The sequence below is a fragment of the Centruroides vittatus genome, unplaced genomic scaffold (assembly GCF_030686945.1).
Source record: "Centruroides vittatus isolate TY-2023 unplaced genomic scaffold, ASM3068694v2 contig_65, whole genome shotgun sequence".
NCBI lineage: Eukaryota > Metazoa > Arthropoda > Arachnida > Scorpiones > Buthidae > Centruroides > Centruroides vittatus.
Window position 1 is genome coordinate 35,068 of NW_027122403.1, and position 72,089 is coordinate 107,156.

The 72,089-nt window shown below is 32.2% G+C and overlaps 3 protein-coding genes across 3 annotated transcripts; 2 read left to right on the forward strand and 1 right to left on the reverse strand.

Annotated features, from left to right (window-relative positions):
• Positions 1 to 7,500: 7,500 nt before the first annotated feature.
• Positions 7,501 to 34,407, forward strand: LOC136979834 (nose resistant to fluoxetine protein 6-like). The gene is made up of 7 exons (XM_067275858.1): positions 7,501 to 7,786; positions 21,624 to 21,865; positions 21,929 to 22,049; positions 26,059 to 26,146; positions 33,208 to 33,302; positions 34,052 to 34,225; positions 34,310 to 34,407. Exons 1-7 carry the CDS (start codon positions 7,501 to 7,503, stop codon positions 34,405 to 34,407), a joined length of 1,104 nt encoding a protein of 367 aa, XP_067131959.1.
• Positions 34,408 to 56,987: 22,580 nt separating this feature from the next.
• On the reverse strand, positions 56,988 to 58,796 carry LOC136979835 (uncharacterized). The gene has a single exon (XM_067275859.1). It carries the CDS (start codon positions 58,794 to 58,796, stop codon positions 56,988 to 56,990), a length of 1,809 nt encoding a protein of 602 aa, XP_067131960.1.
• A 339-nt stretch (positions 58,797 to 59,135) lies between these two features.
• LOC136979836 (uncharacterized) lies at positions 59,136 to 59,999 on the forward strand. The gene has a single exon (XM_067275860.1). The coding sequence runs from the start codon at positions 59,136 to 59,138 to the stop codon at positions 59,997 to 59,999; it is 864 nt and encodes a 287-aa protein (XP_067131961.1).
• Positions 60,000 to 72,089: the final 12,090 nt, after the last annotated feature.

Sequence of the window (72,089 nt, forward strand, 5' to 3'; positions counted from 1 at the left end):
CATCGTGATAGAAATTAACTTTTAAAAATTTATAACCTTTTACATATTTGTACTATTCACTTCTAAAAACGTTATCGTAACGTGAAGATATTTTTCCCATCATAAAAGTTTTATTATATTGGGAATAAAGGCACCAAGTCCTTCACTTTTGCATACAACAAACAGGCCGTTTGTTGTACTATAATACTCTAGATAGAAATATATATACAAAATATGTATGTAAATTATTAATTTTAAATTAAAGCAACATAAATAATTAAATACATAATAGAGAATTTATAAATCTCACAAAGATTTATTACAGAATTTATAGGAAAATTACTGTATATTAATGAGGAAGACGCTTCAAACGACTACAGACAGCTATTGCTGTGTTATCCACATCTAACAAGGACTTGAATAAAAAATAATGTTCATAATATATTAATTACTTTGCTCGTTAAATATATTCGTAAATAAAAGTGGTATAATTCTCAGTCTTATTTTACTATTCTACTTATATCATGTACAGTACACCCCTTTTAAAAATTAAACAAACATAAGTAACTTTTAATTTTTTATAAATATTATTTTTCTTCTGTATTTATTTCATGTAAAATAAAATAAAATTAGATGTAAAATTTTACTTCAGAATTAAACACTTTTCTAGCTATCGTCTTGATTGTGGTGTCCTTGGCACATACTGGATAGAATTTTCTATCCAGCACGTGCCAAGGACACCAGCTTGTGCCAAAAACTGCATTTTAATTTATATTTTATTTTGTAAATATAACGAAATTCAGCAAATTTTCTATCGTTCAATTTACAAAAAATCTATTGCTTATAATATATAAAAATATTTAAAGTTCATTCGAATAGTTTCAAAATGGTAAGTTTTCATACAGGAATTTTAGGTTTAAACTAGCACCGACAGAACAGCAGCCCGGCCGGGAAAGGGTTAAAAACGTTTTTCAAAAATTAAATTTGTATTATATATTACCCAATGTTGTAGTTGCTGAGAATAAAAAACATTATTGTTCTCATTAAAGTGATTGCCATCTTACGACTTTTCAAACCTTAACGTTCCCATCCTGCCCCATCTTCCCCTAAGAGTTTCGATGAAGGACACGAAAGACAAGGAAAAATATTTCCAGTTATATTATAATGACTCGCCTTGAACACTTTCGAATAAACGATTCTAATTATTAATTAACAGTGGCGTGTTATCATTGGAAGCGATGGAAGCGCCGATTCCACCTTCCAATGACCTTCCCTTGTATTTTATAAAATATAAATTTTCATATTTTAACGTACTTTGCATTAATTAAAAGTAATATTTTATTATAACTGCATTATGTATCTTTTACAAATTTCTATACTACATGTGAAAAAAACGATAAGATTGCTATTGTATATTCGAATAATTCAGTGGCTGAAGGAGTGTCGAAACCGGGTCAGTCTCCAATCAGCCAGATTATATAGGCATTGGCACATGAGGTTTACAGAGCACCAACCTCACCCGGTTTAGTTGGTGGATGCTTCACACATAAAGCTTCTAATTTTATATCCCGGACCGGCTGTTGGCTGTTAGCCGTCTGCCTGCTAGATATTCGGCCGCCCTTGCCCGATTATGTGAATCATGAGTAGACTAGATCAACGGCGGGCAACCCCCGGCCCGCGGGCCAGCTACGGCTCGCGAAAAGTCTCTATCCGGCCCGCGAGATCTTTAATAGATTATTAAATTAGAAAAATAACTGATTAATAGTTATTTTTCCAATTCTTTGTAATTTTCGATAACGATAAGAGAAATAAATGTAGTAATTAACTTTTTATTTATTTATTTCATATTTGCAGACTAAAAAAATTACGAGTCACAAGAAGGCGTCAATTAACTACTACGGCCCGCGGAAAAAAACGTAAAATTTATTCTGGTCCGTGTTATAAAAAAGGTTGCCCACTGTAGACTAGATTTATAACTTAACCCAACCGATAGGAATTTACTGGCATGTTTTTATGATAGTTCTGTATAGTTGACAGGAGTTTTAAAAAAAATCCATTAAAATATTTGATATATTTATTCTGCGTTTATTCTGCTCTCCCATCTTATATTACTTACGGATTTCAATGTTAAACCGGTGATATTACGATTTAGTGTGTCCCATCTGTAAGGGGATGGGGGAAAAACGTGTACAATTCTAGTACAGTGTTAAAAAATTAACTGTTACTTTGGCAGCATCATTTACAACCAAATTTAATGAATGAGACGTACAATGGTACAAAAAAAGCTCTAGAATTTATTTTCCTTAAATTTACGATTTATGTATCGGTTGTCATAAAAATTTCTTTCCACTTCTTTCCCAAGACTACAGATATTCAAGTACAAAGTAACCGGTTTCAACTTATTTCTACTTAAGAATTAGTTAAATAATTAAGCGATTAGGGAATTAGAAACATAAATAAAATCTTGATGAAAGAGCCGAAATTTTACTTAAACAGAAGCTTAACCGAACCAATCTCTTGCCGAGTACAGTGGGGTCTGATCTCTTCATAATATTAGATGTAATAAAGACAGAAATTTTTCCAGTTCAATGAGAGTGACCGAAAAGTTGTAAATTTTGGAAATTTCCGCGAACACTTGGTCCTTAAACGAATTAGTTAGAAAACGAACGACGGACAATCTGTTAAGTTTAACATATTTAGATTTTTACAGCTATGGTGAGAAACGTTTAAAATCTACAACAACCCTGTCGCGTCCTTTGATATATACTAGTGATGAGACAAAAGTGGCATTTGACATTGACCGGTATCGGCACCCTCGGGATTTGGCATGCACACACCTACCTGGACCGTCTCTGATTCCATTCATTAGACACTCGTAAGGAGTATTTCACTAAGTGGATTGTTTTAAGATTTAAAAAGTAAAGAATATTTTGTTATTTTTATGTACGTTTCTTCACAAACTTATATTTAATTATAAGTTTCTTTAAAAGTATATTCATACAATTGAAGAATTTTTTTGTACTAGATATGTATATTCATCACACATTTTGTTTTACGAAGTAAGTTTTTTTTTAATAATTTTAATTTTAGCCCTTATATTGTGGCTAGTGATTAAAAAATTTATTTTAAAAAGTTTTGGTTCAAGACCATATAGTGAAAAAGAAAACATTATAAAAGAGAAAGACCAATGCCTAAATTAAATATAAATACATCAACAAAAAAATTTCGACATTTTGACGATAAAATTTATGACGAATGACGATTCTTTTGTAAAATTGAAGCAATTTGGAAATCAAAATAGGAATAGAATTTAACATTGGTAGACAATATAAAATAAATATTGAAAATTATAACAAGATAATTACGATTAATAGATATATCTAAATTAATAGATGTTATATGTTTTTTCTCAAAGCGAGGATTGGCATTTAGAGGGCATAGGAAATTTATTGAATCTAATAACGGAGGTAATTATATTGAACTTTCTTATTTATTAAGTACGTCAGATAATCTATTAAAAATACATTTAAAGAAGATATACGGTTTTTACTGGCTTATCGAACAAATGAATACGAACAGGCCCTGACGCGCAATTAATTGGTTGCCCCTGTAAGTCGGCTTCTTACAGAAACATAGCTTCCCTATCATCGAATGTCATGGCACGCCACTGTTAATTAAGCAGTTTATAAGACAGTTGATTATCATAAAATTATTTGAATAAATTTTAAATATTTTATTGTATATCATAGACAATAGTTTAGTAGATTTTAATAACAAATATCAGTTAAATTTAATTATTTTATTGAAAATTGACTTTCTTGTTTTCGTGAATTTATCTATAGTTTTAGTTTAAGCTTTAAACCTTTAATTGTTCATTATAAGTTCAAATTATGATTTGAAGTCTTATTCACGGTCTATTAACGTATTCCTTCGGAATTCTCTTACATTCTGAAAATACGTTTTGTCAATACCTTTTAGAAATTTTAAGTTTTGTAAAACTTGTTTTTTACATCACAAAAGAGTCGTTTTTTGGAATTTTAAAGACACGCGGAGCGTTTATTTATAAAAGAAATTCAATATAACGGATTTAAGTGATTAAAATTCGACAACTTTAGTTCAGTTTACTTCTTATATTCACTGTACTCTATATCAAAGCAGGAAATTGTCCGTCTTCCCGTCTTAATATTTGATTAGTTTTCAAATAACAATTTTAGGATGAATAGCATCTTATAAAAATTAAAGTTATATTTATACTCGTTACACAATAGTAATCATGTTAAGTGCGAAACGAGAATTTCTGGTTTCTCTTAATGGCGAACACAGCATCATGTGAAAAAATCCACTTTTTACCGCGGGGTTTATTTCTTGTTACGTCATCAAGCTGAATAACATAGACGACGATAGATTAAATCAGTGTTTCCCAACGTGGGGCCCACGCCCCACAAGGGGGCAATTTGATTGTTAAGGGGGGCAATTCGAAACTCGTCCAGAGTTTAAGTTAACCGTATAGCCGCTGTACGCCATATTTATTGTAAATATTGATTTAAGTTAGTTTTAATTTTCTTTGTTTTCCTTTCCTTCTAGAACTTTCCTTTATAACCCTTTTCCCTTGGGGTGGGATTAACAATTCTGGGAACCACTGAGAACAAAGAGATGAACAAGGCCCTGAGGCTGGTGAAAGAGGAGAAAGAACATTCTTTGCTCAGACCTCGAGGTGGGCAGACGTGATTTGTGGTGTTCTAGGTCGTGTTTGGCAATGACTGGAAAGTGCAAGAGACTTTGATGAAAGGATTGTGTTTTATCGTGGTTACAATAAAACAGTGTGACAATTAAGTGCCAAGAAAAAACTTCAACGAACACGGCAACGAGAGACCTTCCAAAAGAGTTCAACATATATGTTGGGGAGCATAAGAATTTTAGAAAGGCTTAGGTGGGGCATAGCACAAAAAAGGTTGGAAACACTGGATTAAATGCAGTCAACCAATTTAAGTAGCATTTCATTAGTGGAAGTAAATCGCACGGGTATTTTTTTTTATCTTTAGAGAGGGTATCCTGCGGGCACTCTAATAAGTAATTTAATATCAGTTTTTGTTAGATAAAAAATATATTTAAATATGTTTATCTTCATAAAATTATTCAAAATATAATTACGGGTAGAATAAATAGTTTATCGTGTTGTCATGTCCGTTCAATCTTGTTTATCTTATAGAAAATGTTTCAATTGTAACATGTAATACTTAAACCTTTTCTTCATATATATTCAAATATAATTATTAAATTAATAATATTTTAAAACATAATTACGTCACAATACGAAGATACAGTGACAAAAATTCGTGCCAATTATCATTTCAAGCTAACAGTATTTTAAGAAGACAAAGACCGACTTTAAAATCTGTTTCATATTTTTATAATAATAACTTAACACCAAAAATAAATGCTTTTTTAAATTCACAATAAACCGAATAAACGAGTACATTGTTTAGCAGTTGTTTAATATGCATTGCAATTGTCATGATTGAGCCAAATCACTCTGCTGGCTGCAGTTTTGACGATTTCGTAGCACTTTCTAATAGAATTTCTAAAGTATTTATTAAAGTTATTTTCGACGTTACAAGAAACATTTTACTTGGAAATAAAAATAAAATAGAAGAAAATAAAAATCTAAAGTAATTACTTTAGATTTTTATTTTCAAATCTGCATTTGAAAATGGGTTTTCCAGCACTGTGTATTATTCTCTCAGTTGCCTGCATACTTTTCTATAATGTAGCATTTGATTTAATTCACAAAACCTTAACTAAAGTTAAACAAAAAATAACTAACCTAACTAACGGAAAAACTTTTAACAATTATTAATTAACAAAATTTAACAAAACATCACTATTTTTGTTAATTAATAATTGTTAAAAGTTGAAGAAACACTCCTGCTCTCGGAGCTTATATTATTTTTTCTCTTGATATAATCCTCTATTACTGCTTATGTTTATTTGTAGAATAATTACATCATAATATACTACAGTTTCGTGCATAAATACTTTGCTTAAAATGTTTTAATATATTCAAAATTTTTAACATGAATTATTTTTTTTCATAATACATTCAATACATCTAAGATTTTCACTAGGAAGAAATTGTTATTGACTTTCGCTATATTATTTTCCCGTTCCCCATTCCCCGTAGTTATATATAGACAACAAAAAAGTATTGGAATCTGAGCAAATTTGACTATCCTATTGTTTTGCGAATTACTACATTTTGAGGCTCCTTAAATGAAAAAACAACAACAAAAAAAAGGCAAGAATATTTCGTAGATAGGTATATGTGTGTGCTAATATTTCCTTTAATATCTAAAGATAAATTAATAATTAAGATAAGAAATCGCGTGTGGTGGGTTGTGTATAAGTCAATCGTTACATAAATCTAAAAATAGAATAAGTAGATACAAAACCTACCTTAGAAAAAAGGATTTTATTATGGATATAAAATTCGCTTATTCAGTCGTTAAAATGGTATATGTTTTGCTTCCTTAAAGAAAACATTTTATAACCGCACTTATCCAATATAATAAGATTTGTTACATAAAAAATAAATATAATAATTTATCAAATAAAGTAATTCCAAAATACAATATATAAATTAATGATTACTATGCTATACTGTACACATTTATAATAATTTATTTGTGTCTGTCTTATAAAATATTTTTAGATATTAGCACGGAATGATTAAGTCTTCTTCTCAAATGCATGAAATGGGAAATCTTCCGTTAATTTATTTAAAAGTAAAATATCGTAAATCAAAGAATATAACAAGTAATTATATTGCGTTTTTTTTAATAAACAGTCAGCTCCAACACGAGAAATCTTACAGACTGCGAGTAGTAAATTAGAAAACTCACCATACACGATATGCTAGAATTTTCATTTAATATCAAAATACGAAAAATGATACTTTAGAAACGTGTAAATATTACTGGCAAATTATAAACGTCATTGTATACAGTAAAATATTTTGCATCTATAAATATTTTATTATTCTTAATTAGTTTTATATCTTCGATTATAAAAAATACAAAGAATTAAAAACTCCTTAAATAATTTAATGTTTCTTAAATATAAAACATATGTAATATCTGCAATTTCTCTCAAGATAATTCTTAAAACGTGAACAATAAAGCCGCATTTAAAATAATTTGAAATAAATTAAAATTATTGTCGTATTGATGAATAAAATGACCAAATAGAAAAAAAAAATTATAAATATTTTCGTTATTTCCTCTAAATTACTACTGTAAAACATCTACTTTAACGATACTGGTTTCGATGAAGGATACGAAAGACGTGTTTTTATAAAATTTATTTTGGCAATGTTTTCACAAGATTTCTTGTCTCTGTTCCAAATTTCGATAAAATTTTCTGATTGGTGAAACTAATGTAAGAGAAAATATTTGCATCTAATTTATATTAAAGTATATCTTGAATCGCAATATTCTGTGAATTAATTTTTGACTCAAAGTCGAGATGAGTCGAATAATTGTCGTCTTTGTTTTCGTCTTAGTTGATTTCACAAGTGGTGAAGATATACCCAAGTTAAATAAAAGTATAGTGTCAGATGACGTAGTAAAAGCCGATCGTATTTTAAACGATTTCTACGCTGGGTTTAATTACCTTACGAGTAATGTCGCTCGTTTTGCGCTTCCCGTCATGTTGAAAATTAATGAAGAAGTAAAAGTGTCTCGCTCGTGTGTCAGAGGTGCGATGCGTTTATTGGCAGATTTAAAGCAGAATAAAGGGTGGATTCTAAAATGTAAGTGTTTGTTGTTTTTAAATTAAAAGTGTTGTATTTAACTAATTATCAAATAAATATAATTAATCAAACAATTTTTCTCATAGTCCCTTTTGACGACTTTTATCATATATCTCCAGAAAAGAATTTAAATATTAATTCTTATATTAATTTTTCTTCTGTCTTTAAAATGCCGATGAATGTGTATACTCCTATTAATGTCTGCCAAACAGTTATAATGTGTAAATAAGCAGAAAAATATTTAATGTTAATTTTAAAGGTATAAATTTAAAATACGATGAAAAGAGAAAGTATTTAAAGCACTAGCACAGGGGTGTCAAACCCGCGGCCCAAGGCAAGTTTGAATGCGGCCCCATAAACGTGTAAACAAAACCGACAAATTTTATTTATTTATTTTTATCTATCTATTTCAAAGGCATAAACTCAAAAACGAAGTTTTACAAAGCCGTAAACCTCTCTACATATTTTATTTTTGAGTGGAAAGAACATATTTTCAAATACTTGAAAATGTGTAAATGAGGAAGGAATACTAAATAAAGCTGGAGTTGTGACTCAAAGAATTATAGACTCAAATTTGAGGAAAGGAGAGAAAGGCCTAAAGATAAAAAGTAGTGAGAAAGGTTAATTAGACCTACGGTTACGCAAATATTGACCCTTAATTTTGCAACCTTCCTCACTTCTTTATCTTTTGTCCTTTCTCTTCTTTCCCTGCATTTGGGTCTATAGTCCTTTGAGTCACAACTCCAGCTGTAATTAGCATTCCTTCCAGTGTTGCAAGATTTGTCTACTTTGCGCCAAATTTGGCTACCCTTATTTTAGTTCGACGTAAAAAATATCATTTGGCGCATTGGCTACTTTTTAGGCCACATATTATTTATAAATACAGGGTGTTTATAATTAAAGTTCCACTTTGAAATGGCCATAAAATGAAAATTACTAAACAGAATGTTATCAAACTTGGTAAGAGTGTACAGGACGTCATGGATTTTATTTCCCGCGAAAAAAATAAATAGTTCAAAAACTTACCACGAACGGGAAATGGCGCTGTCTGCAATATTATTAAACGAAATAAGACATGAAGACATCGTTGAAAATGTTTTTAATCGTTTCTAAAACGTTTACAAAGCATAATTATTATTGCCTTATTGTCCTTATTTAATTTTTTATTATATTTTGTCAACGTGGACATTAATTATTAACAGGACAGTTATACTGGAGTTAAGCATTTACGCAAGAATTGAGGAAAAAGTTCTTAAAGAAAACAGACTTACATAGGTGACTTAATAAAGAAAGTCTATTTTCTTTAAGAACTTTTTCCTCAATTCTTGCGTAAATGCTTAACTCCAGTATAACTGTCCTGTTAATAATTAATGTCCACGTTGACAAAATATAATAAAAAATTAAATAAAGACAATAAGGCAATAATAATTATGCTTTGTAAACGTTTTAGAAACGATTAAAAACATTTTCAACGATGTCTTCATGTCTTATTTCGTTTAATAATATTGCAGACAGCGCCATTTCCCGTTCGTGGTAAGTTTTTGAACTATTTATTTTTTCGCGGGAAATAAAATCCATGACGTCCTGTACACTCTTACCAAGTTTGATAACATTCTGTTTAGTAATTTTCATTTTATGGCCATTTCAAAGTGGAACTTTAATTATAAACACCCTGTATTTATAAATAATATGTGGCCTAAAAAGTAGCCAATGCGCCAAATGATATTTTTTACGTCGAACTAAAATAAGGGTAGCCAAATTTGGCGCAAAGTAGACAAATCTTGCAACACTGGAAGGAATGCTAATTACAGCTGGAGTTGTGACTCAAAGGACTATAGACCCAAATGCAGGGAAAGAAGAGAAAGGACAAAAGATAAAGAAGTGAGGAAGGTTGCAAAATTAAGGGTCAATATTTGCGTAACCGTAGGTCTAATTAACCTTTCTCACTACTTTTTATCTTTAGGCCTTTCTCTCCTTTCCTCAAATTTGAGTCTATAATCCTTTGAGTCACAACTCCAGCTTTATTTAGTATTCCTTCCTCATTTACACATTTCCAAGTGTTTGAAAATATTTTCTTTTCACTCACAATAGAATACTTATAAAGGTTCACGGCTTTGTAAAACTTCGTTTTTGAGTTTATGCAGTTGAAATAAATAAATAAAAATAAACTAGTTAAGTAACGCTGTATCAGCGTGTAGTCGGAACGAAGCCGCTTGCACCTTTATTTTCTAGATTATGAGGGGAAAAAGAAACAAAGAATCATTCGTTCTCAACAATATATTTGATTTCTATTGGATCATTTAAAGGTACAGATATAAGGTCAGAATAAGCCATTAATTAATTAATTGCTATGCCAACGTCTCCTGAAATTCTGTCTATCACTACGGGCCTTGGACTGTGCAGATTGACTCGTAGCGATCTTTATTGTAACTCTCTAAAAATACTGAGTCAGTTATTTTTTCACTCGATTCAGTGTAATATAAGTAAGACCGATAGATGTCTCTTTTTTCCCTATATCTATTTTGATTTTTGGAAGAGTTAATCCCTGTGATTTATGTATAGTCATCGAGGATGCTAAGGTAAGGGGAAACTGTCTACAAGATCGCAATATACTGCCATCGTTCGAAGAGGTGTTATGGGGGTTATTGGAAACAGATTACCATAGATAAAAGGTCCCTGATAGCTATCGAATTCCACTAAAACAATCAAAGGAAGAGCTGGAGGGCGAGAATTAGGAGCATATATAATTGTGAAAGTTCGAACCCACCGGAATTAAGCCGGTAATGATACATCCTTTTCCGCGCGTGTAGAAGGAAAAGGGATATGAGTCAAAGGGAAAAAAAATGAATCAGAAAAAACAACCGACGAAAGGTGCGGATTGGTGAAGCTGAACAACGTGACCACCTCAATAAAAGGGCGACGAGAGCGGAAAAAGGAGGTCGGTTACATAGAGTCCGTCCGATCGACCCCAGGTCGGTTACGTAGTGTCGATTAGACAGAGCGTGAGCGTCCCGAGTCCCGACGGAACCTGCCCGAACGAAAGGCATACCTTGCCGATGATACCTTGACCTAGAGGAAGGACCGACCCGGATCACGAGGTATGACCCCATTTCCTGTGAACTCTCCCTCCGCGAATCCGAACTCAGGCGACAGACGCTCGCCGTTTTTGTAATTGTCATGTTATCACAAAGCACTCAGCAAAATATATATATTTCCTACACTTAACACCTTATTCTTGCCGAGAAAATATAAATTTAAATTTATTTAAAACAAACAAACGTTTTCAGCCTGATTCACAGGCCATCTTCAGGTTTAGAATACATTTGAATTAAAAATTCTACCATTGGAGCACAAAAATTCAAATTCAAAATTAATAAGATACATTTAAACAAAACAGTTATAACTATTGGTTAGAGCCCTTATTAAAGTTCCTAACCATGAACTTCCACACAGAGGGTAGACTCTCTGCGTCCCTCGCATTTAGACAGCCTTCTTGTAATCCGCAACTTTTCTGCCGTCAATGCCAAAGATGGAGAAGATAAAGGGTTCATGATGGTCGCCTCATTCCATTTAACTATAGCTCCTGGCGCTTGCGCCATTTGGGACAAAATTGTTGCATTAGACCTCTTTCTGATGTTATAACTATGCTCCTTGATTCTAAGCCCTAAACTTCTAGTGGTTACTCCAATGTAGTCTTTTTTAACGCCCAATTGCATGTTCTCATACGGAATTTTATAAACTCCTGCTTTCTCTTCTGATTTTATACCATCCTTATCATTCCTGAGGATTTTGTATAAATTAGGCGCCCTTTTTAAAAGCATTCTCGAACCTTTTTTGTGTGCAATCTCCTTCATGACTGCATTCATACTTTCATTATACGTAAATTTTACGCTTCTATTGGGAGCATTTTTAAAAAACCTTTTTTCGATGTTGGCTTCATATTTCTTAATTATTCCCAGAATCGTACTTTTTTGGTAACCTAGGGCCTTGGCTACGTCTATTATTCTATTTATTTCTTTCCTCCTGTCTTGTACTCTTTCACAATACAAAAATGCTCTTCTTATTAAAGCTCTGAAAGCCGCAATTTTATATTTATACGGATCCTTGGATTGGGAGGGAATATACAAAGGGCTGTGTGATGGTTTAATAAAAACGTTAGTGGACAGGTGGCCTTTTTTGAATGTAATATCAATGTCGAGAAAATGCAGATTCAAGGAACTCTTCTGTTCCAATCTTAAAGTAAGGCCATCACTGTTATCGTTGATGTTATCCAAAAAATCCTTGATTCTGCTGTTATTTCTCCATAATATAAATAAGTCATCAACGTATCTGCTAAAATACATGATATCATCCTTAAAAACATGAAAAACTCTTCTTTCCAGCCTTCGAACCACCAATTCACATAGGATCCCTGAAAGCGGGCTTTCCATAGGGACCCCTCTTCTCTGTCTGTAGACCTGCCCATTAAAAGTGAAGCAAGATTCACGGCAGACCAAACTAGCCAAACTCTCTACTTCTTCAGTATAATTAAGCAATTCTGAGTTATTACAGTATAAGAAGTCCAATAGCGCCTCCTCACACGATTCTATCCTAACCGACGGATACATGCTCTCATAGTCGAAAACAGTTGCAACTTCATCCTCCATTAATACTATATTCTGCAGATCTTTAACCACTTTTATAGGATCCCGTGCCACTAGAGTATCTGTGCCTAGCTGCGAGGATAAATACTCATGCAACTTCTTCTCTAACACAAACGTGGGACCTCTGCATTTCTCTACCACAGGTCTTATTTCTTTACCGGTTTTATGCACCTTAGCGAAAGCAAATAACCTAGGTGTTCCAGGCCTAGGGTTCCTACACTTCCTGAGAAAAGGCAAAGCCTTGGAAAGTTTAGAGACCTCTAGTTTTCTGACCTTCCTATCCAAGCTTCCAATAAAATTGCTGTTGATCTTTTCACATTCTGTCTTTTCGATATAATCCATTAGTGCTTCGTTATACGTACTCCTTTTCATGATGACCAGTTGCTTACTTTTATCCGCCCTAGTCAATACCAATTCATTCTGCCTTAACCAATTCTTAGTGAGCCGGATATCACTACTTCCAATATCTTGCTTTCGGTCCTTCTGCCTGTTGTTAAGGACTGCTTTCCATCTGAAGTATTCTTTTTCTAAATCGTCTAGTCCAACAATGCCCCTTTCAATTTCCTGTACTGAGGTTTCCCAATTCATAGCCTCCATTGGAACAAAATTTGGGCCTTTTTCTAGGAGCTTCTAATGAACATTCCTGGTACTTCTATTCCGCACATGGGACCAAATAGAAGTACCAGGAAGGATCAAGAAGCTCCTAGAAAAAGGCCCAAATTTTGTTCCAATGGAGGCTATGAATTGGGAAACCTCAGTACAGGAAATTGAAAGGGGCATTGTTGGACTAGACGATTTAGAAAAAGAGTACTTCAGATGGAAAGCAGTCCTTAACAACAGGCAGAGGGACCGAAAGCAAGATATTGGAAGTAGTGATATCCGGCTCACTAAGAATTGGTTAAGGCAGAATGAATTGGTGTTGACTAGGGCGGATAAAAGTAAGCAACTGGTCATCATGAAAAGGAGTACATATAACGAAGCACTAATGGATTATATCGAAAAGACAGAATGTGAAAAGATCAACAGCAATTTTATTGGAAGCTTGGATAGGAAGGTCAGAAAACTAGAGGTCTCTAAACTTTCCAAGGCTTTGCCTTTTCTCAGGAAGTGTAGGAACCCTAGGCCTGGAACACCTAGGTTATTTGCTTTCGCTAAGGTGCATAAAACCGGTAAAGAAATAAGACCTGTGGTAGAGAAATGCAGAGGTCCCACGTTTGTGTTAGAGAAGAAGTTGCATGAGTATTTATCCTCGCAGCTAGGCACAGATACTCTAGTGGCACGGGATCCTATAAAAGTGGTTAAAGATCTGCAGAATATAGCATTAATGGAGGATGAAGTTGCAACTGTTTTCGACTATGAGAGCATGTATCCGTCGGTTAGGATAGAATCGTGTGAGGAGGCGCTATTGGACTTCTTATACTGTAATAACTCAGAATTGCTTAATTATACTGAAGAAGTAGAGAGTTTGGCTAGTTTGGTCTGCCGTGAATCTTGCTTCACTTTTAATGGGCAGGTCTACAGACAGAGAAGAGGGGTCCCTATGGGAAGCCCGCTTTCAGGGATCCTATGTGAATTGGTGGTTCGAAGGCTGGAAAGAAGAGTTTTTCATGTTTTTAAGGATGATATCATGTATTTTAGCAGATACGTTGATGACTTATTTATATTATGGAGAAATAACAGCAGAATCAAGGATTTTTTGGATAACATCAACGATAACAGTGATGGCCTTACTTTAAGATTGGAACAGAAGAGTTCCTTGAATCTGCATTTTCTCGACATTGATATTACATTCAAAAAAGGCCACCTGTCCACTAACGTTTTTATTAAACCATCACACAGCCCTTTGTATATTCCCTCCCAATCCAAGGATCCGTATAAATATAAAATTGCGGCTTTCAGAGCTTTAATAAGAAGAGCATTTTTGTATTGTGAAAGAGTACAAGACAGGAGGAAAGAAATAAATAGAATAATAGACGTAGCCAAGGCCCTAGGTTACCAAAAAAGTACGATTCTGGGAATAATTAAGAAATATGAAGCCAACATCAAAAAAAGGTTTTTTAAAAATGCTCCCAATAGAAGCGTAAAATTTACGTATAATGAAAGTATGAATGCAGTCATGAAGGAGATTGCACACAAAAAAGGTTCGAGAATGCTTTTAAAAAGGGCGCCTAATTTATACAAAATCCTCAGGAATGATAAGGATGGTATAAAATCAGAAGAGAAAGCAGGAGTTTATAAAATTCCATATGAGAACATGCAATTGGGCGTTAAAAAAGACTACATTGGAGTAACCACTAGAAGTTTAGGGCTTAGAATCAAGGAGCATAGTTATAACATCAGAAAGAGGTCTAATGCAACAATTTTGTCCCAAATGGCGCAAGCGCCAGGAGCTATAGTTAAATGGAATGAGGCGACCATCATGAACCCTTTATCTTCTCCATCTTTGGCATTGACGGCAGAAAAGTTGCGGATTACAAGAAGGCTGTCTAAATGCGAGGGACGCAGAGAGTCTACCCTCTGTGTGGAAGTTCATGGTTAGGAACTTTAATAAGGGCTCTAACCAATAGTTATAACTGTTTTGTTTAAATGTATCTTATTAATTTTGAATTTGAATTTTTGTGCTCCAATGGTAGAATTTTTAATTCAAATGTATTCTAAACCTGAAGATGGCCTGTGAATCAGGCTGAAAACGTTTGTTTGTTTTAAATAAATTTAAATTTATATTTTCTCGGCAAGAATAAGGTGTTAAGTGTATGAATATTGTCATGTTAGCTTTAAATAAATCATTGTTGTTATTATCCGTTGTAGTGTCCTTTATTCGAATATTATCATCTGCCGCCTACCGTCGACCCCCATTCACTTCCTCCACTCGCATAAAACGCGGAACGCGTAACTCATCCGAACCGCCATCTTGACGTGGGCAGGTCTCACGAACCTGTTAGCCGACAAAAAGGAGGAACGAGACTTTGGCCGCCTCCCGGCACCCACATAATGTAGCGTGTGAGATCCCGGGGAAGTAAGAGTTTGTCGTACCTCTTTTTCCGGCGACTCACGTGTCAAGGATGGCTGTTACGTCGACGGCGCGTTACGCGTTACGCGAGTGGAGAAGGAGGAAGGATGGGGTCGACGATAAGGCGAAGCCGACAGTCAAGAAAGACACCATTTTATAACAAAACAAGATTTATTAAAAACGAAACGAACAAAACTACACTTCTACCCTCATATACAAAAAGGGGCCGGAGAGAGAGAGTTTACAAATATTTGTTCATACCTCTATAAATAGCGTAATAGTCGGAGTCCAGCGAAGGTCCCTTAGGTAAATATTCACTTCGAAGTGATAGAAATCTTCGAGATGACGGAGAGTCAAATTAATGGTCACTGGCACGTAGAACCTTAGAAAACTCGAGGCGGGTCAGTGGCACTTAGCAACGTAGAGACTTCGGGCTCGGTCGACGGCGCAGTGCGATTCGTATTAGAGAGACGATCGGAGAGCCCTTTAGGGGGGGAAGGAAGCGTCTTTTATAAGTTTTTGATGGGAAAACCTGTCACGTGATCGAAAACGAATCGCTATTAGGGCCATAGGTGTTCCCGGGATATTAAATAAACGACTAGTTCGGACGCTAATTATAAACCATCGTGCAAGATGATCTACCTGCTCCGAAGGAATAACGGTTTGTTGACAGTTAGGGGACAATCGTTGCCATTCGAGGGTCAACAATTTCCTGGGTATGGAATGTTGTTGATTAAGTCGTTTATAACTGGAGTGAAATAATTTAGAAATTTTAGGTTATTAACTTCCAGATTTCACATAGCGTATAGTTTCTAGTGAACCATTGACGAGACCTCCTTGCACCCATAAGTTGATTTTCAGCATGATTCTGGCATTAACTGAGAGATTCACATACTTCGAGAGACCAAGAGCTGAGTCATCTTTGGACGAAGGCGGGACAATATCTGGAGTGTTTTCAGATGCTATATAACCAAGAGGGCATCCAGTTGACTGCAAGTAGTTTTATTATGTTACCTCCTAAGCCATGGAGGCCTTGCCTTGTGTACACACGCACCTGCATTAATTTGTTTTGTTTTATTTTATTATGTTATCTCCTAAGCCATGGAGGGCTTTGTCTGTTTTCCCCCAAAGGGGCTGTTCATACGTGTTTTGTGTGTTGAGCACCAAGGCAAGTTAGCCGTTATGGGGCTCCTAATGCCTCAAGTTGTAGATGCAGTCATTCTGTTCACAACTATATGTTTGTAATTTGTATTCATTGATGTTATACAATTGACTCTCGGGTGGCACATTGTAGTCTCATATTTCACACTTTCCTGTCATTCTTTTCTTTTCTTCATTCTTCTAACTTCTATAACTCTTCATATTTCTCTTTCCAAGGCTATACCTATTGGTGGAGGCCTTCTAATCCTTTGGTAAAAATGCAAGTAATTTTCGTTGCTTTGTTTAACTTGCTCGTTTGTTGGATATAGCTCTACTGCCGTTTGAAACTGATCAAGTTCATCTCTGGATAAACAGGCTCCATTTCTTGTCTTCAGTGTTCAGATCTGTATCAGAGATATCACCCGAAGCTAGATGTTGTAAGACATCTGTGAAGGAACTATCTGCGCTATTTTGTCTATGAGAATTACTAAGGTACAATGAACTTCACAAAAGAATCAAATGCGAATGTAATGTAATGTCCCAACAGGGTCTCTACCTTGTTGGGACATTACATTGTAAAAACACTCGAGGAGAGAGGAGTATTTTTAACAGGAGGAAGCTGACGAAAATCACCAAACAAATAGATAAAGAATCCACCAAACGGCTCATCTTTCTCTGGGTTTATCTCTCTCAATCTTCTCTCGATCATGTAAAGCATTCTTGCACCAATCATTGACATTTCATCGATGATGATGAATTTGAGCGACTTCATCTCAATCTAGAATCTCTGTACAGCTTCTTCACTTAGAGATCGAAATTTCGTACTAACGATAGGAAGACGAAGGAGGGAATGGATCGCAAGGCCATCAATCAGTGCTGCTCTATGTTATAGAATAATAAGTTAAAAAAGAAAACTTTTTTAACTTATTATTCTATAAAGATTCTTTACATTTGTTGTGTATCTAGTTAACGATAACATTTACCTTTCAAAATTTACCGTTTTAAATGCTTGTCATATTTTCCGACCACTAGATGACGCTTCTAAACGTGCGTGCAGGAAGCGACTAACACTTGACTTCGTGCGTTCCTTGTCAACATTATAACTCTAGAATGAGTTGTCCGATCTTGATGAAATTTTCTTGGACGACTCATCATCACTCAAGGATGAACGGATTAAAATTTCAACTTTCAAAACTGATCCGTTTTTGTAGAACTGGAGATAGGGGTTTTTCTTCAGTATGGATCATTTTTGAGAGTTGAAATTTTAATCAGTTCATCCTTGAGTGATGATGAGTCGTCCTAGAAAATTTCATCAAGATCGGACAACTCATTCCAGAGTTATTTTGTTGACAAGGAATGCACGAAGTCAAGTATTAGTCGTCACTACGTTCCGACAATAAATTTAATCTTGTCGGTTTTGTTTACACACTTATTGGGCCGCATTCAAACTTGCCTTGGGCCACGGGTTGGACACCCCTGCCCTAGAACATTATTGTTAAAGTGGTTATTAACAAGTAAAAGGAAAAGAGGAAAATGTCACATTAAATAGACAACCAGGAGTTTTTAAGACATTGTATCTTAAAATGGAATATGTTTTCGGTGCTTTTGAAAAATTAAAAAGTTTAGATATTATTTTAGTTCCAAACCATACAAGAACCATAGCACAAATGATTAACAGTAAATATAAAAAAAATAAACATAATGATTTTGGAAAAGATAATGTAGTTCATTCATTGTATTGTAGTTGTTCACATATAAAAACATACATTGGTGAAACCGGAAGAAAATTAAAGACAAGAATTAAAGAACATATATATGCCATCAAAACACAATTTAATATTATTATTAGTGGCATAACATTGCAATATCGAAGGTTGTGAAATTTTAAAATAAAAAATAGTAAAAAATAGTGTCAAGAGTATTCTGACAGAAAATAATCAATTAATATGAAGACTACAGGAACACATAGAAATTCTTAAAGTACAGGAATTAATAACAACGTGGGACTGAAGCTACATGTGGGGTGGAATGACATCGTTTTTACATAATCTTGAAACAGATGCTGAACAGTGTGGGAGTAAAGTCACATCACATTGTAAAATGAATTGCAAACAAGGCTTCACACAGTCTTATGGATTTGGTGTATTTATTTTGTTTAAGGTCTGAACACCAATTATTTTAATAATAGTAAGTTCATTGTTAGTTTCCCTCCTTTTTGGTTTTTAATTTAATACTTAACAATATTTTATTATTAACAGTGGACAGCCCATCAGAATTCAGAAAATGTAGGAGAAAATTAAGACAATACAAAATAAAGAAAAAATATATTTCTCTTACAGACAATACATATAAAATGTGTCTTTTATCCAGACGTCCTTTCTCACGCAGTTGAGGGATAAAACAATTCACGGCGGAGACAATTCCACGGGGATAAGACAATTCCACGGCATAAAAAAAAAATAAGACAATTACTGGTCCCAAATAATGTGATATATCACATTATTACATAAAAAAAATTATGCTCGATAGTATTTAGTTCTTTTGTATATAGGTTGTATTAAATATTGTAAATACAGTGCACTGTATATATCAAAAATTCCTTTCTATTGGTTAACTATTGGTGTTATAATTATATGTGTGCTAAGTTTGGTACTATGTGTTTGTAAGCTGATGATGGGTCCTTGAACCCGAAATGCATCCTTTCTTAATTTGAAGGTGATTATAAAAGACTTTTTTTTTTTTTTTTTTTTTTTTTGTAGAAGATCTGGTCTATTTTTTGATCGGCCTTGGTGTGACAAGCCCTCCAAATTGTTAAAATCCTACTTATTATGCTATCTAACTCTATCTAAACACTGTAACTAAGCAGTTAAATTTTAACAGCAAACAAGGAAATATTTATTGTGACATCGTCACAATGCCTGGCTGCAATTTTTAATTATATTTTAAATTTTTATAATTTAAAATATATGATCTCTACCTGAAATTAGTTCTCTTGCCCCTGTAAGGCTACGGTTACTATGGATGCGAATTCTGACGAAATCTTGTTCTGACGAGTTCTGACGAGTTCGTCCGAACAAACAAATACCTGTTTTCCAATGAGAGTGTTTAATTTGGCAGCGAAGGGTATGTCAGAACACGCACGATGTAGTCAGAGCCATTCGAGCGTTCAAACGAGTTTGATTTGTTCGTGCGTTTGACGTTGAATGTCGAGCGTTTTGGTTTTTCCAACATGGATATTGATAAATTGATTAGTCTTGTGTTCGAGAATAGGTATTTGTGAGACATGATGTTGTTGGTCTCATTCTGAAATACTCGGAAAACTTTTGCGGGTTGTCCCACAAATCTTGATATAACATTTGAAACTCTCCCTTATCGTCTTTTGTGGAAAATAAGTGGTTAATATGCTCTGTTTTCCCACCACCTATCAACAATAGAACGGACTTTCAAAAAAATAAAACTCATTGAGGTCGTCCATTTTGCTGGGAGACAGAAACGTACTGACAATCAGAATACGCGCACAGTGTAAACACCTTGTTCTGACGAAGATTTCGGACGTACTCGTCAGAACAAGATTTCGTCAGAATTCGCATCCATAGTAACCGTAGCCTAAATCATACTAATCAGAGTCATGCCGGTCATCTATCTAATTTCTTTGAGGGAAAAATTGTGCACGCATTGGTAAGTATACACGTGTATAAAAGCAGTTATTACATTCAACTTCCTTCCTTGTACCATTTGATTTTTTTCCAGATATTTATTTACAAAAGTAAATGGAGGCTTGGACTCTTTGTGCCATGCTTTTTTATGCTGTCGGAAGGACGTAGCAAAAGCTTTTTATATTTTTTTGAAAAATGGTCATTATCATGTGCTAAAATTATTCTGAAAAATCTTATTAGAATTTATCAAGGGAAGTTCCACTTTAAATTATCACTATAACGAGAAATAAAATATCGATAGAATATATATAATGGCAACTAATTATGCATTTCTCTTACATACTATGTTTGAAAATAGAATATGTGAAAATAAATCAATAATTACACTTTGAAAATTAACGGAAAACAAACACATTGTTTACCATACGTTCATTATATTTGAAGCAGGGAGCACTTAGAACATATATCTACAAAAATAGATAAGAGTAATAGATATAGTAATAGTAATAGATAATCGTATGTTATATCTCGAGTAGTGTAGGACTTAATGAAGATTATAGTCGTTATTTGCATTCACCGTTTTTTTTTTATAAAACTCATTCCTTCCCTCAAATTTAAGCTTTTTTCAATTTTATAATAATTAAAAATGTAAAATATTATACTAAATGGCGCCAGTGCAGTTTAAATGTTACGGGAAGTGAAACAACTCGTTGCTGGATATTTCCCTCAAGTTGTTTTCTAATGTTTTCTAATTTTACGATATCGTTTTGCACAGAATTTTCTATATTAGAGTTTCACTTTTTGTATTTTTCAATTTTCTATTTTGTGAAAAGTTTCAGTTAATTCTAAGAAATTATTCTTTTAGAATTTATTCATCTTTAGCACTGATTAATTACTAAAATCTTTATATTATAAAATTTCACTTTTTACATAATTTGTTTTTTTATTTTTTAAATATATATTAAATATTAATAGCGAGGTTGGGGCCGAAGTTTTAAACGCGAAAACGTGTACGTCGGACGTTCAGCGCCGCTTTCCTATAAGCCTAGAAGTTTGGCAATGGAGTTTGGAATGTCGAGCATGATTCCACTGACTTTCCAAACACCATTGTCAAACCTCTAGGCTTACACGAAAGCGGCGCTGAACGTCCGACGTACACGTTTTCGAGTTTAAAACTTCGGCCACAACTTTGCTATTATCTCTAAGAATGTATTTTCTGAGGGGGAGGATATTGTTTAATTTCATGTACAAAGAATTAACATAATATGATATTATTGTGTTTCTACAGCATAAAATATTACTGTTTTGAAAATAACATTATATGGATTCATAAACAATATTAATGAGTATAAATTTTAGTATTAATAATTTTAATACAAATTTTTCAGTGTTGGATTCTACAGGAAAACCATCGGGAATATTCAGTGGAAAGACGTGGTTACACGGTGATTATGATCAGTGCATAAATATAGAAGTTAAAGACGATAAAATAATAAAAACCAATAGAAGAATGAACACATTTTATGGGAAATTCTGTTCAGTAAATTTCGGGTTTAATTCATATAAATTTAGAGATGCATTAGAAGATATTCCAAGAAATAAAATGTATAAAATTCTCAAAGATAGTTTGGTAAGTATTGACGTCACATTGTGAAATTATACAGGCCAGTTTACATATTTTCCTACATTGCAGCAACCGTTTCCAGTCAGTAAATTTATAGAAATGTTTAGTTATATGAAAGTAGCGTTTCGTGTGGATATTTGTATACCGAGTACATGTAATCGAGAAGATGTAGAAAATATTCTACAATGGGGTAAGTTAATGATAACAATATTATATTAGACATTATTAAGATACCTTATTTTATGTAATTTTGTTATTTGTATGATATTCTTGCTCGTATTTTACGAATATTATAAATAGTTATTTGTAAAGTTGTAAATTTAAAACATAATATACAAATTACAAGCAAAATATACAAATTTATATTTTGTATATTACTCTAGAGCAGGGGTGGCCAACTTTTGTATACATAAGATCTACTTTTTATCTTAAAAATGCGTCGCGATCGACTTGTTGTCATAGGCATAGTGTAAGTGGGGAGGGGGAGGTGTGAAATACATACTATGTTTATACACTGTGTTTCAGTACGTGGTGCACTGCTTATGAGTCGAGTCATAACTGCATGCATACTGTTGCGTTCGGTTACAAATATAATACATTAAGTCAAGACATCGCGAGCGATCGACCAAAATTGGCTTGGCGATCGACCGGTCGATCGCGATCGACTTGTTGGCCACCCCTGCTCTAGAGCAGCGATTCTCAACCTTCTTAGCTCCGCGACTCCCCAAATAGTAAATATAAATAAAATTAATATTTCCCGACCCCCATCCAAAGAATAATAACAGTAAGCCTTACTATTACTAATTGAATTTTGACTGTAATTATAAATGTAAATTTTTAAAAATATTATATAATCGCATTGCCGCTGCTAAATTACCAGTTGAGATTCACGACCATCTCATCGAAATGTCTGCCGACAAAACGCTACAATTGCAATTTACATCTGAAGATTTAAATACGTTTTGGCTTGCTCGTCGATATGAATATGGAAATTAGTCACAGAAGCATTGAAAATATTAATCCCTTTCGCCACGTCTTATCTCTGTGAAAAGGGTTTTTCGTCTATGGTTGCGCTGAAAACTAAATACAGGAATTGTCTTTTATCACTCGAAAACGATTTGCTTTTGTGTGTTTCTAACGTACATACACGTATGGAAAAAATTTTAAATGAAAAACAAATGCAACCATCACATTAACCATCACATTTCTTTACATGTGTACTTATTGTAAGTAAAATGTTTATAAGTTTATAATAAATGATTTTTTCTCATAAAATGATTTCATTATTGTTTCGCGACTCCCGTTTCATATCACCGCGACCCACAGGTTGAGAAACGCTGCTCTAGAGTCTAAAACATTGTTACTGACACATTGAATACAGTTTATTGATACAAATGCCGATGCAAATAAAATGAGAAAATGTACAATGCTTGAAATTTAATTTTTTCTAAGCTCTTTGCTATATTAGTTATTTTCAGCTGCAGACGAAGCATTACTTTCATTTTATTCTAAACGTTTGTCGTGCTCCAAAGCTAAAGTAAAATATTTTAGTTTATAAAAAATGCATTCAAAGTGTTAATTTTCAATGTTTATAAAACATTTACAAGTTTAATTTATTCTTAAACATAAAATATAGAAACAAATGCATTTATTCGATATTTCAAAACAAAGTACAAACATTAATAATATAATCATCTTCAGAAAAATTATACCTTACCATTAAGGTTTCTTTGTATATTTTAAATGAGCACTTACAATCCTTTGTGCGGCATTAAAATTAAAATATTGCAAAGAAATTGATGAAAGATAACACTGGAGAGGACAACATACAAATCAAATATAATGTATACAACAGCCGCAGAATATTTGTATAATACCAAAAATTAAGTAACGTGTATCAAATTAAGTAACAATGGAATTCTATATACGGTATTTATAATAATATATGTACGTAACTTTATGGCCGATGCGATAAATGCCTGTCTGTTGCTTTTTAGAAGTTGAGGGCGATTTAAGGTGAAGCAAGATAAACTGAAACATTTTGATATGCGTTTTCTTTCTTTCGAATGCTTCTGGCCTCGTCCATCATCAATCAGATTGTAAGTCGGAATGAAGTCGTGACGGGTCTGGAAAGATTAATGCTTACAGGACGAAATACTTCTAAATTACAAAAGTATCATTGTGTTATATGTATTGGGATTCTCTAATTTTCGCATTGTTCTTTTAAATATTAACATAAACTGTAAGGCCGCGTAGTAAGGTTCTTTTAAATATTAACATAAACTCTAAGGCTCCACTAGCGTAAAAACGGGCGTAAAACCACTCGCCGTAAAAGCTTTTAATCACGTGACCTATTTGCGTTTGCGCTCGAATTGAGGTGGAGGTTTTTTACGGCGACGGTGCTGCCTCAAGTGTCAAACGTAAATACTTCTTCGCACGTGAATTGGTGAAAACGATGCAATACAAAAATACTCCATATCATACTGAATTAATTTATTGCTTGATACATTTCTGACAACACACACAAATATAATAAAATTTAATTTTAGAACAGAATAATTTAGTATATAAATTTAACTGTAATTGTGTAATTCTAGTGACATACTTGTATATAGGTAAACAAAAAGAAAATTAAAAACTTGTAAAGTGAACACATGGGGTATAACCATAATTAAATATAATCATCATAATTCAGCAGTTGTAAAACACTAAAACTTAAATGATTGTAAAATAATAAAAGGAATTCATATAGAAAAAATAATTAAAAGAAAAAAAAACAATAAAAAGGAAGTATGAATATTTGGAACTAATTAAATTAAATAAAAAGAATATATGACTGTTCGAGCACAGTATTGCAAAAAACTTATACTGTATAAATATTTGAATCATATTAGTTGTCCAGATTATGATAGTTAAGAAGAAAAAGCATTAATGGATTTCTAATAAATTAAAGTTAGGATTGTATGTTCTCATGAAAAAAATGTGTTCATTGTTTAAGTGAATGAGAGTTTGTTTTGAATAATGAATTATTATATTAAAATAAAATCAATTAAAAACTTTTTGGAAACGATATCAATAAAAAAGAGAATTGTCACAAGAAGAAAAAATGTAATAAAGTAGTAGAAAAAAAATATTTCAACATTTTATAATTAATTTTTTAAGAACTGTATACTTTATATTATTATTTAAATAGATAATATAGAAATATTGTTAATATTAATAACAATTCACAACTGAAGAGGGATTGATAATCAAATAGAGCAGTCTAAAATGCATATTGGATACTAATTAAATGAATTAAAATTTGTAATAATATAAAGAAAAAAAAGAATTATATGAAACGTCCAGCGTGATTAAATCCAAATTCTTATAATAAAATTCTCCCATTTAACGTAAGTAAAAACTTGTGTATGTACAATATAAAATTGTATATGTGATACATCTTTAAAAAGACAATGATTATATTCTACGATTTTTTACTATAATTACAAATATAGTAAAAATAATATCTTTAATATCATGTTATTAAGATACTATAGTTAGCATGGTAAGCTTAGCTTTATTTAATATGTACTCACCTAAATTGTAGGACTTTCCTATGGCCGTCCATATCGCATGTTTTAGGCGTACATTCTTATAATCAGGATGCCTCTTGTCATATAAACATGGATATTTACGAATATTTTCAATAAATTTTTCCAAATCAATTCGTGGTCTTTTCGAAGTAGCCATGATAGAACGTACCCAAAAGCTCGTTTCCCGAAATTTTCGCACGATGTCATGATGACGTGGTTCCACTAACTTCTGATTGGTTTAAGGTACCGTTTTACGGCCGTATTCTCATCGAAAGTTGAACACTGCTCAACACGCTTTTACGTTAGTTTTACGACCTGCTTAGGCGTAAAAATATCATTGGTCACGTGATTAAAAGTCTCTAATTTTCGCAGTGTTTTTAACTGTTAGCGAGTGGAGGCGTCAAATATTTAAAAATAGTATTTTATTAAATGATGGTACGCTAAATGAGATAACTATTTCAAGCTAATTAAGTATTTTTCAATATTAATTATTCTCATAAATTTATACACGATATTGTAGTATTTTAGTATTTATCAAATGCAAAATCCCATTCTGGTTTTTTTCCAGATAGAAATTATTGTCATTTGATTTCTTTTATAATTTATGATTATCGATGTGTTTAGCATTTAGAGATCCTTACAGAGCAAAAGTAAATTTCTGCAAAGTAAAGAACCAAAAGATTACACTTTCTACAATTCAAATAATTTGCATGTAAGATACTTATAATGTTTTTCTTATTATCACTAAGTAGAAAATAAAACGTTTGATATATACTGTATTTGAAATACACTTATTATATATATATATTTAAATAAATATTTCAATACTCTTTAAATGTGTAACTATATATGTCAGAATTTCTTATGAATATGTTTAATTTGAACTTTTTAAAACTGTAGTTATTATTTACCTACGATTACTTCATTCTTAAAATTGACGAACAAAATACAATGGTTAAAGTAAAAAATCTAAAAAATTCTTAGTAAATTTCTTAAAATTAACGAGTTAAAATTACTCTTTTTTATCCGACTTCGAAAGAAATTAAAAACACAGAAATGGATCTAAACTTGTAGTCAATAATCACTAAACACCAACCAAATGCCGAAATTCTATCGGGCTAGTATAAGGCTAATTACTAAATAAATTACGTAAGCAATTTGACACTAGAGGGAGGCGTTATGCGCAATTTCGTATTAACACTAATAATTATAATAATCACTTCTTACTTTATTCACCCTTTTAATCACCATAGGGGATAGTGAAATACAACGGGTTTCTGTACTCGAACAATTCGGTACTCGAACCCAAATTCTGTACACAAAGTCGCTCCGTACTCGACCAAACAAATGCGACCTGTTTCAACGAATTTTCGATTATTAACATATTTTCTTTCGTCATCCATAAAACAATTATTTATGATAAACAAAAAATACAAAAATTGTGTTGATACTTCTGATCAAGATCAACAGTAAAGCCGAGATGACGACGGTTCTTTGTAAAAATTATCGTCGTCATGTCGGCTCTTTCATCTCGACCAAATTTGATTTTCCTAATGAAATATGGTAGCGCAGCATGTACACAATCTACTGAAAAGGCATGCTTTCAGGAATGATTTCCTAGGGGAAACGGGGCTTACGTTGGTGTTAGACACGAGAAGAAAATGCACGTGGCTGTCCCGTTCGTGACGAGCAAACCACTACCATTTGTTAGAAGTTATATTCACTCGCTCACTGCTGGACAGTGAGAAAATTCGAAATTTTTCTTCAAAAACAATTAAAAGGTAAATGAAAATTTTACAGAAATGATGTATATGCGGAAGTTTGTTCTAAATGGTCGATTATTCAATTCGAGGAATCTCTCTGTCGAAAAACAGTAAAAATTCGAAACTAAATTTGAAATCGATTTTTCCATCTGTTGAAGCAACAGAAAAAAAAATATTCTGATTGGTAAAATTTAGACTCTGGAGTGTTTCCGATTTCGATATTACACAATTCTATTTGAGTATGTATTAGTTTCTTCTCATTTCACGACATCTTGGACCAACAATTTTGAGATATGACAGGAATATTTCTATAAATGGGTCATTAGTTCTATAAGAAAAATTTACAAAATACATGTTTGGCATAAGCGGAATCGATTTTGTGGCTTCTGTTAGAAAGATATAGTATGGATAAGTATGTTAAAGTAAAAGACAATCAATTTCAGATTAATAAAAGAAAACAGAAATAAAAATCTGCCTGTCTAAAAAACGTGTGGTTTACCAACAAAATCCATGGCAAACATTTGAGATGTTCTACTGGAAGTGCCATTAAAAGTTAAAATGATAGATGGATATGGATAAGGAATAATCTTTTTTTTGTTATATGGGAGCATATAAAAAAATACGTGAATAATTTAAAAAAGGCTTTAATCTAGCTATTCATAAATTATTTTTTTCTAGTGGCTAGAAAACGGAATAATTACACATATCAAGATGTTTAATTGGTGATAATTGAGAATGTTCTCAAGGGCATTAATCACATAGCAAATGGCGTTTGTGCCTGATGAATATATTTCAGAAGCAAGTAGTAGGGGAAACTGGGGTTAGTTGTGACAGTTTTTACTTAAAATTTTTTTATGAAGGTTTGACTTAACATAGAAATCTGTAAGTCTGCCGACAGGTTAAGCATTCTCTTAGCTATATATTCCACATTTTTGTACTTTACTATGAATTTATTAACATTCTGAAATATTCAGTTTTCTGAAGAGTGCGACTTTGTAACAATGTACCCCTTAGTGGGGTAAGTTGTTACAGAGCCAGGGCAAGTTGTTACATTTACTTTTTCCATACCAACAAAGCAGATTAATTGAAAATGTGAAAGTAAACATGATGTAAAGTTTAAGGAATATTGAAAGTGACGTTGAAGAACATCTTGCAAATTGTCATAAAACTTGTGCAACATTGTGAGCATTAAAGCTTGTTGCCCTAGATAAACTCGTGGCGTCAGGAGTTCGAAGGGATAATTTGGGATGCCTTTTTAAAGAATCCTGAAAGCCAGTCTTCTGTAGCTCGCTTTGTTTCGTCCCAATTTTTCGGATAGATGACTTCACAGGCAACACCATATTCGTACGCAAGCATCCTTACATCAGTGGAAGATAAACCATAGTAAATTCTACTTGAATGAACAATATATTCCTCGAGTTTTGATTCTTGTCTATCTGAAAAAACTTGCCTGTGCCTAGTGTACCCAACCGAGTTGACAGATGGTGCAGAAGTATCGTTATTTTTCCCCACTCTTTTGATATAGCGTTGGATAGTCATAAAATTAATTTTATAAATATCAGCTGCTTTTTTAAGTGATAACTTCTCTTCTACATCCTTTGCTGCAGCTTCACATCTGTAGAACCTCTAGTGGTTTACCTTTTATGTGTTTGTGGCATTTTTTGAAATATAATAAAAAATACTAGCAAACAAATATATGGGGTAAGTTGTTACAATGTAACAACATGCCCCAATCGTTTTGTAACAACTTGCCCCGATCCCGCCATTTTGATTAAGTGGCGAAATACTCTTGAGCATTTCAAGATATTTATGCAATTACAACAAAATATTACACTATCGTATACTGTTAATAAGCATGTTAAACATTGGAAACCTACTATGCAATCCTGTATTCAAAAGTAGATGGGGATCACAATACAAAAAAATTACTTTTAGGTTGGAAAATGATACAAATGAAGATATCACAACTCTAACAGCTCCTCTTACCGCCAAATTTCACGTAGCGTTAGAATGACGTAAGTGTCAAATACCATGTTAATTAGCAAGTGCTACCTCTTGCGTGTGCTCAGAAAACTTAAAATAACAACTAACCCCGTGTAACAACTAACCCCGGTCTCCCCTTACACTTAGAAGTAACATACACCGAATAAACAGAACAAATTTAAAAAGTGTAAGAAAGTTTCATATATCTTGTTGGATGGAAACTTAGATGACAAGTAAGGATGTCAGGAAGCTATCTTCAAATGAAATAAAGTAATGCATATATACATATAGCATAAAATTTATAAAAAAATAAGTACATTTGGAGAAGGTCGTAACAAAGATGGAATGTTACTGATTACTAGCAGATAAGTGCGGAATTGCTCGGGTAAAAATAACGATAGCGAAGATTAAGATTATTACATTATAGCCAATCTTACCCGTTTTCACAAAATGCAAGAATTAGGTCCCACTGTTTCCAGACTAATTAGAGAATTTATAGATGGGTCTATCAATATGTTCGATTTCCCGCAAAAACTCAAGAAACCGCATCTGCGCCTGTAAATCTTGCACGTCGCTTTCTCTTAACACTTCCATTGTTAAGGAATACATTTCTTTCATCGCCACGTAGTATCCTACTAAATGTGATACACTACTAAAATTCTGTTAAAAAATAAAAAAATTGCGTCTAAAATAGTACAGTAGAAGCTGAGTTCTTTAGGTTAAGCCTTAATTCTTTCCCTTCCCCCCGCGGGAGGGATTTCGAAAAATTTCCTCTTAGTATACATTCTCGTGACGTAAACTATTAAAACGGAATCAAAAACGCAAAAATACCGCGTCTAAAATAGTATAATAGAAGCCGAGTTCTTCATGGTAAGACTCTCATGACGTACTCTACTCTAAATTTCAAGTTTCAACTCCCAACCGTTTGGACTCTGCGCTTATTATTATTATCAACCCATCTCGATTATATATTATAAAGGTAAATCTCTGTAAGAATAGCCTCTAGGATTTCTACTTAGGTGAAACTTCCAGTTTGTTTCCAGGATTTTGAGGTCTAAGAGAGCTAAGTTTGCCAGTACCTGGAGTGCGTTGGTAGGTGCTATTCTGTTAGTGCTAAAAGAGAAAGTTACAAAATACATCTTTCGAATGAGGGGAATTGTCTTTGTGGCTGTAGGTGCTTTCGAGTCAAGACGATGTTACTGGCATATTAGAAACATTATGGTATGAATAAGTTTGTTAACGTAAAACATAATTAAGTTCAGATTCATAAAAACAAAAGAAAATTAGCCTGTGTAAAAAACGTGTTGTGTTACCAAGAAAATCACTGGCAAACATTTGATATGTTGTTTCAATAAAAATGCCGTTAAAATATAAAGAAATGCATGAATATTTTAAGAAAGGCTAAAATCTAGCTTTTCATAAATTATCCCTGTTTTATCTCGGCTAGAAAATGGAAAAATTGCACTTATCAAGACGTTTAATTAATGCTAATTGAGAATGTTCGCAAAGAGAGTTAATCATATAGCAAATGGCGTTTGTGCCATCAATGAATCTTTTTCATGGCAACTACACTTAGGCGTAACAAACACCGAATAAGCAGATTAAATTAGAAGTCTGAGAAAATTTCATATATCTTGTTGGATGGAAAGTTCGATGAGAGAAACGAATGTTAGAAAGCTACCTTCATTTTAATTAAAGTAATGCATATGTTTTTTTTATAAATTTGATGCTACTAGTACATTTAAGAAAAGTCTAAACAAAAATGAAATATTATTGATAATAGGTAAAGCATCGGAAGTCGTTGAGATTCGTTTTTTGGATTAGTGATATTAAGTACTTTTGAATATGACTATTTTCGGTTATTTTAAATTACAATTTTATGTTAGGTGCGACAATTAATTTGACACATTGCTTGATACGTGTCATAAAGAGAAAATATATTGAATGGGTGATTTTAACTGAAGAATAGAAACTTTGAATGAGTTAAAGAGAAAAGATGGTGTTTTTAAAATTTCTTAATTTGTTAAGAATTTAAATTAATTTGTGTCACATTGTACTTCTCTTTTTTCCGTTGGATATAGATTTAGTATAATGTCAAAAAAATTCAAAATTGAATTTATGCTTTCGTTAAAAATTTGTTTATATTTTTTGGTTGCAAATTGAAAAAGTTGCCAATAAATTTCTACTAACGTACGCCTATCTGTCTTTCTCTCTTGTTTTAATCTCGAGAAAGCGGTTACATAGAAAATCGTCATCAGATATAAACTTAAGGTCACGATTAATTATACAGTAACTTACGATGCATAGCGAAAATTTCGTTATTTCATTGAAAAAGTTCTCCCGTGAAACGAGTTAGATAGATGATTAACATAACACTATTGCTAACAGCAAAAGTATGATGTACAGGGGCAACACACTACTAATTTTAGGTGAAGTTCATATACAGTCGAGGTCCGCATAAGTCGACACCCGGATAACTCGACACCATCGGTTAATTAGTCAGTTTTCTGTGGTCCCGGCCGACTTACATAGACATTAATGTTAAAAAAACTCCGGTTTACTCGACACCGTTTAACTCGTCACCACTCGGATAAGCCGACATACTTTTGCTGTCCCACACTCCGATAAGTCGTCACCACCCTCCTGAAAAAATGAATTCACTCCGCACATGTGGTGTGAACTCATTTTTTTCAGGAGGGGAGTCGATTTATTTATTGATATATAATTAATATATTTAATAATATAATAATATATTAATATTATCAATATATATATACATATTAATAAAAAAGCCTTAACATTTTATGTATTTTTATGTATAAAAAATAATAACAGATAAACAAAAAGAAAATATACAATCTACATCAACGTCACACCGGAATCCAATTTTGCATTTTCTCATGCCAGAGGAATTAAGAATCTTTAGACGTTACTTGCCAACAATTGACAATTGCGAAGATGATGTTTTAAAGGCGTTCGTGATCGTTGAAAAAGAAAGTCGAGACAGTTTAGTGCTCAAAACAAACAACACTAAACGAATGTTTCAGTTTTTCATGTACAGAGAAATTGTAAATGGAGGACACAATGTATTGTAAGCCTATACTACTGTATAACGCACTACTGCATTTTATTAATTGTAGTTTTGTGGTTTTTTCTCCAAACTTCGCTTTAAGTCGTCACATCGGATAACTCGACACATTTCCGCTTCCCCTTGGGGTGTCGACTTATGCGGAGTTGACTGTATTTTAAAATAGATAAATTTAAAAAGTATAATTACAAATTGCAGCGCGGCATTGTCACGATGTCACAATAAATAACTGCTCGTTACGCTTTGGTTTTATTACTATTTCAAAATTTATGTGGTATTGTAGAATTAACGGCCTATCTCTCAAGGGAAAGTATCTCCCAGGAGTACTTTCTGTGCGAAACTTGCTCCTATTTATTTGTTACATATATGAACAAACACCAGAAAATAAATGTGACAAGTTGGTTGATGATGCCCAAAACCTCAATCAATTTCTCGGGTTTTAAGTGGTTATGAAATTAGTAGTTATTAAAAATATATTTCGAAACATACCGTAGTTAAATAACTGATAAAGTTTGGAATAATTTAATACATATTTTACATTAACGATTGTGGTTAATCTTTATAAACGGTGGAATTAATAGAGATTATTTTTCCGTTTATTGATAAAATATAACTGCTCATCACTGCTAGTTTGTTGTCAACTCGTATTTGAGTAACAGGTTGGCACGGGTAAATTGTTCATGTTCTCCTTCAAGAGACCAATTTGAAATAGGAAATAGTTTTCGCAGGAGGCATCTTTGATTGGCAAAAATATCCTTGTGCTGCTGCGTTACCGAAGTTCCATCAATACTTTATATTTTAAGGAATTTTTCTAATGCAAAGTAAGAAAAGATTTTTTGAAAACTAACATTGAATATATCTTCAATTTAAAAACAATAATGTTCATTCTTAAAATAAGTTATTTATATTATTAACGAAAATTTAATTTTATATTTTTAGAATCGCAATCAGCATTTTTATCCCGTGGGTTATTATTGGAACAATTCTTGAAACTCTGTGTAAATTTAATATTATTAATGCTTCTTGCAATAAAGGTATGATCGTAGTTAGTGTAGAATTTCTTTATTATGGAAAATGTTATTGTAATCCTTACTTTCATAATATTTCACAGAATTTTTAATGGTACAAATGACATAACTTAGGTAGATAATTACGAAATTTCGGCGAGTTTCTTTAAAAAGAGCATTAACCATTGCAAAACATGTACAAAGATAATATGACTATTGTTAGATAGGCTAAACATTCACACCACATAGAGCTATTACACGACTTTTTAAGATTGTTTAATAGTGTAAATTATATACTGATTATTATTCTATACTGACAAGCCGTTAAATTCCTTGACAACAATCTCAACATTATTAACTTCAACTTATCAAGGCTGAAGACTTCTTCATGCAGAAATGTCTTCAAACTCGCAGTAATATTTTATAATATTTCACTATGTAATAATTAGGAGTTCTTCGTTTCAAATATACAATAGCTAAAATATCGTATAAAAATATCTATAACTCCTTATTAAGTTATATTAATATCTTAATTCACTTTACTTAATCGCTGATGTGTGTAATTGTTTAAGAGTAGAAAATTCGGAATTTTTGCTAAAAGACATAAATTTAATATTTTATTACTGACAAGTCCTTTGCATAATATGATTAAACGTATATTTACTATAAGAAACGCGTAATACTCTAATTCAGAAAAGTAATATTATGAACATAAAATCATTTGAAATTATATTTATTTTCAGTTTCAGAAAATGTTTGTTTTTATTTCTATTTAGGGGACTATTTACACAGTTTTGTTGCAGTTTCTTTACGTACTTCGACCCAAAAACTTTTTAGTACCGACTTCAATCAGAAGACAAGGTTCTTCTGTGGAATGAAATGTTTAGTTAACTGTTTGTCTGTATTAGTTCATATTGTGTTTTATTCTGGATTCATATATTCAATATTAGGTAAGTGAGAATAAGTTATTAAATTTGTGGATTCTTTCTAATATTAACATTAATGGCCCGAACCGCTTTAATTTTTACATTTAGTTAATGGTGAATTTGATATCGTTAACCTCTTAACAGTGGAACAGTCAGCCGTAGCACTTTCACTTAGTTGTGGAGCTAAAGCGTGGGAAATTTTTTAAGAATTTTCCCACGCGTTTTTCTCGTTTCCGTTTAGGAAAAAAAATTTTTAAACAGTTACGTCTTGTAAAGAAAAAATCGTTCTTTATTGTCACATAATTTTTTTATATATGAATTTTTTTCGCGATAATTTTTTGCTAAAAATTTTTTTTTCAAATTTATATTAAATTCTTTTTTGATTTTTTATCCGATACGATTTTTTCAAAACTTTTGAATTTATTTTCAATTTTATAAAATTTTTTAAAGTTTTAGGCATTTAAGTAATGACGATTTTTTCCAACCTGCGAATCAAATTCAAGAAAATGTAATTGACAGTTAACGAATTTCATCCACAACAATAGAAGACGTAAAGGTTGTTATGACTACAACTGGCGGCCTTTCCCCCCAGACTGAAATGTGGGTGAAGGTCGTCTCGTGTTCTACTTTCTGTAGAAGTGACGTAATCATTGTAAATAAAAGAAAATTTCAGTATATCTTTTATTTAAAATTTTAAAATTCCTTGTTCAAATTTACGCCGAAATATTAAAGCGAATTAAAATATTAGCATTTTGTAAATAAACTTACTTGACATATAATAAATTTAAATAAATTAATCTTTAAGAAACAACAAAACAATAAAAAAATGTAGAAATATTTTTATATTCATCTTCACATTTATAACATATGTTATCGTCATTGACCGATATTTAATTTTAAAAACAATTTTCATCATTGGCATGCATCAGAAATGAAAGCATAACTTCCCTAAAACACTTCACTGAGTGGGTTCGCTTCACTCTGAAAAAGCTGACAGTTTTATCTCAGAAATCCAATGTGTGACCTACTTTCTCGAACATAGTAAAACAAACTAAGTTACAGTACAACAATACACATAAACACAAATAAATTAGTAGCCCAATAATACATACTTTCATGTAAATCCATATGTTATATCCAAAAGTCAGTTTTCCCAAATTGTCGAAAAATAAATTATTTTCAACTTTTCTTTCTGAATTTAGAAGTAATTCACAGTAAACTTTATGCCTTAAAATATCCATTGCAATCAACGCAAAATGTATGAATCCACGTAATAAAAAATTATCGCAGTGAACTTCGAATAAACGAGAAACACAGAATTATCGAACCGCACTTTACGAAATCTGGCGCGAACTGTCGTATACAATAAACAAAACGAAAATGCTCTTGTCCAATGTCATCACGTGACAAAAAGTTTCTAAATAAACGCTAAAAGTTTTAAAGAATTCTTTCACAAAAACCGATGAATTTAATTAATACACAATAACTAAATCTGCTTAATAAAGGTTAATAATTTTCCATTATAATTATGCAAATTAGATATAAAAAAGATCATCGCGCAAATTCTCCCGCGAACCATGGATGACTCTTACGTCATCTGGATTGAAGTTTCCTGCAAAATACTGAAAATTTTTATATAATTATTTTACTAATCCAGCCAAATTTAAATAATATAAAATGTCTAGATCTGTTTAATAAAGATTAGTAATGTACTATCATTAATATGCAAATTAGATATGACAAAGATCACTGTGGAAAAATTCCCGCCAAGATAAAAATAGCTTTCGGTCACGTGATCACCAAGAAATACGCCTTAAATTTAATGTTTGTGTACAAATTAATAGATTTTAACTAATGTCATCGTTTAAAATTTGATGTTTCTGTAAAAATTAGTAAATTGTAACAAATTTCATCAAAGACAACAGAATAATTTTCAGCTTATAAAAACTCTACAATAAATGATTATTTCTTCGAAAGACGTCGATATGCACGAATAAATAATAAATATACAATAATGCTTTTATCCATTTTAAGTGGATATTGTAAACATTAAGCTATTTAATTTGTTTGGCTTTTATAATTTAGTTTCCGAATATTTTACTGTGAAATTCCATTTAGTAAACATAAACAAAGACAAGCTATTAGTTATAAACAGGACAATAGAATAATTTTTACGTAAATTGAGTGTAAATACAGAAAAAAACGAATTATATCAAAGATGGAAACAAACAAGCTTACATCCCCAGAACAGAGCTTATAATTTGTTGTCAATTTCAGCCTGTTCCTACTTCGACTGTTTTTTGTTGGTAAAAAGTTAATGTTTTAAGATGTTCTTAGTGAAGAAACATAAAAGTATCGAAATATAATATTCACACACACAAAAATATTCATGTATGTTGACATTAGAAATTTAAAATCAATTATAGAATGTCCTGGATAGAGATATCGTGTGATTGTTTCTTCTGTCTTATTTTGTTTTTCTACGTGAAAATAAGATATCTTTTATAACTATTGATAATATAAACATTTTGTTTCTTTATATATTACTTCAATTACAGCTGCAAACTTTAACACATGGAGCATGTGAGAAAGTATTATTGTATAGATTATTATATTTTTATGAATACAACTGAGACTCGTGACAATATATATTAACCTACTTTAAGTGTCAATATTTTATTTAGAATCATTTTAAACGTTATTATTACATCAAATTATGAAATGGAATGTTCCAAGTATAGGATTAAGAGGGAGGAGAAAGAAGCCATGCGTGGGGAAAAAATGAGTTTTTATCTAAATTATAATAAAATTTACTTATATTTACGAGAAATATCGATAATTTTCTTCTGGAGAAATGTATCTTGATAAAATTAATTATCTATATGAATGAAACTTTCAATAATACATTAGTTACAATGGCTGACATTCCTTTCTTACCCTTTCTGTAGTATGTCTTGTGTATTAAACATAGTTTCCTAGATTATAGCATAATAATGTGTATAAAAACGGAAAATTCTGTTAATTTGTAAACGCAGATAACTATCACATAACAAGCATACTGTAACCTCTGTATATTTAAAGTCAGGTATTCGCGATTGAATGTTTCTAAATAAGCCTGTTTAATCCGTAATTTATTTGACAGAAAGAAATTGTTTATGGCCGTATTTCATTTATATAATGTTTTTCTCGTGATATTATTTCTAATATCGGAAAACATTTCTAATATGGACATACATCAATATTTTTAATTCTGAATATTATATTTCGATACTTTTATCTTTATTCACTAACAACAAAGTACTTTTATTTTAAAAAAATAAGTGTTTACCAACAGAAAACAGTCAAAGTAGGAACAGGCTGAAATTGACAACAAATTATAAGCTCTGTTCTGGGGATGTAAGCTTGTTTGTTTCCATCTTTGATATAATTCGTTTTTTTCTGTATTTACACTCAATTTACGTAAAAATTATTCTATTGTCCTGTTTATAACTAATAGCTTGTCTTTGTTTATGTTTACTAAATGGAATTTCACAGTAAAATATTCGGAAACTAAATTATAAAAGCCAAACAAATTAAATAGCTTAATGTTTACAATATCCACTTAAAATGGATAAAAGCATTATTGTATATTTATTATTTATTCGTGCATATCGACGTCTTTCGAAGAAATAATCATTTATTGTAGAGTTTTTATAAGCTGAAAATTATTCTGTTGTCTTTGATGAAATTTGTTACAATTTACTAATTTTTACAGAAACATCAAATTTTAAACGATGACATTAGTTAAAATATATTAATTTGTACACAAACATTAAATTTAAGGCGTATTTCTTGGTGATCACGTGACCGAAAGCTATTTTTATCTTGGCGGGAATTTTTCCACAGTGATCTTTGTCATATCTAATTTCCATATTAATGATAGTACATTACTAATCTTTATTAAACAGATCTAGACATTTTATATTATTTAAATTTGGCTGGATTAGTAAAATAATTATATAAAAATTTTCAGTATTTTGCAGGAAACTTCAATCCAGATGACGTAAGAGTCATCCATGGTTCGCGGGAGAATTTGCGCGATGATCTTTTTTATATCTAATTTGCATAATTATAATGGAAAATTATTAACCTTTATTAAGCAGATTTAGTTATTGTGTATTAATTAAATTCATCGGTTTTTGTGAAAGAATTCTTTAAAACTTTTAGCGTTTATTTAGAAACTTTTTGTCACGTGATGACATTGGACAAGAGCATTTTCGTTTTGTTTATTGTATACGACAGTTCGCGCCAGATTTCGTAAAGTGCGGTTCGATAATTCTGTGTTTCTCGTTTATTCGAAGTTCACTGCGATAATTTTTTATTACGTGGATTCATACATTTTGCGTTGATTGCAATGGATATTTTAAGGCATAAAGTTTACTGTGAATTACTTCTAAATTCAGAAAGAAAAGTTGAAAATAATTTATTTTTCGACAATTTGGGAGAACTGATCTTTGTTTGGATGTAAATGAAGGCATGTAAATTTATTTGTGCATATAATTATCTAGTTCTAATTTCGAAACATTTATGGCATTTAGTGTTTATAAGCGTGTTATTTAGACATGTCTACTAATTTAGTGCTAAAACGTAGAACTACGTCAAAGAAGAATACAAACTTTAATTAGCAAGTAGTATCTTTATTAGAAAACTTATTTGTTGGTAGATTTTTTTACATTTAAAGTGTAATTAGATGAAACTAAATGGATGTGAACATAGAAAGTTGAATATGGCAAGAGTAATAGATAAAACTATTATTACATATTACTCGATCAGAAAAATTTACACTTGAAGAATTTTGTTTTGATAATTATTGCCTAGGGTTTATGTCGAAAATATTTTTCAGTTATATTTGTAATTACAGTTAATTCGAATAGTAATGGCGCTTAAATATTTATAGAATTAATTGAAGTTTTCGAGTTTTGTTTTGAGGAAACTGAGGAAGGCAAGAGTATCTACAGTTGTATAATGAACTGAATTTAAGTAAATTAGGTGACTTTGTATGTTTCGATGTAGTTTTTTATAATATTACGATATACGAACTTTCGATTTTGTAAATTGTATTATACTAAAAAATAAAGTTTTTCGTTATTCTCCTACTTAATGATGTATTTATAATGTTTCTGAACTAAATAATACTTATTAAATTGAAATCCGAGCTTTACAAAGTACTATGAATATTAGAGAAGACCGTTTTACTATAAACTACTACGCTTTTACTACAGCTTACTCCAATGTTGATTCTACGAAAAGTAGGTCAGACAAGGACCGTTAGACTAATGACGTAGGCTGTTTACTTTTTCCGGTCGCATCGGTGCACTCCCGATAGCGTCATTTACAGAAGTCACACCTACTTTTTTCTGACGCGAGCCAATTAGGAATATTAATTTTTTTAACCAATCAGATGACGGCGGGAGATTTAAATTCGATTTATGTCGATAGATGGCCGTCTAAAATTTCATATTTATTTTAATTTTCTTTCTTTTATTGTAAATTCTCGAGAACTAAAGGATATTCCAAAACAAAGTTGGAAAACCCAACTACTCGTGAAAATTCTACGACTTCACGAAATGGTCCAGGTATTTTATAAGAATTTTTGAACGGCTATTTCCGTCCTTCACCACTGCCACTCGATCGCCTTGGACGGCTATTTCCGTCCTTCACTGTTAAGAGGTTAATATTGACAATATTGGCAGGGTTTCCTTTTTTTGTCTGTAGAAAAGTAGATAAGAATAGTGTGGCTGCTCCAGGTCCTTGACTGTTAACTTTATTATTCAAAGAACGAGTAATAACTTTAGTGGTACTACTCGGTTTGGCGGAGTATTTGACTATATCAGAAAATAGGCATAGGAAAGGGCTAGCTGGAAGTTTTTCCTTAGTGGCCGTTAGCTCGCGAATAACACCAATTACTTGGCTAAGCGAAGAAGAAAGCCGGTACGCGTTCTTCCTGATTTAGAATCTATCTTCCTTCTTAATTGTGTTGTAGGAATATTTAGAACTTATGTCCAGGATCATCCCGGGTTGGTCACAAACCTCCTTCAAGAGCGATTCTTTTAAAGGCTCTACAAGGACTGAGGGCCCAGAATCAGAAGCCATCAGCAACAAAGCAGAGAAGGAACACAAACCAAAAAGTCGGTGCTGACATAATCAAAATAAACTGGAACTACATAGTGAAGGGCTTAACAGACCACCCTATAGCAGAAGGGAAGAAGTATAGAAAAAGACTCAGGAAAAGAAGTAACAGAAAAAACGTGATATTCAGGACCGATTGGAATTCCGCGGAAAATGGTTTGATCCTTAGAAACAGAATTGCTTAGAAAGGTATCGTTTAGACGAGCCGAACGGTAATAACCATAATACAACGAACACAAAAACCGTAGAACCGAAAAACAGCGTCAACCAGGTGGTGCAAACTAAACAAAGGCCGTTATATAAGGCAAAAAAAATACGGTCGTGAAAATGCAAATAATGGTCGTAAATAAGTGCAATTCATAGATCGAAAGGAAAAAGCGAACCTCTAAGAAAGGCTGACAAGACAGATTGCTGTGAAACTTGAGAGACCTACAAGATAACCTGCAAGATGAAATTTATCGTTAGTGAAGAAAAAGTAATAAAAACAAAGAAAACAGAAACTACAGCGATATAGAGGATAAAAAGGCGAATAAAACGATATGTTACAAAGCAACTTAACTTTGCCCAAACCCCGAAAAAAGCAGCCAGAAGTACCAAAATTTTGTAACTGCTAGCTCCGGAAAATAGATCAGATCGGGAAAAGAGAAACGCCGTTTGAGAGAGATCGACAACACGAATCAGAAAAATATATATATGCACAATAATATAGATTTTATTGTGAGAAAAAGCTTCGCGAAACGAAGAGCTGGAATTTTGGAAGACTCCTCACTCGAAAGTCTCAACCCCCTCTGCACTTGCCAACTTATCATTTATATGCAGTATTAGCAACCTGATTGCTTCATGTAGTTGCTAGTTATATAAAGTATAAAACGAATGTGGAATGAAATGTTTAGTTAACTGTTTGTCTGTATTAGTTCATATTGTGTTGTATTCTGGATTCATATATTCAATATTAGGTAAGTGAGAATAAGTTATTAAATTTGTGGATTCTTTCTAATATTAACATTAATGGCCCGAACCGCTTTAATTTTTACATTTAGTTAATGGTGAATTTGATATCGTTAACCTCTTAACAGTGGAACAGTCAGCCGTAGCACTTTCACTTAGTTGTGGAGCTAGAAAAGTAGATAAGAATAGTGTGGCTGCTCCAGGTCCTTGACTGTTAACTTTATTATTCAAAGAACGAGTAATAACTTTAGTGGTACTACTCGGTTTGGCGGAGTATTTGACTATATCAGAAAATAGGCATAGGAAAGGGCTAGCTGGAAGTTTTTCCTTAGTGGCCGTTAGCTCGCGAATAACACCAATTACTTGGCTAAGCGAAGAAGAAAGCCGGTACGCGTTCTTCCTGATTTAGAATCTATCTTCCTTCTTAATTGTGTTGTAGGAATATTTAGAACTTATGTCCAGGATCATCCCGGGTTGGTCACAAACCTCCTTCAAGAGCGATTCTTTTAAAGGCTCCACAAGGACTGAGGGCCCAGAATCAGAAGCCATCAGCAACAAAGCAGAGAAGGAACACAAACCAAAAAGTCGGTGCTGACATAATCAAAATAAACTGGAACTACATAGTGAAGGGCTTAACAGACCACCCTATAGCAGAAGGGAAGAAGTATAGAAAAAGACTCAGGAAAAGAAGTAACAGAAAAAACGTGATATTCAGGACCGATTGGAATTCCGCGGAAAATGGTTTGATCCTTAGAAACAGAATTGCTTAGAAAGGTATCGTTTAGACGAGCCGAACGGTAATAACCATAATACAACGAACACAAAAACCGTAGAACCGAAAAACAGCGTCAACCAGGTGGTGCAAACTAAACAAAGGCCGTTATATAAGGCAAAAAAAATACGGTCGTGAAAATGCAAATAATGGTCGTAAATAAGTGCAATTCATAGATCGAAAGGAAAAAGCGAACCTCTAAGAAAGGCTGACAAGACAGATTGCTGTGAAACTTGAGAGACCTACAAGATAACCTGCAAGATGAAATTTATCGTTAGTGAAGAAAAAGTAATAAAAACAAAGAAAACAGAAACTACAGCGATATAGAGGATAAAAAGGCGAATAAAACGATATGTTACAAAGCAACTTAACTTTGCCCAAACCCCGAAAAAAGCAGCCAGAAGTACCAAAATTTTGTAACTGCTAGCTCCGGAAAATAGATCAGATCGGGAAAAGAGAAACGCCGTTTGAGAGAGATCGACAACACGAATCAGAAAAATATATATATGCACAATAATATAGATTTATTGTGAGAAAAAGCTTCGCGAAACGAAGAGCTGGAATTTTGGAAGACTCCTCACTCGAAAGTCTCAACCCCCTCTGCACTTGCCAACTTATCATTTATATGCAGTATTAGCAACCTGATTGCTTCATGTAGTTGCTAGTTATATAAAGTATAAAACGATTGAATACTTTCTTAGTCGTTAGAAAAATTTCTTTTATTCTTTAGAGAAAGTTTCATAAATATAATTAAATGTAAAGTTATTATTTTGAAAAATTTTTAAACTTATTTGTGTATAAAAATTTATTTTGTAGACATAGGCCTAATTCATTGACTATTTTTGTGTTATACAATGTACGTTTGTTAATGTATTTCTAACAAATATCTATGTTTATTTGGTTTCATACGTTACATGCATTTTAATTTTCCAGTTTATTATACCATACCACAATGCCATATTGGAGTTAATTGATGTTTTAAGTTTTAAAAATAATATGAATTGTAAAAGACGTGTAAAATATTTTAACAGATTATTTATTCTTTATACACATACTTTAGAAAAATCGTTTAATATTGGAGATGTATCTGAAGATGTTTTTATAGAAGCGTCATATGAAGTATTTCCTTTAATTGAAACATTCTTTATTCTGAGGTGAGTACAATAATTTTTTGTTTATAATTTACTTTATACAATAGCAGTATTTCATAATAATTATTTTCTGGAATATTAATATAATAATATGTAAAAATAATAAATTCTGAATTCTGTTCACAACGGAGATTTTCTAATCTGGCAATTTAAATAAAAATGTTAGTGTTAGAGTCGGCCTGATTTACTTCTGAAAAATTTCTGTTATACAAAAACACAACTATTTTTACATAACGTTCGTTTATTTACTTATACAATATAGAAATACTAGGAAATGAGCTCGACGTTGCCCGAGCAAAAAATAACAACAGCAAAGATTAAGATTATTAGATTATTTCGTACTTTCAACACTTCTACTGCATTATATTATTGCATTTGATTTATATTTACAAAGATAATCTTACGTAAGAGTTTATCGCACGGAGTGCCCAATCTAACACATTTTAAAAATTCTGTAAATTGTGTACAGTACAGGAATGAAGAAATTTAAAAAGTGTGTTGGATTAGGCACTCGGTGTGACAATCCCTTATCCAAGATAACCTTTACAGTTATATAGCAGTTCTTATATGTTTTCACCAAGTGCAAAAATTAGATACCCCTCTTCCTAGGCAATTGAAGAATTTTTAGATAGGTCTAAAAGTATATTCGATTTTCTCGCAAAAACGCAAAATACCGCATCTAAAATAGTACAGTAAAAGCCAAGAATTTTAGAATAATTCTTAATCCTCTCTCTCTTTCCTGCAGAAACAAATTTCGAAAAATCCCTTCTTAGTGTACATTCTGATGATGTAACACAACTGTGTAACAAATTTCAACTTTCAATTCCTAACCGTTTGGACTCTGCGCTTATTATTATTTTATTATATATTATTATTATTATTATTAACCCATCTGGATTATATTATACGAAGATAGTGTGACGCAATACAGTAAACAACAAAAGAAATAGACGGATACAAAACGAATATAACCTAAATTAGAATTTGTACAAAAATTGTTATACCTTTTTATGCAGTTTGGGATGCAAGTGACATTGTCACTAATTTAATAATGAATTTGAGAGTTTTACGTATGTCACTATTTTGAATTATTTGTCGCGACTGAAGATGGCAGTTTACTACAAAAATACATCTTGTATTCACAAATAATTTGACAAATGAAATTTATTTTGGAAAAAATACATCGTTATTTATAAGTTGTCTGCTCGATCTGCACCAGTACATTTTAGAAAACGGAAATAAATTTTAATCTAATCTGAGATCTGAACGCCTGGCTTTCTCCTTGTAGTGTTCCTCTATAACTGGTGTAATTCAACTTTAGAACACTTCTTCCAAAACCGCTAAAATGAACATCAGACCCGTTACCACATTGTGTTCTCGTACGTTAACTTATTTGTTTTTATGGCACTTGTCACAGTTTAATCTTACCATCTACTAGATAACATTATTTGTATGAAAACGAGGTGAATACCTTTATTATTATTATTATTATATTTTTGGTGGTATCTTTTCTCTGCTACAACCATATTTTTGCTTTAGTTTCCGTTTGCTTCATGAGTAAAATATTCTGCTTTGCTCAGAGTTTTGCATTGCAATTAATCACTTTCAATTAATCATGTTTTTTTAAATATTTTCGTTTAACCAGTATGACCCCTGTACAGTGTTGTGAGGTCGGCGAGGCCATATAAAATACAATTATGATTCGTATACTACTTAATCGGCAGCTGATCTTTTAATCAGCTTTTGGTTTGTCAAAAAGGATGGCGTTTATGAGTGATATTTTAAAAGGTGGAGACGACGATCGTGAAATCTTGTCTTTTAGGTCAGGTCTCTTGACACCAGATAATCAATTTCCAGCAGATTATCACGCGTAAACAATTATAAACATAGGAGAGATTAAGATTTAACGAGTGGGAGTGCATCGACAATGAATGAGATCATTTTAAAACAAATAACAATAAAATTTAATTAAATATAATGAAATAAAAATTATAATGAAAATACAAATGATATGAGAATACAAATTCATTGGAATCACAAATGATATATTCGAGGCCTATTCCTCGTGGAGATACTAAATTATCTATCTTATATACTAAAACCTATCTCGCGGAGAGAGAGTTTACAATAATTCCGTAGTAGCATACTACCTTAACAAGTTCTTTTCTTCCTTTCCTTTTTTTTCGTTTATCGGAGATCGTTAAGGAGAAATTTCATTTATGGCTACCTTCCTGTGGAGATCTGTTTGAAGTGCCTTCATATATGGTAGCTTCGTCGGAGGGACTATCTTACAAGTAGAAATCTTCCTTCTATGAGACTACGCGGAATGGGCGGGAAAAATGTCCCTTTTTATAGAGACGGCCCAGTAGCGTGTGCAAAGGCCGCTTGTGACTCAACTTACAAGTCGGCCCGTCAGAAAGGAAGATCAAACTTTCCTTTCAGAAACAAAAGTATTATACATTTTTGTGTAAATTATCAAAAGTTATAAAATAATAATTTTGTATTCGAAATTAAAACGTTCTTTTCACACAACATTTTCTTTAAACAATTGACCCTTAAATGTGGATTTCTCCCAGTTTCATACTAATGTCTACTACTATACATGCAATTTCAGATTGGCCACCATGGCTAAATAATCTGGTGTATGAAATTCTGAGAAAAGAATGAAGAGAATGTCAGAAACCAGCTTATGTAACATGTACAGTACAATTAGCTAATCTAAAATTCAGCATCAAAAATAAGTGAGACGCTGCTTAGTAAAAACTGGCAAAATCAATTTTTACTCAGCTGTTTAGATGGAGGAATAAATATTTTCATGCCGAGCAGCAATGTTACAGATGCTTCAAAAATGGACATTTTTCGAAAGATTGAAACAGTAAAAAATATTAAGCAAGAAAAAAATGTTCTTCTTGCATTAAGGAATATTTTCACTGAGTGCCTATTTTCAGGGATGGACTAATAATACAAAACTATGAAATAGAATGTTCTACTTGATCAAAGATAAAACACATGTGACAGAACAACTCAATTTATTAGCTATGCGAAAATATCCTAATATAAAGAACTGGCTATGGACAGACTAAGAAAAACCCCATTAAGGTTCTGCAACTCTATTTTCAAAGATTCATTCATGCTATCTTTTATCTCTCAAGGATGATAATATGATTTTGGAACTAAAAGTTTATCGCTTCCGTAATTAACCATCCTGCTGAATTACCAGCTTCCTTATTTCCTATCGTATTGAGAAATAACCTTGGAGAATTACTATATATTATCTCAAACAAGCCGCCCTGAGTCGTCTATTACAAAAAGACTTTCTGTATGTAGGTGCCTACTTGTTAGCTCTACATCATAAAACACGATTAACTTCTCGCCTACTTTACCTGTATCAGATGTAGCTGATTGGATGATACTTTTGCATTCATGACTGCCCCAAATTAACACAAATTTTAGAATTGTCAACACGTCATATCACAGACTAATTTGTTCTAAAATGTTAACCTAGCACAAGTGAATATTCCCAACGCTGAGCCAGACAATAGTCGTTGGTTCCCACAGTGGCCAATCGGTTCCGTTTCCTGAACACTGGGAGTTCAGTCATGGGTTCAAGGCTCGCTCGGATCGGCTGGGCACGTGGAGTTTTCCGGGTTTTCTCCATGTCTGTAATGCCTAAATAGAGGCCAGTTTCCCTTAAAAGACCTCCCGGAAGGCATCTCCCCTAAACTGATCACCCAAGTGTTGCGTTGACATAACTAAACAAACAATAGTTGTTGATTGTCATGTGTTCCGTTATGTGAGCTCAAACGGACAGATGGTAAAACGTTACGGTGTTGGAATACTTTGCACCAGTTCTGTCAAACACTAAGAACTTTTTCAGAATCGAATATATTCGCAATTCCTTCAAATAAACTTTTTCATCTTTAGCTTAAGTTACTTTTAAATAATTTGGCAAATGGAAACGCTAAGAATGGCATTTTTTTATTTTTGCAAAAATGCACTTGCAGTTTGTACAAATGTTAATACAGTTTGTGCTTTCAAAAGTTGCCAGCTCAAAACGACTGGGAGACATTATAAATAAGCTGGTAACTTACAAAAATATCGAGGAAGTTTACAAAAGAGCTTCTAATATTTACAACATACTGAGAAATAATAAAGACAAACTAAAGAAAGAAGAACAAGCTGAAGTATACAAAATACTTTATGAGTCCATATGTATATTTTTTAACTTTACTTTTATTTAATCCTGTGTGAACCGTCTATTGTAATAAGTTATTCATTTAATTTGTTTCTACTTAAATTTGTGTTTATAATATTCCATAGGTTAAAATTTAAATGAAAGGTTCTATTCTTGAAACAGTTTCTAAGAAGGGTTTAACAAACCTCATGATGCCTTTAAAACTAGGCTTAAAATCTTAGTTACTAAAAACTATTCTCTACGCAAATGCATTGGTTTAATCCTAAATTTGCAGGTTTTAATGCATTCGTTATGACATCTACCTGTAATAAGTAAAGCAAAATATACATGAAGAACCAAATTTACTTTTTAAAATTAAAAATTTTATAAGCCTATTTACCTTGTTGATAAAAGTAGAAGTAATGAATTTCTTAAATTCATTTTAACAGCGGTTTTCTCACATATTATCTACGAAGAAACGATGAAAAGCAGTCAATAATGTACTACTTCAACTTGCTCCTGAAGAGATACTTAAGGTTAAATATTTTTTACTTTATTTTCATTTTGTAAATTAAATGTTTATTAAATTGCTTTGTTAAATATTAATAAAATTTTACGTATTTTGTATTAAAGATTGACTTTTCCATTGCTCTGCTCATTGGCGTTTTTCATCATTTTGCCACTTTGCGGAGAAGGACCACATTGGGATCTCGTAAATGAAGAAGCAAGAAAGGCTGAACAATACTGGTGGAGATATATTCTTCATATTAAGAATTTATACAACACGCCAATAGATGTAATTTGCTGTATACTTTTATTTGGAATTTTAAATTTTATTAAGCTATAGTGAAAAAATTGTTTCTTGCAGTTTTTCATACATATATGGTTCGTTAATGCGTTAATGCAGTTAACTATAATTACAGTTCCTTTGTTATACATTCGTGACAGGTAAGAATAAAAGTATCCTTGTAATTGCTTTTTTTGTTCGTTCATCTTATATTTATTCTATCACTTAAGTAATTCTATAATAGGTAAGATATTTTAGGGTAAGATTCTCTAAGTGGACGATATCGACAATTTCGTACTGCATTTGTCAAGGTCCAATTAGTGTAGGCGGTAGAAAATCATTCATTCTAAAATTACTAGCAAGTTATTATTTATATGACTAATCAAGATGATTTAAGAAAGTAAACGTTTTTCTACTAATGATTAACAAGGACCCACTGCATTTATTATTACTATCTTTATTTACAAACAGTATTAATAAGAGGTCAGGGTCAATAAATGGTCTACAAATGGCTTTACAAAAATGCTTGTGGAAATTCGCTTTACAAAGAAAAAACGAACATTAATTTCATGAAACATAACAGATTTTGGTACAATTTTTAATTTAGACTATTTATATATCCTATAGATGATGTCTTGCTTTTCATCTATATTCCATAGTGACTGAAGTAGTTGTTGGTTGAGTATGTCGAAATTGGCTGTCATTTACAAAATTTGTAGAGACATCATATGTTATTTAAAAATACTCTTGTGATTCTTTACATTTTACCTACAGGCATTTAGTCATATGTATTTTTTAAGAGATAATTGAACTTATACAACTGAAAATTCGTTTTGAAGACGTTTTCTTTATTACCTAATTCTGGCATTGAAATAGAAAAGAAGGGAAACTCTTCATCAGAGCAAGGAACTATTTGCAATCAATTTTTTACTAACTTGACACTCTACTAAGATTGCTGTTACTAACTTTATTACAACAAATACACACTATATACTCAGCGTTACAAATTTAATGTAAAAAAATAACAGCAGTTTTGTCTGCAAACACCTTCATTTTACGAGATCAGTCCTATGTGAAGGTATGGCTATACCAGCAATGTTTTCATCTTGTTTCTATTAAACTGATGAGCTCTATAACGTCCTTTCTTTTTCGTTAGACTTATTACACCCACAATCAAGCGTTAGAATATCACATTTTATTCCGGTCATCGAGCCCCTTATCAACTCTTTGTGATGTAACTGTTCAAAAAATAATGCATACAAGTTAACATAAAATTCTTCTTTCTGTGCTTCTTATAACCGTGTAAGTTAAAAATGTTTTATAACAAATTCTTTTAACATTACATGGTATAAAGAAGCACAGAAATGGCTCATAAATTGAATACAAGACTAGACAAGAAACGGTATAACAGAACTCATTGTTTTTATTACTTTTGAAGTGACTGTGCTACTAGCAATTGCCATTTTATTATTTTTCCATGACAAAAGTAAAGAATTCAAATTTTTGGCACTTGCCTATATTTCTTGTGTCAGCACCTGAATGATATTACTAAATAACGAAAGATAAAACAGCACTTACATATTTACCATTAAAGGATATTCGAATTTTCATCAAGTATTGATTACATTTTGCTGCAACGACAGTAATAAATTCTACAAAATTGTATTGAATGTCAGTTACAAATATATTTTATAATACGGTGCATTGAATGTAGTGGATAAAATTAAGTAGGTAAGTACGTTGTACACAAAAATGAACAAATAACTTTTATAATTTTTTTTTTGTCTTCAGGAAAAAGTCGAATCCCCCACTACAAAGGCACTTTTTGAAGCGTACGCCAATTTAGAAAGTATACTTTAGCACACAAATATTTATTTGTTAAAGATTGCCCTTAATAACACTAAAATATTTGTATATAGTGGAACGCCAGTGGCGTAGCGATAGGGGGGCAAGGGAGTGTATTATGCTCTGGCCGCCACTCGCAGAGGGGCGCCCAAATGGTCTCTAAAGCCCTGGTCACACTATGCGATTTCCAGCCACGCAGGCGACTGCAACCGCAACAAGCGCGAGTCTCGCGCGTCTTCTCGTGGTCACACATTGTTCGTTGACGTTGCAACTCGGAACACGTGACCCTATAATAAACCAATAAAATTACAGTAGCTTGTTTTTGTCTACTTTCGTGAGTTTACCGATCATTTTACGTTCTACTTCAGAGTATTTATGGAATTTTAGCTACTTTTCTTATTAAAATAGCAAGCAGTTCCTTTTCTGGAATTAATAAAAGAAAAGAGAGCGATGATTTTGTTAGAGCTGGCGAGAATATACGAAGAGAAAAATAAGAGAAAACGTTCATGCTGGGTTAAAACTTGGCGAAATGAAAATCAACGGGCTAAACAATCGTGCTTTCACCAGCTGATGAATGAATTAAGGCTTTCGGATGCCGAAGTTATATAGACGATATATCGGTATGAATATAATTTATACTTATATATAATTTAGGCGAAACGTTTCGTAGTTTAGCATATCAATTTAGAGTGGCCCATAATTCGATATCAGTCATCATCCCAGAAGTTTTTAGATACTATTTAGAGGAAAAGCTTGAATGATTTAATTCATTTATAATCGATATATTTTTTTCTTTTATATAAGCATTTATTTTATTCAATTGTATATTATTAAAAGTAATCAAACTTTTTAAAATAAATCTAACACAATAACTTTTATAAATTCAGATTTGATTTATATCAAATAGTAGCATTTAAATGTACTGAAACCGAGTTAATACAAATGTTATAATCAAGATATGTTGACAAATATACAGCACAAAGTATGACGTGGCACAAAGACGTTTTCTGATTGGATGCGCGTTTGCAACCGTCGCGAGTAGAACAAACTTTTTGTTTCTAGTTGCGGTTGCAATCGCGCCGGTTTTCGAGGGATGATTACCAGTTAACGGGAATAGCCGTCGCTGTTGCAGTCGCCTGCGCGGCTTTGAAATCGCATAGTGTGACCAGGGTTAAGACAAACTATATGTGTTTCTGAAAGGAGGAATGGGGCGCCAACTAAAGTGTCGTGCCCCGGGCGCCAGTTATGTTCGCTACGCCCACTGGCCAACGCACCCGCAGACTATCGAAATGAATAAGGCACAAGAGTTAAAAATAAGCACGGTACATTTTGCAAAAGCTTCAAACATTATGATTCAACGTCAGATCAGCGCTTCCACGAGGTGGCACTGAATTCACTGGATGAGAACTTGCCCTTGAAAACACACAACGGGATTGTGATCAACATACAAAGACGTTGCTTGGGACAATGGGCGAATGTTCATTAGATTTTCTTCTATTTTATGACAAAATTAGAAGTCGGGAATTATCCGTTATTTGTTGATATTGAAATTTGGGACTCATTGGTGATTCGATAAGGACAACTCAGACAAAAAGGAAAACGGCACGTGGCCAATGCCCCAACTACGGGCAGCTCCAAATAGTGCAATTATAAAGTGTACTGTACATGTTTAATGAAGCGACAACAAATTCAACGTAATTCCTTGCGTAATTAACATAAAAATTGAAGATCATTAAATAATTATTGAAATTATAATCTTTATCAGCTACAGTTTGAATTGTAATCGCTAAAAGTTTTGAAGTATCGTAATGTATTAATAAAATTACGTATAATTCATATTAGCAAATGATTTTTATAGAATGTTTTGAATTAAGTAATACACAAACTTCAAATATAAATTTTAATTTATAAGAATTATAATGTAAAATTTATATTAGAAATATTACAGCATAAATTGTTTTAACAAATAATTAAAACTATTTTAAAAATTCAACATTTTAATGTTTAAATAAAATATATTAATTATGTTTATAACTCTAATCTTAGTTCAATTATATTTCAAACTAGCAGATGAGCCTGATGTTGCTCAAGGAAAAAAGTAATGTAAACGAAGATTAAGATTATTAGATTACACCCGTTTTCACCAGGTACAAAAATTAGGTCCCCCTCTTCCGAGACTAATTCGAGAATTTTTAGATGTGTTTTTGAATAATTGTTCGATCCTGCAAAAACGCAAGAAACCACATATAAAATAGTACAGTAGAAGCCGAGTTTTTCAGTGCAATCCTGAAACATCTTTCTCTTCCTGCGGGAAGAATTACCATAAAATCCCTTCTCTGTGTACATTCCCTTAACGTACTCTAATTGTGTACAAAATTTCAACTTTCAACTCCTAACCGTATGGGCTCTGCGCTTTTTATTATTATTATTATTATTTTGGGTTTTGTGAGTTATATTCGACCGCCGGACTGTGATTTGTGAGTTATATTCGATTGATACTATGCCGGACTGAAGTCAAGGCATAGTAACCAAAACAAGACAAAAATTAAAGAAGTGTACCAGTATTTGTGTCCGAGGAATTTTCTGTATTCCTCGTCATTCAGGAATTTCCTCACAATATGACATGTATTCAATATAGTGGTCTTCTGTAGTGTGATGTATGTGTTTCTATTCAATTCTAATGTGCTCAGGCTTTTGTGTAGTGGTGTGTGGTATGACACCTGTAGAGGAGAGAACAACAGGTACAATAAGCACCCTATCCATCCTCCACAGATGCCTTATTTCCTGGGCGAGTTCTGTGTACTTGCTAATTTTTTCAGTGCATGTATTTTGTACATTGTGAGTGTTTGAAATGGATATGTCTATAATGTATGTGATTTTATTGTGTTTGTCAATGAGTGTGATGTCTGGTCTGTTGTGGTAAGTTGTTTTATCTGTGACTATGGCTCTGTCGTAGTACATTTTGTGCGTTGTTTTCCAATACTATCTGTGGGACGTATTTGTAGTATGGTTCGTGGATGTCTAATAATATGTGTTTCTTTGCAAGCTCTTAATGTATTATATTTGCTACTTGATTGTTTTATCATCTCCATTATATACATAAATTATAATGTATACAAGTGAATCTGGATATATGAGGTTCTACTATAATAAGTTTTATTTATAAGCAATGTCCATGTAGACAATATAAATATAAATCAGAAAAATATTATGGTAGAAAGAGTTAATTGTTATATAGACACGACTAACGATCGCCTGAATAATCGGGCTAGAATTTGGCAAATTAAATGATTAATATAAAGAAATTTGTCACTTGATGGAGGCTTTAGGCGTCATCTCTTGATTAAATTAATAATTATAATTTATTACCTTTTGGAAGAAAAGAACTGTCTCGGCGCAGCGGCTTGAACTCGCAACTTTCGTTTACCGTGCGGAGCTCTTGCCATTTGCGCCATCCGGACCACAAACGAGACTTCGCTTCCAGATGTATTTAAATTTGGATATAACTTACTGATAATTACGGCACTGACTGAGATGACTCTCACAACTACATCTCAGCCAGCTAACGTTTTACCGAGTAAGGTTTTATCTTCAAATTTAAATACCTCTGAAAGCGTAGAGCTTGCTCCGGGTCTGGGTGGCGCAACTGGCAAGCGCACAGCACAGCTAAGTTAACCGAAAGTTACGGGTTCAAGTTCCACTCTAGGTCAGCTCTTTTCTTCCAGAAGGTTCTAAATTATTTAATAAATTATAATTTGAATTTAATCAAGAGATGATGCCTAAGGCCTCCATCTAGTGACAAATTGCTTTATATTAATCATTTAATTAAGCAAGTACTAGCCTGATCGTTCAGGCCATCGTTGGTTGTATCTACATATACTCATCGGGCGTTAAGATGTCTATTATATCAAATTTTCTACTTTATGTTTGTAACTTTTTGGGGAGGCAAATTTAGTGGTTATGATAAACTCGTCCTTATAAATATTTAAAGCTATTTTCCATTTGTGTCGTGTTTTGTATTTAACTACACTATAATTTTTCTAAAATGTTCGATTACTTACTAATTTTTCCATAAAAGTTTCCTGACATTTTGTTTTTCATTTACAATGTGTTTACGCCGTCCAAGCGAATATAAATGTAAAAATGACGATTTCAGACAAATCTTTTATCATTGTTATTCTAGAAAATGTTAATTCATATTGTTTTTATTACAGATGGCCAACATTTGGAACAGTAGTATTGTGTGTTTTCACAGTGGCAGGAATTATATCGCACATTTGTCAATTTCTAAGTACGAAATTTATCGCCATCGTTGGATTGTCAATGAATATTGAGTATGTTTTATATTAAAAATATCTTTACTAAATATAATCCGATCTATGTTACTGCATGAAATACCGAAAATGACTTTTTCTCTGCTCTCCAGCGAATGATTTTTATGGATTTTTTAAAATTTAATGGTAACGACCGGTTTTGTAAAATTTTAATAGTAACTACCGATTTAAAGAGAAACGAATAACGATACATAAAAAAATTTATCGTTCGAACTTGACAGAAACTCTCTGAGCACAGTGTATTAAATCGGACTTGTGTATTGCCACGTTGCAGAGAGTGCATTAACGTAAATGAAATGTAATTTTTTACGCAAAATTGAAAATTTTATGCCATAAAACCTCATTAGAATCGAATCCAGACTTTATTAATTATCCTGGGATTTGTGTGTTGGCAGGTCAATCCTCGTCCTTTAACTAAGCTAAACGAATCAGATCGAATCTATCCTATGTAAAATAGTCCGTATGTTCATATTTAATATAAAGAAATGATGATAGACATGTTATTTTTTATTTCAGTAAATTACATTAACTAAACCAATTAACCAATTAATGTAAAATTCTTTTGTGTAAGAGCAAAGCGTAATATATATATATCTACAAAAGATAAGTTCAAAAAATTTTTTTAGAGAATATGTTTCGGAGTTTAGAATTTTTATAAATATCTCTTCGTTAATCATATTTCGTTAAAAATTTGAGCATTACTTTTCAGAAAAGTTAAATTTTATTGCTTTTCTTTTTAATACCATTCTACTTTAATTTATTAAGAAATATTTTAGTAAGCACTTTTCCACTATTCACGCAACTACATTTGATGTACATTACATAACTGGTGTATTTTGTCTATACACTTATCTATATTTTTGTATATGTGTCTGTTTTTTTGTTTTCACCTTCATACACTCTTTACATTAAAAGCAGCTTTATGTTTTGAATATCTTATAGAAACGTCGTGAATATGCTTCTGTACATCTATCAGAAACCCTACTTTACACATCTGAGTTCTTACTGCCTGGGCTTAATATTAGGATACGCATTTCTGAAAAAGAAACAATTCAAATTCCGAAAGGTATGTTATGAATATACTTTGCGTATTTCTGAACGTTAATTTTAAATATCCATTATTGTATAAAACATTAGTTCCGTAAATAAATTATTATAAGTAAGGAAAATGAAAACGTGATTTTTTAAATAAGGTCCGTTTGTGAATGAAAGTGAGAATAATGCGCAATCACGCAGTATGCATTCGCTTTCTGCGTCCGAGCAAGTTTGGTACGCGTCGTTTTGACGCCATTTGCAGCCATATCGTCTGTCTGTATGCTGAGCTGTAGAAGTTTAAAATGTTTAAGAAAATTGAGCCTCCCGCCGACTGTGAGATACGAACTGTTATTCGATTCTTGAATGCAAGAAACTTGGCAGCAGCGGAAATTCACCGTCAGATTTGTGAAGTTTACGGTGATAATGCTATGAGTGACAGTAAAGTTCGAAAATGGGTAAGAATGTTCAAGGATGGGCGAGTTAATGTGCATGATGAGCTACGCCCCGGCCGACCTTCTCTGATTTCTGAAGATTTGATTCGTGATGTGGATAACAAAATTCGAGAGGACCGACGATTCACGATTTCAACGTTATCAATTGAATTTCCATAGATTTCAAGATCAGTTTTGTATACCATTGTTTCGGAAGAAACTGAATTATCGAAAATTGTTTTCTCGGTGCGTTCCAAGACTGCTTTCTGACGATCACAAAACAAAAAGATTAAACAGTGCTTTATCGTTTTGACTCGATACGATCATCCACACAGTCCAGACCTTGCACCCACTGATTTTCACTTGTTTCGATACTTAAAGGAGTTCCTTGGTGGTCAACATCTCAACGACGAAGAAGAAGTGAAAACTGCAGTCGTGGAATGGGCTTCTTGACAGGCAGCAAATTTCTTTAAAGTCGGAATTCAAAAAATTGTTGAGCCGTATGACAAATGTTTAAACAAAATGGAAATTATGTAGAAACGTAGATAAAAGTATGTAGAATATGGAAAAAAATATATTTTAATGATATTTACAGTATTTTTCTTCTTATTAAAAAACGGACCTTATTTAAAAAATAGCCTTCGTAAGTAAGGAAAATGAAAACGTGATTGATTTGAACAAAATTATAAAATTTCTGTTATTTGAAACAGTAGATTTAATTAGTTATTTAAAAGTAAAGAAAATTTATTTTAACGTCCAAAATTATTTTAATTTACCACTCCTTTCATATTTCATTTTATATTAATATATTATACTATTCAGACACCTTATACCTCTGAGAAATTATTAATTTAATTATGCAAACGTTTTCCACCTGTTCCACAGGTCATCTTCAAGCAATTTCTTACTTCTGGAATGTTATCTCGTGCAGGTTCGAATATATATGAGCACGATATTTCAAAATTTTTTAAAAAACCGTTGGAACATTCCATGTAAAATTTAAAATATAAACAATAATAAAAACATTAATAAAATTGATTCAATAAACATATTGATCCGCTAAATAATAATTTAAGGGACGTAAACTAACATAATATATATCTATATTTTTATAGGGGATGAGGATATGCTATATGCTTGATTAAATGGGGTGTTTGTCAATCATGAATTTCCACGCAGTTGGCAAATTCGTTGCGTCTTTATAGTTCAAACATCTACCTGTTGTCCCTGATTTGTATATTTCAAATTTTTCCATGGTTAATGCTAACGATGGTGAGCGTACTTGTTGGATAACTTTGGCTTCATTCCAATTAATTACTGATCCCTCAGTTTGTGCCATTTTTGATAAGGTGGTAGTGCAGTGCCCTTTACTGATGTCATACATATGTTCTTTTAGTCTTTTGTTTAAGCCTCTGTTAGTGACTCCTATGTATTCTTTATTCAGGTCCAATTGATCATTTTCGTATGGGATTTTATAGACCCCAGAGCATTCATCCGCTTTTGTGCTATCTTTGTCGTTCCTGAGGACACTGTAGATGGTGGGTGCGCGCTTATAAATCAGCTTTGCATTCTTACATTTGGCTATTTCCTTCATTATCGTGGACAATCCTTCTCTGTACGTGAATTTAGTTATTTCCCCGTTTGCATTCCCTTTCGGTTTCTTTTTATTAGGTGTTATGTAAGAGTTTATTAGGTTTTCGACTATTGATTTTTTAAATCCTAGGGTTTTTGCAATGGTTCTAATTCTATTCAACTCTTGTATTCTGTCATACACGTTGGAGCAATAGGCAAATGCTCTTCTAATAATGGCCCTAAACGCCGATAGTTTGTAAGTGGGCGGATCGTTTGATGTGGAGGGAATGTATAGTGGGTCATGCGTGGGTTTGATATATACTTTCGTAGATAAGGAACCTTCTTTAAATGTAACACTGATATCCAAAAAATGTACTTCTGTTGTGCTGAGCTGTTCCAGTTTTAGCATCAGGCCATGGTTATTCGAATTCATCGCATTCAAAAAATGTTGTATCTTTTCGTCTTTTTTCCATACAATTAGTATGTCGTCGACGTATCGTTTGTATAAAACGATATCATCTTTAAATGTTCTAATAGTAGTTTGCTCCAACTTACGTATCACCAATTCACAAAGTAGCCCAGACATTGGGCTGCCCATGGGCACACCTTTCTTTTGCTTATAAATCTTGCCATCGAAAGCGAACACTGAATGGTAACATATTAGGTCAGCCAGTAGTTTCATGTCTTCGGGGTAGGCTGTTACCCTTGGGTCTAACGTGCTGAGGGTGTCCACCAAAGCTTGAAAACATGCATCCAGTTTAATTGATGGATATAGATTTTCGAAATCCATAACTGAAGCAATTTCTTCTTCTACTAAAGATATGTTTTGGAGATCGTTAACCACGTTCAACGGGTTCTTTGTGACATATTGGTTATTCTCAATGTGCTCGGACAAATATCTATGTAGGTTCTTTTCTAGTTTGTAAGTTGGTCCTTTGTGCTTTTCAACCACTGGTCTAATCTGCTTTTTATCTTTATGCGTTTTAGCGAATCCGAAGAGTCTCGGTACACTTGGGCCTGTTACACTTGTTCCTTTGAGAAATGGAAGTATTTTGGTGATTGGTGATTTCTGTAATTTTTTGACCTTCCTGTCTAGGTTATCAATTATATTATGATCCACCCTTTCGCATTCTGTATTTCTTATATATTCTTCCAGTGTGTTGACATAATGTCGCTTATCCATTATTACTAAATGTTTGCTTTTGTCTGCTCGTGTCAATATTAAGTTGTTGTCGGCCAACCACCGTTTCGTGCGCTTAATTTGTTTCACCTCTGTTTGCCTTGGTCTTTGGTTCATGCTCTTAAGGGTTGTTTTCCAACGAAAATAGTCTTTGTTCCCTTCTTCCATGCCTCTGATTCCTCTTTCAATTTCTGCCATGGTGTTTTTCCAGTCTTTGGTATTGTCCAGGGCATAGTTGGGGCCTTTTTCTAGTACGCTTTTAACATCCGGTGGAATCGATATCTGGTGCCATAATATATACGGAACTGGCTTTTCCTTTGTAATCTTCTTTATTTGCTTGGCAAGATTTATAAGCAAAAGAAAGGTGTGCCCATGGGCAGCCCAATGTCTGGGCTACTGTGTGAATTGGTGATACGTAAGTTGGAGCAAACTACTATTAGAACATTTAAGGATGATATCGTTTTATACAAACGATACGTCGACGACATACTAATTGTATGGAAAAAAGACGAAAAGATACAACATTTTTTGAATGCGATGAATTCGAATAACCATGGCCTGATGCTAAAACTGGAACAGCTCAGCACAACAGAAGTACATTTTTTGGATATCAGGGTTACATTTAAAGAAGGTTCCTTATTTACGAAAGTATATATCAAACCCACGCATGACCCACTATACATTCCCTCCACATCAAACGATCCGCCCACTTACAAACTATCGGCGTTTAGGGCCATTATTAGAAGAGCATTTGCCTATTGCTCCAACGTGTATGACAGAATACAAGAGTTGAATAGAATTAGAACCATTGCAAAAACCCTAGGATTTAAAAAATCAATAGTCGAAAACCTAATAAACTCTTACATAACACCTAATAAAAAGAAACCGAAAGGGAATGCAAACGGGGAAATAACTAAATTCACGTACAGAGAAGGATTGTCCACGATAATGAAGGAAATAGCCAAATGTAAGAATGCAAAGCTGATTTATAAGCGCGCACCCACCATCTACAGTGTCCTCAGGAACGACAAAGATAGCACAAAAGCGGATGAATGCTCTGGGGTCTATAAAATCCCATACGAAAATGATCAATTGGACCTGAATAAAGAATACATAGGAGTCACTAACAGAGGCTTAAACAAAAGACTAAAAGAACATATGTATGACATCAGTAAAGGGCACTGCACTACCACCTTATCAAAAATGGCACAAACTGAGGGATCAGTAATTAATTGGAATGAAGCCAAAGTTATCCAACAAGTACGCTCACCATCGTTAGCATTAACCATGGAAAAATTTGAAATATACAAATCAGGGACAACAGGTAGATGTTTGAACTATAAAGACGCAACGAATTTGCCAACTGCGTGGAAATTCATGATTGACAAACACCCCATTTAATCAAGCATATAGCATATCCTCATCCCCTATAAAAATATAGATATATATTATGTTAGTTTACGTCCCTTAAATTATTATTTAGCGGATCAATATGTTTATTGAATCAATTTTATTAATGTTTTTATTATTGTTTATATTTTAAATTTTACATGGAATGTTCCAACGGTTTTTTAAAAAATTTTGAAATATCGTGCTCATATATATTCGAACCTGCACGAGATAACATTCCAGAAGTAAGAAATTGCTTGAAGATGACCTGTGGAACAGGTGGAAAACGTTTGCATAATTAAATTAATAATTTCTCAGAGGTATAAGGTGTCTGAAGTAGTATTGTTTTAAAACTCTGAGCATTTTATTCGAGTATTAATATATTAAATTTAACATTCGTTGACTTTTTGTAAGAAGTTTGTTTTTCTCAATGTCCTGAACTAGCACTTTTATAAGATTATCATAATCATTAAGCACAATTTTATAAGATTATCATTTTATAAGATTATCATAATCATTAAGCACAAGATTATCATTAAGCACAATTTTATAAGATTTTATAAGATTATCATTTTATAAGATTATCAGTTGCTGTATATAATAATTTTAAGGTAATTAAATTTCACATTTACAAATTAAAAATATTTTCTGGTTTGTTTCTAAAATTATTTATTGTTCTGTCTATCGATGATTATTCAAGTCACCATATCTAAATATCTAATTCAAGCTGGAAGTTGACAACTCAACCACTGTTAGAATGAACATTTAAACCGGTAGAGTTTTTTGGTTGAAAAAATAATAAAATATATTTTATAAGTTATGAAGCATAACCGAATCTTTGTAATTAGATCTTATTTACAAAATATCTTTAAGACACCTGTAATACTTTTCGAACAACAATTATATCTGTTTTTTTTATACTTGACTACTACTATTTAGAAACACAAAATTGCATGAAACATATTTATACAAAACATTATATTAGAAAGGTTGTTTTAACAATATTTTACTTGTATCAATAAGAGAATTGGAATTAAATCCAAATCTTGTTAGATCATATACCAATTTTATTCATTGATACGAGTAAACGTGGATGCGGAATAAAAATTGTTTATCATTTCCATTTCTCATTCGTTTGCTGCCCCTTTTCTAAATTAATCATAGTCACAATTAACAAAAATGAAAATTATATACTTTTCTAATGCATGACGAATCTTAATTTTTACGTCTTTAATTACTCTCACTCTTGTTTTAATATTATAATATTTTGTGATCAGAGTATTTCGTTTCAGGCATTTGAGTGTATTTTTGTTTAAAAGTGTGGTTGATGCAATAGAATAAAAGTAAATATTTATTGTATTTATTAGACTCTAAACAATTGAAAATATCAAACTTTTAAATTTGATTACTTTTTCGGTTGTGATATATAACAGAGGAAAAGTATGGCGATCGGTCAAAAAATAACGAGATTTTATTTTGATGGGCTCAGAGAATTTTGAAATGTCGACAAATGCAAAAAAATTCGAAAGTTTTCTTGGTTTGTGTGGATGTTAGTGTGTTTGTGTGTGGGTGTCACGATTTTCTTTACCATTCTGCAAGCTTAATAACTTGTGTTTTTATCGAAAATTTCTGAAATTTTGCATGAACGTTTATGTATTGGCAGGATTGATGATGGCAAATTTTGGTAGTTAAAGGTCGAAGTGGTGGGGAGATAAAGAAAAGTGGTGTCATATGTTGAGTAAGATAAACTTATTCACGATCAAGTTCTTATAAAACCAGCCCTACCCTAAAAATGAAGTGTTTTGATTTTATCATAATTAATGATACAAAAATTTGATTATATTATAAGAAATACTATTAGTAAAGACTAATACAAATCATAATATTGACTTTTTTGTCATCCTTTTTATCATGTATTAGTTTTTACTATTTATATTTTTTGCAATATGTATAAAAGTATATTTCGTTTAAAATTTTTCTTTTTAGAAATTTATTTACAACATAAAAATTTGTTTTTAATAATACTGTATATTATAACAGACGGCTCTTCGAAATCTTCTCGAAAAAGTTACGTATCTCAATGCTGGATTGTTTTAAAATTTATATTCATCATATTTTTCAGACGATTGTTATTTCATGTTGGATAACGGCAATTTTCCTGGCGGGATTGATACTCTTCGGTTTACACCAGTACAGAAATGATCCCTCTCCGAATGAATCAATAATTTTGGCACATCAGATTCTTTCTCCAATTGCAAGCATAGCGGTAACAGCTTGGATATGCGTAGCATGTTTATCGGGATATGGCGGTATGTTAATAGAGTTGGTAAGATAGTTTCTACATATAACTATAATTTAATTAATGTTGTAGGTGTAGCGAACAAATTCTTATCTCTCGACGTTTTCGTGGTAATGGATCGACTAACAACTTGGATTTACCTTCTGCACCCTATTTTTATTCTTTATCTATTTGGAGAATTCAGAAGACCCCTTCCATATACACAAATAAATCTGGTAAAAGAATTATCTTCAAATTCATCATGTCTGATATTCTTGAATCACATAGTTTTTTATTATTTCTTTAATATACTGCTATATTTTCAGAATGAAAGCGTAAATATTAAAAGTCGTAGATAAATAAACTTAAATAAAAGTTTCGTTAAATACAGGCTGTCATTTGTAGAATTTGTCAATATTAACTAAATCTCTTTTTAATGACGTAATTTATATTATTTTATTAATGTTTAGCATTAAATATCGTATAGATTTACGTTTACAGTATTTGTATATAAAGATATAATTTTTTAATCTCTATTTGTTTAATACAAATTCGTATATTTTTCTAGTATATGATGTATCTATTGGTGATGACACTGTCCATTATTACGTCTGTTTTCTGTTACGCCTTCCTAGAAATTCCATTTTCGTATTTGCTTTCGAAAATATTATTGTCAGAAACTTCTAAGAAAAATTTTCCTGACGACAATGAAAATTACAAAATGCAAACATTAAAAAAGTGGAACTTACCAATTTTCTAGAGAAAAACGTTGCAAATTTCAGAAAGTAAAGGAGAAAGGATGGAAGAGTAATAAATATGGGGTCACAGTTCACTCCAACAAATATGCAAATAATATCAAGTAATTGATGAAACTTCAATTTTTATTAAACAAGAAAAACTTCATAAATATTTTTTGCATTGTGTTTACACTTTCGGTGTTCTGGGTTAATTTCCGGAAAAGGGAATTTATATATTTTTCTGCAACTTTGTCTGTCAATGTAATGCAGTGGCGTGTCGTGACATTTGATGATAGGGATGCTGTGTTTCTGTAAGAAGCCGACTTCCAGGGGCAATCAATTAATTGCGCGTCAGTAATGGTTTAGGGTCCATTGGTATTCATTTGTTGGATAAGCCGGTAAAAACCGTAGACTTCTCTAAATGTATTTTTAATAGATTATCTGACGTACTTAATAAATAAACAGATTCAATATAATTACCTCTGTTATTAGATTCAATAGATTCCCTATGCCCTCTAAATGCCGATTCTTGCTTTGATAAAAAACATATAACATCTATTAATTGAGATTTAATAATATATCTATTAGCCGTAACTATCTTGTTGTAATTTTCAATATTTATTTTATATTTTTTACTAATGTTAAATTCTATTCTGTTTTGATTTCCAAATTGCTTCAATTTTACGAAAGAATCGATGTGACATTTACGATTTACGTGACTTTTGCCAGCTTTATCCAAATTATTTAAATCGTCCAAGCCCTTCTTATTCCACACACTAATTTCATTTGAAAATGATAGGCCTGGCCGACAAAACAATTTTTGTATCCACAAAGCCATATTATTTCTTTAATCGTGAAAATGTCGAACAAATTTTTGATGCAGTATTTTTATTTAATTTAGGCATTGGTCGTTCTCTTTTACTAATGCTTTCTTTTTCGTTACATGGTCTTGAGTTCAAACTTTTTAAAATAAATTTTCAATATCACAATTACATTCTGAATCGCTAGCCATGATATAATGGCTAAAATAAAAAATAAAATTATAAAAACTTACTTGGTGAAATAAAATGTGCGACGGATATACCTAGTACAAAATATTCTTCAATGTATGAATATACTTTTAAGGAAAATTATAATTAAATATAGCTTTGTAAAGAAACGTACGTAAAAATAACATTGAACATTCTTTACTTTTTTAATCTTAAGTCTTAAATCCTAAAACTTAACTCCACTTAGTTCCACTTAGGATCCACTTAGTCAAGTAGCTCCATACGAGTGACTAATGATGGAATCAGAGATGGTCCTGTAGATGTGCAGTGCATGCATGCAAGCAGACGAGGGTGCCGATAGTAGTCAATGTCAAATGCCTCTTTTGACGCATCACTAGTATATCTCAAAGGGTGAAATTTTAAACGTTTCTCACCATAGATGTAAAAATATAAATATGTTAAACTTAATTGATTGTCCGTTACTTGTTTCTAACTAATTCGTTTTAGGACCAGGTGTCCACGAAAATTTTCAAAATTTACTACTTTTCAGTCACTCTCATTAAACTGGAAAAATTTCTGTCTTTATCACAACTAATATTATGAAGAAATCAGTCCCCACTGTACTCGGCTAGAGAATGGTTCAGTTAAGCTTTTAACTAAAATTCTGACTCTTTCGGCAGGTTTTATTTGTCCCTAATTTCCTAATCGCTTGATTATTTAACTACTACTTAAGTAGAAATAAGTTGAAACCGGTTACTTTGTACTTGAATATTTGTAGTCTTGGGAAAAGAAGTGGAAAGACAAATTTTTATGACAACAGATACATAAATCGTAAATTTAAGGAAAATAAATTCTAGAGCTTTATTTGTACCTTGTGCATCTCATTTATTAAATTTGGATGTAAATGATGCTGCCAAAGTAACAGTTAATTTTTTAACATTGTACAAGAATTGTACACGTTTTTTCTGCATCCCATTATAGATGGGGCACACTGAATAGTAATATCACTGGTTTAATATTGAAGTCCGTAAGTAACATAAGATGGGAGAGCAGAATAAATATATCAAATATTTTAATGTATTTTTTTAAACTTCTGTCAACTATACAGAACTATCATAAAAAACATACCTGTAAAGCGCGTGCGCAAATGCCTATAATCTGGCTGATTTACACCATTCAGTTATTTTCGCTGTGGAAGCTGACCCGGTTTTGACAGTACAGCGCTTCCATTCCGCCACTGATATTCGAATATACAATAGCAATCATATTGTTTTTTCACATGTAGTATAGAAATTTGTAATAAAATACATAATGCAGTCATAATAAAATATTAATTTTAATTCAGTCAAAGTAAGTTAATATATGAAAATAACTCGCGCAATATGTATTTATATTTTAGGAAATACAAGGGAAGTGGCGCTTTTACTGCTTCCAAGGACAGCATGCCACTGGTGTAATGTAATTTTTTAAACTATTGGAATGTACTAATTTTATACAATATCAATAATTTTAAAAAATTTACTCGTCGTTAATGTATATTATATTTTCATCTTTATTAATAATTGTAATATTTAAAACAATTAAATATAATGTAATTTTTATTAAAAATTTCTGTGAATGACTTATATTGTTACATAAATAAATAAATAAATATATATATATATATTTTCATTTAAACTCTTTCTGGCCTGTGGGCACTAAGAGGGCCTCTTTTAAGCAAGCCCATTATGGGTCGGCCAGGCTTACAAAGGGGCAGCTTTTTGGTGTGGGGACAGAACCTGACATATTTGGAGCCACTTTCTAAAACTCCTGGGGATTTTTCGACCCGTTTAGTTTGATCCGAGGTCCTCCAGAGCGGAATGCTGCCATCATGACTGCTCAACAATCCGGCTGTCAGTGGTAGGAGGTATTGGTGGCAAGAGAACAACCACCAATATCTTTGGCTAGTAATCACAAGGCAGTAGTGACAAGCAGACTATGCAACTGTCACTGCTAAGCTGGTCCCTAGGAAATGCTGTGATGGGCCACAAGCGACTGCCAGAACAAAAAGGGTAGAGACCTCAGAGCACATGCCATTAGTGTACTGTACCTAAAGGATGATGAAGTGAGTAGCAGTCGAACCCAGGAGCTGCTAAAGATGAACATTAGCTTGGTGAAGTAAGACATTGGGATTAAAAATGTTTGCAGAGTCTGAGACAACGACATCTTGATAGAGGAGTCAAAAAGCCAAAATGTCATGAGACTAAAGCAGGAATTCATGGAAGGTCCACTAGCTCTAAAAGATGTAGTTGATTCTTAACTGCCCCAAAAGCACTTGTCACGGATTATTTTATTTGATGTCGCCCTGACATTACACGCGAAAGTGTTGTGGAGACCATCAGTGTGGAGACCATCAGAATTCAGAATTGCATATGTGAGAACAGCCGGGGATATAGAGTTGGTAAAACTCGCGTACAGCTTACTCGGCAGCCTATTGGAGGAATAGGCCTTCTGACGTCTATAAGTATGGCATTTATGAGTGAAAAATGCGGAGAGAGATGATCTCATAAGCACTTTCTCCTGTCAGGATTCTGACACCAGTTAATCGATTTCCCGCGGATTAACACGCGTATAAACTATTTATAGATTTCGTGATGTATTTAAACATAGGAGGGTCTTCTATGTTTAAGTGGAGCATAGACCAATTGATAAGACTATTTTTATAACCAAAATAACAATAAAATTTAATTAAGTCAAATAAAATAAAAATTAGAATAAAAATACAAATGATATGAAATTACAAATTATGGAATTACAACAATATATTCTAGGCCTATCCTCGTGGAGATACTAACTATCTATCTTAATCCAAATTAACTTTTCTCACGGAGAGATCTTTTTCTGTCTTATATACTAAAGCTTATCTCGCAGAGAGAAAGTTTACATCAATATATTATACTACCTTCATAGGTTTTCTTTTGACGTTATTTGGAGATCGTATAGAGAAGTTTACTTATGGCATCTTCTTATGGAGATCTGCTGAGGTGCCTTCATATATGGTAGCTTTGTCAGAAGGATTACGACTACTACTAGCATTATTATAACATCTTATATGGTAGTTTTGTTGGAGAGCGACAACTACTACCCGAAGTGGCAGGAAAACGTTCCTTTTATACAAGTCGACGGCCAAGTCGTGGTAATACTGCTGATGAGAGACATGTCAGCCCGGAAACACGTAATATGCATACAAAAAAAATTACTACAGGTGATATAATAAAGAAATTTTGTTTTATCTGATTCTTATTACTTATCTTTGTATCAATATCCAAAGCACTAGTATAAACTCCTAATAATAAGTTGTGTCTGAGTAGACAATTAATAATAAATTAGAATTAAGGACTGTAAGGCAACTTATATAACTTTCGTAACTTTTACATAATTTAAAAAATGTATAAATAAATTTTCGAAATGGCCTATACAAAAAACACTTCATACTAATAGCAAAACTCTGATTTGTAACGGAAGTAGTATAGGGTTGATAGACTCTGGAATAATTTGTTAAAAGTTTAACAAGTTATAACTTTTATTCTAGAGTCTATCATCATTTCGCTGGAAAGACATCGAACAGGAGCAAAAATACGATGGATTCTAGAATAATTCCAGAATCGATCAATGAATTTTGCGATAATTACCATCCCAGAAACTATCATAGGAGTCCAAACCACACCTAGTTTTTTAGCCCCTTTGCATATACTTCACCGCGGGATTTGAACGATCGTTTCTGGAATAAAATCGTATTTTTAGGCGTCTCTATATATATATTAATATATATAAGAGAAGTAACTAATTATCTTTTAATCTAAGTGGTTGACAAAAAATATTATTTTTATATTTATAAGGGAATTAACATTTATTTAAAAGAGAACTTTACGAATATATATATATATATAAAAGAGACACAGTGTTTTTGTTTAAATAATTAATACAATTTTCTCTTTCTCTCTCGTTTATTTAAAACAAAGAATACATAAGGTTTTACAATAATAAATGGAATACATTTCATTTAAATAAATAAGAGAAACTTTAAGTGACGCCATCTATTGACAAAATATTATTTATTAAGTGGTGCCATCTGTTGATAAAAATATTATTTATATATTTTTAAAATATATTACAGTCAAACCTGTTTTCATGCGATCTTTTTTTTGTGTGCGATTTTTTATTTGTGCGATTGTTTTTATGCAATTTTTTTTTGGTGCGGTATAGTTGGCGACTAGTCTCGTGCGATTTGTCATGTCTCACGTTCACTTATTATAGCTAAATAAACTTATTATAGCATAAATGAACTTATTATAGTAATATTATTGCAGGAATATGCGAAAAATGAAATAATTTATTTTTTAAGTCAACAAAACACCACCTGGACAAAAATATGTAAAACAGACGATAGACGAGACGATGCAGTCAAGTGCTGACATCTGTTGTTAATAAATTCTATTTCGTACGGTTTTGAGTTATTTTCTATGTGGGACTTTTTTTATGCGGTCCCTATTGACCGCATAAAAAAATATTTTTTAAATTGTGTTGCGTAAACTATTTTTTATAGCCACTTGTGAAGTTTCGTGCAATTTTTTTTTATGCGGTTCCTATCCACCACATAAAAACAGGTTTGACTGTATTTGTTTTTCATCTACGATTTAGATACGAAAAGAAATAACGAATAATGTGTACCGTCACAAATCAGAACACACTATTCGCTATTTCAAAAATTATCTATTCTTTTTAGACTATATATTATGTATTTTTTTTTAAATAATTGTCATCGATGATACTCTATCTTTTTTATTGATATAAAAAGAACGTTTACATCAATTCAGAAATAAGCAGTAAGTATACAAAAAACATAAGTGAATACTTAAAGCCTTTCACATATTTTTGGTAAAATATAAATTAGAAAAAATGATAATTATCCGATATAAATTTGTTTGTTATTTGTTTCTGATTACTAATGACATTACACCAATCCAATTTATGTTTGAAATCTTTCATAAATTTTACGAATAAATCTTGATATTCTGAAATAATCTCCCAATTAATTTCGTTTTCAAGTTTTATAATAATATTTTCGTCCAGTTGTTGATATCTACAAACAAGTTTCATATTGAGTAAATGTTTTAAAACTTAAAATGAAATGATGAGTTAGTTTTTGATATTGTGAGACAAGATCCCAGTCTAGATGATCAGAATGTTGAGTCAAAAAGGTTTCTGTTAACTGCTGATAACGACAAACATCGTCCCAATTAATTTGATGAATATACTTGTTTAAAAAATCGGTAGAGTAAATTCTGCTTTTCCACATTTTATTCCAGTTTAATTTATGTTGGAAGTCATTAATAAAATCATTACTAAAATTTTTTCGGAAATAATATTCCAATCAACTTTATCTTGAAGTTGTCTTATTACATCCTCCATCAAATTTAATTTAGAGAATTCTGTCCAATCAAAATTGGAATTTAACTCTTGAGAAAGTAAAGCAATATTTTTCCCCTCCATTACGATCTTCTTTCCCTGATATTAATATGAAGAATAACTAGATTTATTGACTGTAGTAGTTTATATATTTTTTTATGACGTAACCGATTAGTTTTAGACCAATGAGCTTTATTTTTTATGATGCAATCGATTTATTTTATGACGTAATCGACTAGTTTTTTTCGTTTTAGATACAACCTTCTCTCCCAGCTCAACGAACTTAAAATAGTATGGTGCATCTCCCCTCGCTAACTGCTATGTAGGTCAACGAACTTAAAATATTATGACGCATCGACAAACTTAATTTGTTATTATTAAATAAAAACAAGTCAAGACACGAAATAATTTGTTATTATTAAATAAAAAACCAAGTCAAGACACGAAATTATCAAAAAAAATTCTTCTTTATTGATTTTTACATTTGTATTCAAAATACATTTTCGGCATATTATTTTCGGGTCCACAATGAGGATTATGTTTTTCCGAGTCGAAGAAACATTGATCAAAATTGTCGAAAAATTTTACTAGATTCCGATAGAATTTCTATGCTGTAATGATGATAAGATTTCCTCGATGTAAGCATCCATCGAAAACGTTTCACTTTTGGTATAAATCGTGGTAGAAAATCTACAGAGTATAGAATTTTAATGTTCGGTGGAAACTTTTGTGATTTAGCCGATTCTTCCGCCAGCTCGATGCAAGGAAACGAGGTTCTAGAGAAAGCGTAGGGAACTAATAATTTCTTGTTGACCGTAGAAAACGCGGTCCAATGGAAGGCCGATACCATATCTGCACTGCACTCTTCCATTTTTTCGAATAAAATAATTTTAAATTCGCGATTTGGTTTTATGTTTTTTCGTGCACATGCACTAGTGTTTTAGTTTTATTTTAATAGGCAACGATTGGGGTTTTAATCCTTATTTTTCTATCATATCTCGTAAAATACTAATTGCTTTCGTTATTATAAGCTGTTTAGAATTATTTTCGCTAACAGTTTTTTTATAGGTTTATTAAATAGATCGGGATTTAAGGAAATTGATATAAAAAATACTACTTGTGAATATTCTTTACATTTAGATAGAAACTTTTACAGTAGAGAGTCGAAAATCGGCACCCTGGTAATCGGATTCGCCCGATAATCGGCACGATTTTCAGTCGGACTGCGTCGTGCCGAATCGAACGTTTTTGATACTAAATTTACTTCTAAAGTATAATTTTCATGTTTTTATATTCTTCAATATATTTATTTTGTTTGTACAAAATAAAGAAATAATTTTTAACGATACGATAGCCTCGATTATTTTTCTAAAAATTTTCGTTAGGCTTAAAATCGACGAAAATTCAACGCGAAGCGACACGCAACGAAGAAAAATTTGAACATCGGACAGGTTAATTAATATATTTTTTCGTACATAGACCGTAATCGGAACAAATCCCTAATCTGAACGACCCCAGTCCCCAATTGATGCCGATTTTCGACTCTCTACTGTATTTACATAAATGTTTAAATGCTGGAAGATATGTATATGATATTCGAAAATTCACGAGCGATGGACTACCTTATAAATATACCGGTGTGCAATTATTAAAGAAGGAATTTAACTTACTTTGTAAAAAGTGCGATTAAAACACCTGCCCAGTTGTATCGTGGTGGGACCGTCTCAATCTGGAAAAACTTCGTTAGTTCCGAAAATGCTGCACGAAAATATCTATGAAATATCATTAGAACGAATAATTTGGTGTTACTCGATGTACCAACCCTGGTTTTTGGAAGAGAAAAATATTCATTTTAAATGCGGTATTCCCGAAAATATCGAAAATATGGATTTAATAATTATAGACGATTTAATGCATTCTTTAACCGAAAAAATCGCCGAATTATTTACAGTTCAATCGCATCATAAAAATATAAGCGTTATATTGATAATGCAAAATTTATTTCCTCGTAATAAAGTAATGAGAGATATAAGCTTAAATACTCATTATTTAATATTATTTAAAAATAACAGAGATGAAAGTCAAATCAACTGTCTTGCTCGTCAAGTGTTTATAGGTAAGATGACCCACTTTAAACATGCATACTTACGCGCAACATCCAAACCGTACGTTTATTTATCAATTGATTTCCACCCGACTATAGATAAGGAATTGCGATTAAGAGATTCGTGTTTTCCTGACAACCAAGGTCTATATTGGGTTTATATTCCACAAAAATGAAGAATATCAAGAAAAATTATCATTTGTTAAATGTGCTCGCAAAGGCAACACCCGCTCAGAGAAAAGCTTTGTTAAAAGAAGCTTCACCCGATCAAATAAAAGTCATATGTGAAATATGTGACAATACGCTCAGAAGAAGATTGCCAGTAAATATTAATAAATTGAAAAAATATAAAGGATGTATACGAAAACTCGCGAATAAAAAAATCGGTCTCCAAGCAAAAAAGAAGATTTTGGTAAACCAATCTGGAGGATTTTTATATGCGATTTTAGATCCAGTAATATCGTTAGCTAAAAAACTTTTTGGATTATAAAAAAAATGGCTCAACGAATGGCGTTACTACCTCCCGAATTAGTACCTAAACATCAA

Excerpts from the sequence above, each read along its gene's own strand:
- LOC136979834 (XM_067275858.1), top strand. The coding sequence starts at position 7,501 with ATGAGTCGAATAATTGTCGTCTTTGTTTTCGTCTTAGTTGATTTCACA. Across the intron at positions 21,866-21,928 it reads AAATTCTCAAAGATAGTTTG|CAACCGTTTCCAGTCAGTAA; the intron begins GTAAGTATTGAC and ends CCTACATTGCAG. Across the intron at positions 33,303-34,051 it reads TAATGCTTCTTGCAATAAAG|GGGACTATTTACACAGTTTT; the intron begins GTATGATCGTAG and ends ATTTCTATTTAG.
- LOC136979835 (XM_067275859.1), bottom strand. The coding sequence starts at position 58,796 with ATGGCAGAAATTGAAAGAGGAATCAGAGGCATGGAAGAAGGGAACAAA.
- LOC136979836 (XM_067275860.1), top strand. The coding sequence starts at position 59,136 with ATGAATTCGAATAACCATGGCCTGATGCTAAAACTGGAACAGCTCAGC.